General features: G+C 37.7%; 1 protein-coding gene across 1 annotated transcript; it reads right to left on the bottom strand.

Moving 5' to 3' along the window:
- Window positions 1–15,926: 15,926 nt before the first annotated feature.
- On the bottom strand, window positions 15,927–52,476 carry kcnk10b (potassium channel, subfamily K, member 10b). Its single transcript, XM_056477230.1, has 7 exons — window positions 52,422–52,476; window positions 40,560–40,966; window positions 26,916–27,033; window positions 25,910–26,070; window positions 21,966–22,158; window positions 18,918–19,060; window positions 15,927–16,621 (listed from the first exon to the last, which is right to left on the bottom strand). The coding sequence occupies exons 1-7, from the start codon at window positions 52,474–52,476 to the stop codon at window positions 15,974–15,976; spliced, it is 1,725 nt and encodes a 574-aa protein (XP_056333205.1). The 3' UTR covers window positions 15,927–15,973.
- Between the last annotated feature and the right edge of the window lie 648 nt (window positions 52,477–53,124).

Consider the following 53,124-nt stretch of genomic DNA (forward strand, 5'->3'; position numbering starts at 1 on the left):
ACCAATCACAGTGGACCTTGTCTAGTTTTGCGTGAAACGTAAAGGCGGGACAAAGGCCTTTCTGTGTTGCAGTGACAGCAAAAAACAAATGTTTTATTGAAATAATGCTCCTCGGATATTTTCACTATAGAGATGTCTATGTTATTAGCAAGAGTATTTAAACTGCGGTCATATTTCCTGCCATATCGAGGATTACACGTTTCGCTCTCTTCTCTCCGACAGCGAGTTTACTCGCCTCTGACCTGTCACTCTTCTAAATACAGTGAATGTGGGCACTGGAATGCAGGTATAGCGCAATTACTCATTACTGCACATATCGCGAGTGCTTTATTTTAACATGAGAGCGCAGTCATGTATGTTAGTCGCAAAACAGATATGCGATCTCTTAAATAGGCTTCTTCAAATGAACTGCAAGTCTTCTCATCATCGAGTCTGTGCTCAGACTGTATACAATCGAGATCTCTACGCTATTAAAGTAGACATTATTTATCTTTGCACCTTGACTAAATATAGTCAAAAACTGTCAAGCATTTAGAAATAGATCTATGCATGACCAATGACAATGCTAACGGACTTCTCATTTGTCTGTATCGTGAAGTGAAACTTCCTTTTAGCAAGGTGGAACTTTTGTATTTCTTTACGACAAACGAATTATGCTGGAAATGTTTCTGTTTGAGGTATTTGTGTGATTTATACATGATAGCTGTATCCTGATCTGTCTTAAAGCATCACTACATTGTACAGGCATTACAAAGCAATCTGTTGTTACTTCTTGTTTATTTAGCAAAATAAACAGTAAGGCTCTTAAGACACTGCTTTGATAGATCTAGTGTTGTCCTATTTCAAATACCTCAAGTAAAACGAAGTCATTTGTTTAATTATTTGATTACTGACTTATTTTAGTTTAAGATTAAGTGTAAAATAAAATTTCCATGTGATATACAGCTGTTTAAGAAACAAATTTGCCTTATTGTAAAGAACAATAGTGTGAAATATGTCATTAAAAGGCTAAATTTAAATCTTTTCATCATATATTTTAATTAAACCTTTCAAAGCTTGAAATTATTGTTTAATAAATGGAAAAAAAGTGTCTCTATCACCTTATACAGCAAAGTAAGTATGTGGTAGTTTTGCCAGTGCTATTAAAAATTAATTGTCATGAAAGGAAAAACTATATAACTATATAAAAATTAAGTGTAATGAAAGGAAAAACTATATAACTATATAAAAATTAATTGTCATGAAAGGAAAAACTATATAACTATATAAAAATTAATTGTCATGAAAGGAAAAACTATATAACTATATAAAAATTAATTGTCATGAAAGGAAAAACTATATAACTATATAAAAATTAAGTGTAATGAAAGGAAAAACTATATAACTATATAAAAATTAAGTGTAATGAAAGGAAAAACTATATAACTATATAAAAATTAATTGTCATGAAAGGAAAAACTATATAACTATATAAAAATTAAGTGTAATGAAAGGAAAAACTATATAACTATATAAAAATTAAGTGTAATGAAAGGAAAAACTATATAACTATATAAAAATTAATTGTCATGAAAGGAAAAACTATATAACTATATAAAAATTAAGTGTAATGAAAGGAAAAACTATATAACTATATAAAAATTAATTGTCATGAAAGGAAAAACTATATAACTATATAAAAATTAAGTGTAATGAAAGGAAAAACTATATAACTATATAAAAATTAAGTGTAATGAAAGGAAAAACTATATAACTATATAAAAATTAAGTGTCATGAAAGGAAAAATCAACCATACTTCCTTTGTTAGTGCAAATTCCTATACATGTAGCTTTGAGATTTAAGCAATGAAACCATTCACAGGTTTACACTTAAAGTGATTTCATAAGGTAAATCAGATTTTTTTTTTCAAAAGTAAACCAGTTCTTTTTAAAATAGTACTATGTACTTTTACCTAATATTAGTAATATTTACTAAAATTTGTATTATTTTAGCACTGTAATAGTATTTTTAATTGAGTACAAAAAACATTTCACAAGCACATTTAGTGCAGGTTTATTATATTATTATATGATTAATAAATATTATTATTATTATTATTAATGGTTTTTATTTGTATGAATTCCTATGCAATGTTTTTATGGGTTGCTGAGAATACATTTCAGGTGTTCAATACATAGCGTGTCAGTCTTGAAAATAAAAATAGGTGCTGGAAAAAGTGCTTAAAAGTCCTTGATTTTCATTAGGCTGTGCCTGTATGAACCCTCTCATATGTACATGCAATATATATTTCAAAATGTGTCAGAAAGTGTATATATATATATATATATATATATATATATATATATATATATATATATATATATATATATATATATATATATATATATATATATATATATATATATATGACATATAGCCTATTGTCACGATCACCAGCGATCATACTCCCAGGTCGCTGGTTCTCTCACACATGGACTACAAATCCGCCATTCATGGACTACATATTCACACATGCACTCTGTTCACACACACACACATGCTTCCCCATTTCCATTGATTAGACTCCCACAGCTGTTGCAACTTCTGGACTGATTACACACACTATTTATTCATCACACTCACTTCCTGCCTTTGCCGAGTCTTGTTTACTGTATAGTGACTTTACAACGCGTTTCCTTAGTCTTGTTTCACCGTGTATTTACCCTAGCCTTGTTCACTGAGTTATCCTTGTCTGCCGCCTGCCTTCCGACCTCTCGCCTGTGACTGTTTACGATTCTGGACTGCCTGTATACATCTGTTTGCACCTGTGTTGACCATTGCTTCTCTGACAACGAATAAACCTGCACGTGGATCCTAACCTCAGTTGTCTCTGTCACTCCCCGTGTTACAGAAGACTCGGCCAAACATGGATCCAGCGGGTATTGCAATGCGTCTTCGTCAGGAAGCACGGTCTATTAAGGAGTACGTGTAGGAATTCATCGAACTGGCACACCTAACATCTATGAGTGAGTTGTGTTTGATGATTTTCTTCCGTGGAGGACTTTCTGAGCCCCTGTATTCCACTATGCCTTTGCATGAACCCCATGGGACTTTAGAAAATTACATTGATACTGCACTACAACTAAGTGGGTCCCCCTTCACCGTGGGCGAGGTGGAGGAGACCCCTAAATATTTTTTTGGGGGGGGCAAAGGACCGCAAGACCCACCAACAATGGGGCTTGCTGCCAAACACATTAACACCATTATGCTGGCAACACCCATACTCCTGTCTCCTGCTCACAAGATGGTCGCCTCCAGTTCCCCAGCTCACAAGATGGCCGCTTCTAGTCCTCCAGCTCACAAGATGGCCGCTTCTAGTCCTCCAGCTCACAAGATGGCCGCTTCTAGTCCTCCAGCTCACAAGATGGCTTCTTCCAGTTCTCCGGCTCACAAGATGGTTTCCTGTTCCGAGACTGTTCCTGCCTTTGTTCCTGCCATAGTTCCTGAAAGACCATCGCCAGAGCCACTACTGCCAGAGCCACTGCCTGAGCCACTACCGCCAGAGCTGCCAGAACCGCTGCCAGAGCCACTGCCACCAGTACTACCAGAGCTGCCAGATCCTCCAGAGCTGCCAGATCCTCCAGAGCTGCCAGATCCTCCAGAGCTGCCAGATCCTCCAGAGCTGCCAGATCCTCCAGAGCTGCCAGATCCTCCAGAGCTGCCAGATCCTCAGTCACCACCACAGCTGCCAGAGCTGCTGCCAGAGCCACTGCCGCCACCAGAGCTGCCAGAGCCACTGCCAGAGCCACTGCCAGAGCCACTGCCAGAGCCACTGCCGCCACCAGAGCTGCCAGATCCTCCAGAGCTGCCAGATCCTCCAGAGCTGCCAGATCCTCCAGAGCTGCCAGATCCTCCAGAGCTGCCAGATCCTCCAGAGCTGCCAGATCCTCCAGAGCTGCCAGATCCTCCAGAGCTGCCAGATCCTCCAGAGCTGCCAGATCCTCCAGAGCTGCCAGATCCTCCAGAGCTGCCAGATCCTCCAGAGCTGCCAGATCCTCCAGAGCTGCCAGATCCTCAAGAGCTGCCAGATCCTCAGTCACCACCACAGCTGCCAGAGCCGCTGCCAGAGCCACTGCCGCCACCAGAGCTGCCAGAGCCACTACCGCCAGTGCCACTGCCAGAGCCACTGCCGCCACCAGAGCTGCCAGAGCCGCTACCGCCAGTGCCACTGCCTGAGCCACAGCCGCCACTGCTGCCAGAGCTGCTGCCGCCGCCTGAGTTCTCTGAATGGCCGCCACCGCCTGAGCTTCCTGAATGGCCGCCACCGCCGCCTGAGCTTCTTGAATGGCTGCCACCGCCGCCTGAGTTTCCTGAATGGCTGCCACCGCCGCCTGAACTTCTTGAATGGCCGCTGCCGCCTGAGCTTCCTGAATGGTCGTCGCCTGAGCTTCCTGAATGGCCGCCGACGCCTGAGCTCTCTGAATGGCCGCCTGAGCTTCCTGAATGGCCGCCGCCGCCTGAGCTTCCTGAATGGCCGCCGCCGCCGCCTGAGCTCCCTGAATGGCCGCCGCCGCCTGCGCTCCCTGAATGGTCGCCGCCGCCTGAGCTCCCTGAATGGTCGCCACCGCCACCTGTGCTTCCTGAATGGTCGCCGCCTGAGTTTCCTGAATGGCTGCCAACTCCGCCTGAGCTTTCTGAATGGCCGCCGCCTGCGCTCCCTGAATGGTCGCCGCCTAAGCTTCCTGAATGGCCACCAGGTTCATATGACCCGCCGATGTCTGCTGAAAGTAAGGCTCCAGGCTCTCTACAGCTCCATGCCCCAGACCCTCCGCAGCTCTGTGCCCCAGGCCCTCCGCAGCTTCACTCTCCAGGCTTTCCTCAGCTCCACACTCCAGGCCTTCCTCAGCTCCACTCTCCAGGCCTTCCTCAGCTCCACTCTCCAGGCCTTCCTCAGCTCCACTCTCCAGGCCTTCCTCAGCTCCACTCTCCAGGCCTTCCTCAGCTCCACTCTCCAGGCCTTCCTCAGCTCCACTCTCCAGGCCTTCCTCAGCTCCACTCTCCAGGCCTTCCTCAGCTCCACTCTCCAGGCCTTCCTCAGCTCCACTCTCCAGGCCTTCCTCAGCTCCACTCTCCAGGCCTTCCTCAGCTCCACTCTCCAGGCCTTCCTCAGCTCCACTCTCCAGGCCTTCCTCAGCTCCACTCTCCAGGCCTTCCTCAGCTCCACTCTCCAGGCCTTCCGCAGCTCCACTCTCCAGGCCCTCCGCAGCTCCACTCTCCAGGCCCTCCGCAGCTCCACTCTCCAGGCCCTCCGCAGCTCCACTCTCCAGGCCCTCCGCAGCTCCACTCTCCAGGCCCTCCGCAGCTCCACTCTCCAGGCCCTCCGCAGCTCCACTCTCCAGGCCCTCCGCAGCTCCACTCTCCAGGCCCTCCGCAGCTCCACTCTCCAGGCCCTCCGCAGCTCCACTCTCCAGGCCCTCCGCAGCTCCATGATCCAGGGCCTCCTCCTCTACATGGTCCTGGCCCTCCATCCCTCCCCCTCTTCCGCCTCCGCTCCATCTCCCGCCTGATCAGTTTTAGGAGTGTCTGGAAGCCACTCTTAGAGGGGGGGCTCTGTCACAATCACCAGCGATCATACTCCCAGGTCGCTGGTTCTCTCACACATGGACTACAAATCCGACATTCATGGACTACATATTCACACATGCACTCTGTTCACACACACACACATGCTTCCCCATTTCCATTGATTAGACTCCCACAGCTGTTGCAACTTCTGGACTGATTACACACACTATTTATACATCACACTCACTTCCTGCCTTTGCCGAGTCTTGTTTACTGTATAGTGACTTTACAACGCGTTTCCTTAGTCTTGTTTCACCGTGTATTTACCCTAGCCTTGTTCACTGAGTTATCCTTGTCTGCCGCCTGCCTTCCGACCTCTCGCCTGTGACTGTTTACGATTCTGGACTGCCTGTATACATCTGTTTGCACCTGTGTTGACCATTGCTTCTCTGACAACGAATAAACCTGCACGTGGATCCTAACCTCAGTTGTCTCTGTCACTCCCCGTGTTACACCTATATTATGAGGTCCAAGCAACATTTCCTGGTTTTGATGAAGAGGCTTCTATGTTAATACATTAGATTTAAGTACAGCAGTTTTCTTTGTACTTTTTAATAATAGTGCCATTTTTAAAGAACTTTTGAAAGTACATTTTAATTTAAACGTGTTTTTTTTTTTGTTTGTTTGTTTTTACCAGCAAGCACAGTTAATGTTCAAACTATTTATAATGGTTAAAGTGGCTGACAATAATACATATTCTTAATATTAGGAATTAATCTGCCTCATTTTTGAACTGTGCACAGCTATAGCTGCTTAATTAAGCCTACTACACTACATTTCAATACCAGTCATTATGGTGGTACTTGGAGAGACATTTTTTTTCTGAGGTGGTACTTCAGTGTTCAACAGCTATAAAGTTAGCCTATTTCCAAAAAGTGGAGTGTTCCTTTAAGACCTGAAACTAGAAACAAGCACATAAATGCAATGCATGTAATGTAAATATATAAATGCTAACGGTCTAATTAGATTCAATGGTTTATGCTAAGCTAAAAGTGCTGCCATCCGACCTGAAGATTGACAATGTATTCAAAATGGGGAAAACTCCACTGTTTTACTCTAAGAGAGCTGTAAAATGAGCCTATTTCCAAAAAAGTGTTCCTGAAATGTAATAGAAGCACATAAATGCAATGCATGTTATGTAAATATTTAAATGCTAATGATCTAATCATATTTAATGACTGCCGTCTGACCCAAATATTGGCTAAATGGATTCAAAAAGGGTTAAACTTCACTGTTTAACTTTAGGAGAGCTATAAAATGAGCCTATTTCCAAAAACGTGGAGTGTTCCTTTAGGACCTGAAACTAGAAACAAGCAGATAAAGGCAATGCTAGTGTGGAGTGTTCCTTTAAGAACTGAAAATTAATACAAGCACATAAATGCAATGCATTTTATGTAAATATATAAATGCTAACGGTCTAATCAGATTCAATGATTTATGCTAAGCTAAGCTAAAAGTGCTGTCATCCGACCTGAAGATTGACAAAATGTATTCAAAATGGGGAAAACTCCACTGTTTTACTCTAAGAGAGCTGTAAAATGAGCCTATTTCCAAAAAAGTGTTCCTGAAATATAATAAAAGCACATAAATGCAATGCATATGTAATGTAACAACATTGATTCACTCATCTTTTATTATTAGCATTATTGTAAAGGTTTCCATGTTTTGCAGCTGGATGATGAGTAAGTGCAACAAAGCAAACCCAACATATCATCATTTATTTTCTCAAAGGCACTCATTACATTTGATGTAATGTTTGCACAACCATTGATGCGATCACCATGACAACAGAGAGCATGACTATCATTACCGTAATGTTTCCGAGAGGTAACTGGAACTGTGACGTTTACATCAGCATTACATCACCAACACCATTATTGCATGCTGTCCTAATGGAAATGTACAGTCTGTGTGTGTGTATGTATGTGTTTGCATTTAATATTGACTCAATAATATGTTATTTCTGCATTCACACTTTGTTTTATGAGTGGAAGACATTGTTTAGTCCCTCCAGGATTTTGCAGGAACATCTTTTTAATATATTTGCAGCCTAAAATTACTTATTTTGTGATAGCCATCCTCAAAACCCATAGGCATTATTTGCTTCAATGCAGTTTTGCTGTGAAAATACACAATAATCTTGTCAAATGGGTCTTTTTTCGATCTCAAAACCCATCAAACTCCAAAATCCTAAAGGGACTGATTGTTTTGTGGGCGCTAACATAGTTTGGATATCCACATGAGCTGATTTTAGGTGATAATAAATCTAAATCCCACTGTTTAATAGGATAATCATGGCTTTGTGTTATGTGAAAAGTATTTGGACGCTTTAAACATTTCTGAAAGATTCTAATTGGTTTGTGTTTTTGTTTATTATCTTTTAAACCCTTTTTAACACTTAATCTTTTGTGTAGCTTTCTTTGCATTAAATCTCACTTGATCATTTATTATGTACTGCATCAATCTTTATGCAATGTCCAAATACTTTTTGAGGAGTTTGTATGAAATGCTATTTATTTCTATGTAAAATAGCATCCGCAATATGGCTTTGTTTCCAGTTTGGGTTTGATGTGTATATAGAGTTCAGTGTGAACGCAGCATTAACAGACAGCAAACTCATTGTTTAGATACTGGTATCACAATCCAAAGATTATTGAGAATGATTATGATTATTTTCTACCAAAAGTTAAGTTAGCATTTCACAATTTGTCTCCTTCAACAGCCATTTTAGATGACAGATTCATCTGAGCAGCAGTCAATATTCATGCAGGTTTAGTTTCACGATTTACAGCAAAAAGGCTTACAGAAAGTCCGAAAATGAGTCCTTTTGTACAAAAAGTAAATCTTTTAAAGGTACAGTTCATCCAAAATTCAAACTCTGACTATTTACTCACTCTTGGTTTTTTCATGAAAATGATTTTGCACAGGGGCGCCGCTGGCTAGTACGGGCCCTATGACCACATTTCGAGATGATCGAGGGTGGAGGGAGGTATCGAGGACGAAAGTGAAGAGCTGGGGGGTTGTTCGTTGGGAGTTGCAGATGAATTTGAAGAGCCGGGGAGGATTTGCATACAAAAGTGAAGAGTGTGTTGGGTTTGTCGTTGGAGAGGATGTGATTGGGCACTCTAATAGTAACTCTAGGGGCCCTAAAACAGCATAGACCCCTAGAATAGCCCTAAATTTCCCCCCTTACTGTTATTGCAGAATTGATTTGAATAATAATCACAAGAAGCAAATAAATAAATCATCTCCACTAAAGGCATCAAAACTCATTACCAAAATTACATTATTTAAAAAATGTAACATCAACACACGTTAGCACCAGGTTTACCATCATCAGTATGTATTTGTTCATTTAAAAGGTAGCGCAGGGGTTCTTAAACTTGGTCCTGGAGGTCTGGTGTCCTGCAGATATTAGCTCCAACACGCCTGCAAGGATGTTTCGGTCACGCTAGAGTTTGAGCTTGCGAAATTCTGTCGTATGTCGCTGTGAAAAGGGGCGGGGTTAAACTAAACAATTGGACATAAAAAAACAAGTGATTGGTCTATATTATAAATTCCTGTACAGAGAGGTCATGTTTTGATCTTCGATTGGTTTCACGCAGTCAAGTGATGTGATTTCGCAGGTCAGAGTTCACCAAGCTTGAACTGCAAAACTTGTCGCACGAGCTTATGTTTCCAGTCTGCTGCATTCGCGCGTGTATGAATAGAAGCCTATGGGGAGAAAACACAGACTGGAAAAGATATGGACATAGTATTCATGACGTCAGCCATAGGTTTCTGAAGAGTGCAAAAGAAGCTACAAGTGGGCATTGCCAACCGGCTCCATTTTGTTTGCATGTCATCGCTCCACCCGGGGGTAACCAAACAAGGGCAAAGAGGCGGAGCTACAGATGCCTGCTGTGTTAGTAAATGCAAGGCTGTTTATAAAATCCAGGCATAACCCTGTATGACAACGTTTCAAATGACTGTTATATAGCCTACAGCTAATCAATCTGTCAGATTCTGGAGTGCTTTACAGGTGTGAAGAAAATGATAAATGATCTTAAATAAAACAAATACATTTATAGAGATGGTATAAGTGTATAATTTCACTCACCTGGGAAATGGAGGCCACATGAATGGTTTGTGAGCACAATAAAGTGCACACAGCATGCCATATCATCTGATAATTGTAGGAAATAACTTCAAAAAGCAACTGACTGTCTGAAGCCACATAAAACAACTCAAAAATATGATGAATATGCCGAGTTCAGCGGCTAATCAGCCGGAATCAGCTGAGGTGAAATGATGGCGACCAGCGAGACCTAGGGTTGGAACTAAAATTTGCAGACCACCGGCCCTCCAGGACCGAGATTGAGAACCCCTGCTGTAATGTATTTGACATAAACATGAGTGTAGATGACATTTGAAAGGTTTTTAGTGAAAACATTCAATTTCAGTCTGTTCAAAGCATCATACTGTTTTTGATGCTTCTTGTAACTTGGATCTTGATTATCTTTGATTTCCATTCATCAAACTAAATCAAATCATGCAATTATGTAAAAAAAAAAAAGAAAGGCAAAGCTGAGTAAACAATGGCAGAACTCCACATTTTTGGTGAACTGTTCCTTTAAGATCATGTCAGACTATAGTCCTTGAGTTTTCCATGTCACTTCACATTTTTGGCACCTTCTCATTTGTCACAGTGAAAATCGACTGCAGTTTATCGTAACGAGTCGAGCTGCAGTTTACTAAATCAGAAAGGCACATTTTCTGACGTCAGTCCTTCACCTTTAGGGCCATTCATTCACACAGAAAGCATCTCTGCATCTAAAAACAAAAGACACAGTGCTCAGGAATGGTATTACAAGAACACCATCATGTTGCCATCAAATAAAACAATTACCATGTCAACTTGTTACTGTAAACAGAAGCTGGCAACACATGCCCCGCCTCCGAGTTCTTCTGATTGGTCACTGCTATAGAACTGATTAACAGCGCTGCATGTAAAGTTGTCGTAGTTTAACTTCTCTTAAAAGCTCAAAAATATGAGACCTGAGTGTAACCATTACGAATCTCCATCAAGCGCATGTTTATGTAAATAAAAATGGAAAAGTAGCAAATTAATGCACAGAAATAAAGGTATGAATAAGAGATATCTTCTCAAATGGTACATATTTGTTCCTACAGGGTCCAAATTCAGTGCTTTAAAGGTTCCAATGCTAGTATATAGAAGGTACTGAGTGTACCATCATGGGAACACACATGACACTAAAGTAATTTAATATAAAGTAATAAATATTTATCAGAATTAAAACTCTAATGTACACAAAGAAGAAAAAAACATAATCTTAACAAAAAAATGCTGTTGGAAATTCTGGGAAAGTCAATTTACAATCAATCACTGAATAAATGAAGGAAATTTACTGTTCATTTACGATTTTTACTGTAGCATTGTACAGTTTTTTACCTTTAAAATGATGGTCATTTTACTTGTATGTACCTTTTAGGTACCAACACATAAAAACAGATAATAAATAACACAAATAAGTAAATAAATAAATAAATAAATGCTAAATAACTTAGACTTTTATAGCATGGTTTCTGCTACATTTATTCTTCCATGGCGGGGCACCACACCAAAATTCATTCCGCCACGGCTACATTACAGCTTCTCATTCAAAACATTCAGACGTTGTTTTTTTTTAATAGTGGGTTATTATTGCACCAAAACGTTTTAAAAGGTAAGTGAATTATTACTGCGCAAACTTTTCTGTAACCGTAGTAGTGCTGTGTGTTATTTGTTTAATCCTTTAAGGTGACGTACTGACTGACAGGTGCACGATGCGTGAGGCCAGCAAACACGACGTAGCTTTCAGTTAAGATGAACACAGTTTCCATAATTATACTTTATAGATAAAGGTCTATGAACAGGAAATCGGCATGCTCGTACTACTGCGCTCATGACATTTGTTATTGAAATAACGCCATAGGTAGTTGGTAGATCTGTGTAAAAGGCCTGCCACTACAGCTGGGAAAAATCCTAGAGGAAACACTGCATAGCATTTATATACTGCTGCTCTCTGATGATTTGAAGTGCTTTGTTATCGTCACTTGTAGGTCACTTTGGATTAAAGCATCTGCTAAATATAAATGAACACTGTAAAAAAAAAAATATATGACAGAAAGTGTGACAACAAAGGCTTTTGTGTTACTTCAACTAGTTTTAATCAGTTATTCATTCATTAATTTTCTTTTCGGCTTAGTCCTTTTTATAATCCGGGGTCGCCACAGCGGAATGAACCGCCAACTTATCCAGCACGTTTTACGCTGCGGATGCCCTTCCAGCTGCAACCCATCACTGGGAAACACCCATACATACAGATTCACACTCTTACACTAAGGACAATTTTAGCTTACCCAATTCACCTGTACCGCATGTCTTTGGACTTGTGGGGGAAACCGGAGCACCCGGAGGAAACCCACACGAACACGGGGAGAACATGCAAACTCCACACAGAAATGCCAACCGACCCAGCCGAGGCTTGAACCAGTGAACCTCTCGCCACGAGGCGACAGCACTACCCACTGCGCCACCGCGTCGCACTCAGTTAATTAGGTTTCAACTAAATAGTTTTAGTTATACAAGTTTAACTTGATAGTTTTAATCCATTTGATTTTGAAATTGAGATGACTAGATTCAACTAAAATGATTTGGGCAGAAATAATTTTTTCACAGTGAATTTGAAACCTTTAGGAACGAATTTGTACCTTTTTAAAATGGTGTCGCCACAATGACAGCTCTTATGCTGGGTTCACAACAATCATGGAATTAAGTATTCATGCAAATAAGTTACATACAAAGTAGTGTCGTCACGATACTGAAATTCGATACCAATCGGTACTGAAATTTAAAAAACATCCATGTCCAACATCACGAACATTTAAGCACTGTGAAGCACATTTTTTAAACAGCGCTGATTTGCTATTGTGTTCACGTGCTCAACAGAAATGACTGTGATTGGCCGTGACGGTCATCAGTTCACTGAACTCACCACTGTAACTCACTGAGTGTAACCACAGATACAGGGACACTGAAGCGTTTAAAGTCACGTCGATCAGCTGGTCTGACAAGCATGCGATCTGCTGATGAATCTCGGCTTTAAAACACTCCAGTGTCCCTGTATTTGTGTTTGCACGTAGTAAACAGCGGTGAGTTCGGTGAACTGATGCCCTTCAAGTTCAATCACAGTCATTTCTGTTGAGCATGTGAACACAATGGCAAATCGGCGCTGTTTAAGAACATGCTCCACAATGCTTAAATGTTCGCAGGAAATGGACATTATTAAAACTTCAGTATCAATTGGTACTGAATTGCAGTATCGTGACAACCCTAATACATAGTCAATACTTGCATGAATAAAGGCAAATTATCACTGCACAAATGGCATAAAGCGATGCATTTGTTACAAAAGCATGGGATTCGATCGCATCTTCTAAGTTCAAAAAATTTAACTAGAGCTGAAAATTCTTGAGGTTGAAAAACATTCCCCGGGTAAACTGGAGCAAGTCATGCAGTGCTCCCTGTTTGGTGTGGACCCAAAATTATGCCTTCATTTCTGAGAGTGTAGGAATGGTAAAACAAGGGTGCCCGAAAGAGCTCAACACAACTCCGCTTAAAAAAACAAACACATGCAAATAGAAAAAACCCAATCTAAGATCACACTTTATTCTGATGGTCCGTTTGTTGTATTAAGTTGCATTGAATCTACATGCCTGTTAGGGTTGGTGTAAGTTGACATGTACTTGTAAAGTTTCTTCTAGTCAGTTAAATGTCTGTTGAAGGAGCAGTATCAGCAGATATTAAGCAGACAGTCTACTAATACTCAAATGGACCATCAAAATAAAGTGTTACCCAATCTAATTATCTGTTTGACAGCACATATGATGCAAATCCTCACCATTCAAACACAAATAGCAAATGCACTGCAAATCCTCACAACACATGTATATAGACTGGACCACGATGAAAATGTTTCAGATGGATGAACTGAAAAAAAGTGACTAACCTGGCTGGGATTTGCATATTGTGCAGTGATTGGTCAATGAATTTCTTGGTGACCCGAAAGGTGAGTTGTTTTTTGGCTATTTTAACACCCTGATTACATCATTCCTGTGTCTTTGGCATATTATTGATAGCCTGAATAAACTGATGATTAACTGAAACGTTATTAAATAAGATCACTGAATTACCTTAAAGTCCTCAACTAAATATAATTTCAAGGTTGATGAAAATAAGTTAGCAGTGCATCTTTAATTGTTAAAATGAGTTTAAAATGAATTGCATTCAATTTAGAATTACTCAGGCCCTTTCAGTCGGCTAATGTTGGAGAAGTCAACATTCATTCACTCACTCATTTTCCTTCAGTCCCTTTATTCATCAGGGGTTGCCACAGCAAAATTAACCGCCAACTATTCCAGCATATGCTTTACACAGCGGTTGCCCTTACAGCTGCAACCCAGTACTGGTAAACACCCATATACACTCATTTACACACATACACTATGGACAATTTAGCTTATTCAATTCCCCTATAGTGCATGTGTTTGGACTGTGGGGGAAACCGGAGCACCCGGAGGAAACCCACGCCAACACAGGGAGAACATGCAAACTCCACACAGAAATGCCAACTGACCCAACCGGTAGGGCTGCTCGATTATGGAAAAAATCATAATCACGATTATTTTGGGCACAGTTGTAATCACGATTATTCAAAACGATTATCAGTTGAAGTCAAAATTATTCACCCTCCTGTGATTTTATATATATATATATATATATATATATATATATATATATATATATATATATATATATATATATATATATATATATATATATATATATATATATAAATATTTCCCAAATGATGTTTAACAGGAATTTTTCACAGTATTTCCTATAATATTTTTTCTTCTGGAGAAAGGCTTATTTGTTTTATTTCAGCTAGAATAAAAGCAGGTTTAAATATTTTGAAAACTATTTTAATAGCTCAATATTATTAGCCCCTTTATGCAATATATATTTTTGATTGACTGCAGAAGAAACTACTGTTATACAATGCCTTGCCTAATTACAGTAATTAAATCTTTAAATGTCACTTTAAGCTGAATACTAGTATCTTGAAAAACCTCTAGTGAAATAAAACTGTCATCTAATACTGTCATCATAGCAAAGATAAAAGAAATCAGTTATTAGAAATTAGTTATTAAATCTGTTATGTTTAAACTGTGCTTTAAGCATCTTCACTGTAAGAAAAAAAACTTCAGCTACAAAAGTCCTTCAGTCAAGAGCAGTGAGGGATTTTCTTCTGTCGTTGTTTGATTAATATTAAAAACAGGCGCGCTGTCACTTTAAGAATAGTGTGGCTCTGATATGGTTTCTCTTTTGCGTGTCTTTTGATTCTCAACTTGTTTGTTTACTACACAAATGAGAGCAGGGGCGGACTGGCCATAGGGAGCACCGGGACATATCCTGACTGACAGTAACTTTGGCCTGGTTGAAAACTCTTTCCCAGTCCGCCCCTGAATGAGGGTTAATATGAATAGCCACCAAACACCGCGCTCTGACACAAATGTGCATGTATTTGACCATTAAAGCGCTTGCATTAAGATGGCGTTAGATGTGTGTACTCTGCTCGTCTCCGAGCCTGTCCGAGGCTAAGCGCGGCGCACACACACACAACAGCATGCGCTCTTTAGCGCTTTTAAAAATATTTGAATGATTCGAATGTACATCAATGTATGATGCGCATCCCGTGCTGCAAAAGTTACAGTACAGTACATGCTTTTGTCATTTTCATGTGGAACTGAGCTTTGCAGAGCAATGAATGTGTACAACTGGAAAGGGGACGGTATATGATGCAATAATTGTTTATCTCGATTAATAGTCTTTCATAATCGTTAGAAGCCAAAATCGAAATCGAAACTGGATTTTCGATTAATTGCACAGCCCTACCAGCCTGTACTCGAACCGGCGACCTTCTTGCTGTGAGGCCACAGTGCTAACCACTGAGCCACCGTGTCACCCTTGAGAAGGCAGCATAATATACATAAATACAACATGCTTACTTCAGTCAACTTGCTTTTTGTTTAGTTTTATTTTTCCAATTAAAATGAGCATGTGTTGTGAGGATTTGCAGCTTATTTTCTATTTGCGTTTGCTTTGTGAGGATATGCAACACGTGCGCTGTCAAACAGATGAAGATGCTTTCTTTATGTGCTGGTGTTTTGTCTATTTGCAAGTTGCATTGCATTTTAAGCTCCCTCCGCCACTGTATAATACACATCCTGTGTGAATTTGGCCCTTCAGGTGTGATCGTGTGCCTACGGTTGGTGCTCCTTCAGCTCCAGTCTTTTATTCCGCTCTTGTTCTTTAACCTGAGCAGGTGCGAAACCATTCTGCTGTTTGGGTTCCTCAGGATAGTGCGGCAGACAGGTAAATCCAGTGTTGGCCTGTTTTTCCACCTTCTCCTCCTCCTCCTCCATCTGGTCCTCGTCCTCCTCCTCTTGTCTCTCTTCTCCCAGCGTCACGTTGTTGAGTTCGTCCATCTGAGCCGCATCCTCCTGAATATTCCTGCGCAGATCTTTACTCCTGTTGCGCTTGGCTAGTTTAGTGAGCGAGCCGAAGCGGTTGAAGATGTTTTCTTCTGACGACGTCTGCTGCTCTCCGCATTTAGCCTTCAGTCGCAGGTTGTTGAGTTTTGTGTCGATGCTCTCCTGCGAGGATGTTTTGAAGCGTCCGGCATCCAAACTAGCAAAAACAGCTCGTTTTTCAGGCGATAACATGTCGAGTGAATGCGCACGCTGCTCCAGACCCAAACGCCGGCGCTCCATGCTGCGAATAGTTGCAGCTCGCTGGAGTTTATCGTGAATTTCTCCGCTGAGACGCCGTCTTGTTTCACGTAACTCTGCTCGGACGTTTGCTTTCCATTCCACCGCATGAGCCTTAATGCCTCCAACTTGTTGTCCAACCTGTTGGAGAGTAAAGAGCATTGAGAACGTGGCTTTTAAAAACAATCGAGTATGTTTCTCAGTGCTGTTTTACGTGCAAACCCAATGTTGGTACTGTGATGCATGTGTCCTGGGACTTAGTGATGTTTTATAAACAAATTTGGGGAGGAGCATGCGCAGAAGTTTCAGTATCAAATACGTCATTGACAATTATTCTATTATCCAATCAGTTCTTGACCAAACCCCTATATATACCAAAGCTGTCTTACCTGCAGCATCTTACGACTTTAGCATCCCTCCACCACCCCGTCACCTCACCTCTTAAGCATTACAATCCCGGGGGGAGCGTTCTGAGGCCGGGCTAGATACTTCGCTCGAATCCCAATTCCTCTCTGTTTCCTGATAAGAGGAATAACTCGAGTTTGGGTGTCTTCCCCGAGCTCAGAGCCCTCTCCCCGGAGAGCACGCCAAATACGCTTTATTCTGAAACTATTGCAAGTGTGAACTCGTGAAAGACATGATAGAAAGAAATCCACAAATGAGTTCTCAGAAGATTATTGGTAAAGCTTTTGGCCTATCTCCAGCTATTTATCTTCTGAATTCTAAAAATCCTTAGTCATGGACTAGATTTTATTGCACCTTTGTACTTATACAAGAACTGCATTATTTTGCTGTGGTCCTCTCCTAACCTTCCTTCCTCCACCATGTGGTTGAATCAGACTGCCATTTTCTTACCCTTAGAAAAACTGACTTATGACCTGCCATTTCTGGCATATGTGGAATCCTCTATGGGAGTTTTTGGAGAATATATAATGAAACATTTTACCCTTCACAAAACACTTGAAGTACTAGCCGATGGACTATTGTATAACAGATAACTGTTTTGTAAATGTAAATCTTTAAATAAAAAAACTGAGTAGCCAACAAAAGCAAAACAGCATTTGACATTCACTGCAAATTCAGTATTTAATTTTGTCCTGTTCTCTGAAGTCCACTTATAATGTTATTATTCACTCATTAATTTTCTTTTAGCTGAGTCTCTGATTTTACCAGAGGTCCAACAGTGGAATGAACCGTCAACTATTCCAACATATGTTTTACACAGCAGATGCCCTTCCAGCCGCGACCCAGTACTGGGAAACACCCATACACTCTCACATTCACACACGCTCATACACTACAGCCAATTTAGTTAATCAATTCCCCTGTATGTGTTTGGACTGTGGAGGAAACCTGAGCACCCGGAGGAAACCCACGCCAACAACTCCACACAGAAATGCCAACTGGCTCAGCCTGGACTTGAACCAGCGACCTTCTTGCTGTGAGGTAAAAAAGGGGCTTTAAGAGAGCAGAACAGGCAGTGCCGTAGAACTTGGTCTTGACCTTCTGTGGAGGCGGAACTTATTCAGTCTGTTACATCATAGCGTCGAACATTCCATTTGTCAGACTGTCTTCAATTTAAGCTGGTTTTAGAGGAACCACAAAGTGTTGAGTTCTGGAACTTAAGGGATATTTTTAAATGAACTATGCACGCTGACATGTCGAGAATTTTGGTTTCTTGGTTTATGACCCCTTTCGAGGCATTTAAAGTCTATGTAAAACACTTAAAACTAATTATGTGATCCAAATATCAGTTGCAACTAATTTTGTCATTCCAACAAATGAAGTATTAATTAAAAGTATTAACATTTAAAGCAAACATTAAACCTAATTAACTAAGAATTTTACCATTAAACGAATAGCAGTATTTACCATTTAAAATTAATTAATTGATATTCTTTTGGCATAGTCCCTTTATTAATCTGGGGTCGCCACAGCGGAATGAACCGCCAACTTATCCAGCACATGTTTTATGCAGCGGGTGCCCTTCCAGCTGCAACCCATCACTGGGAAACAGAATTTAAAAACTGTATAATTTTACCGTTATTTGCAACAGCTTAATATTTAAAACTAACAAAGATTTGCCACAAATTTAACAATTTGCACTCAATATATAATTGTATTTACCATCTAAAAAGTATGTACAACAGCATTTACCAATTAAACTCAACACAAAACCGAATTTACCATTTAATGCCAAAGTGTAAAGTCAGCATCTTCAAGTCTCCTAAGATTGATCAATATTTCATAATAACCTTTACTAATACAATCAAGGAATATATAACTGTGTTAACTATTGACAAATGAAGATGCATTAACAACAGGAGCCAATCGACTATTGGTTAGCAGATGCCATAAAATGCAATAATGCTGTATTGGATATTGCAGATCAATGTATTGCATTGCGCTTTCATCATTTGTGTTCGGCAGGTCTTACCTCCTCTTTTGTTTTCTTGGACAAAACCCTGAGCCAGTCTCCAATCATGCTGAGAACTGCTGCAAAATACGCCAGACCCACCAAAATCCAGAACCACACCAGAGGCTTGTACCATTTCATGTATTCAATTTTCCGATCTCCTCCTAGAAATAATGAGGGATTTGAATTATATATAAAATTTAAACATCGACAAAAGACACAAAATTGCCAAGTGAAATAATCATCCCAATTAAAATGCATCCCAAATGACACACTAAAGCACTTCTGCATGTATAAACTCAACTGTGTATTGTTTGAGTTTAGTTTCATCATCAGTGGCATGCTAAGATTAACCAGACGTACAAATCATTTCCAAGACGATGTTTAAAAATTGCTAAACGATTCGAAATCATTCATTCATTTTCTTTTTGGCTTAGTTCCTTTATTAATCTGGGATCACCACAGCAGAATGAACCGCCAACTTATCCAGCATGTGTTTTACACAGCGGATGCCCTTCCAGCTGCAACCCATCACTGGGAAACATCCATACACACTCATTTACACTCATACACTTCGGACAATTTTAGCCTACCCAATTCGCCTGTACCACATGTCTTTGGACATGTGTGGGAAACCGGAGCACCTGGAGGAAACCCACACGAACACAGGGAGAACAAGTCCACACAGAAATGCCAACTGACCCATCCGAAGCTCGAACCAGCGACTTTCTTGCTGTGAGGCGACAGCGGTACCCACAGTGCCACCGCGTCGCCCACACTCACAATCATATCTGTTAAATAATTTTTGCTTGCGCAAAATAAATACAGTAATCCAAGCGTAACGCCCAAATAGCTCCTCCCCTTTATGAATAGCTCCTCCCCATTCATTAGCAGCCTCTCCTCTTTATATGCAGGTCTTTCCCTTTACCAGCAGCTTCACGCCTTTATTTGCAGCCCCTCCCCTTTATCAGCAGCCTCTCCCCTTTACTAGCAACTCTTTATCAGCAGCTCCTCCCCTTTATCAGCCACTCCTCCCCTTTATTAGTAGCTCCTCTTCATCACTAGCAGCTCCTCCTAACCACTAGCAGCTCCTCCACTTTATCAGCAGCCCTTTTAATCATCAGCAGCTCCTCCCCTTTATTAGCATCACCTCCCCTTCACTAGCAGCCCCTTGTTACATCCCTGATGTTAAACGCCTAGGAGTGGGAGTAACAGTGAAAAGTTTTAAATGTTGGTTGGGGTGAGTGTGAATCAGTCCCCTGCCTTCACGACAACACACCAAATTAAAGTTAAATAATTTATTAACAAATGTACAATAGTAAATCAAAACTGGGAAGCAAAATTAGACTTCAGGAGGGGGAAAGGCCAAAACAACAAACAAAAGTACCCTCTAGCTAGTTAGGGAGTAAAACTGTCTAAACTGACAAAGTAAAATTAAATCAACAACAGAAATGTACACTAACTCCCTAACTAAACATAAACAAGAGAAAAGGGGTTTTAGAAACAAAATGGCACCCACCTCCCTACAGCTTCCAAACACAAAGTTAGTTTTCAAGAACAGAGTTCTTGTGGTTTCAAAAGCTTTTACAGCAGATTTTTAACTTCAACAAGTTAAGCACAACAGCAATGATAATGTCTCAACAAAAACCACCAAGCAGGAGAGAGACCACACTCTGGAAGCAAGCTTCAATGTGGCTTGCAACTGGCAGGCTTTTAAGCTTGCTGGGCAACGAGTGGCAGGTGCAACCAATCAACTTCCTCTCCTCCACACCTAGCTGAGAAACAGGAACGGAGAGAGAGAGAGAAACCAAACACAATAATACATTCAAACACCAAAGAATGTAACACCCTCCCCTTTATCAGCAGCTCCTCTCTTTAATCAGCAGCCCCTCCCCTTCACTAGCAGCACCTCCCCTTCACAAGCAGCACCTCCCTTTATCAGTAGCTACTCTCCTTCACTAGCAGCTCCTCAACTTTATCAGCAGCTCCTCCTCTTTATCAGCAGCCCCTTTAATCATCAGCAGCTCCTCCCCTTTATCAGCAGCCCCTTCCCTTCACTAGCAGGCCCTCCCCTTTATCAGCAGCTCCTCCCTTTAATCAGCAGCACCTCCCCTTCATCAGCAGCACCTCCTCTTTATCCGCAGCCCCTTTAATCATCATCAGCTCCTCCCCTTTACCTGTAGCCCCTCCCCTTCACTAGCAGCCCCTCCCCTTTATCAGTAGCTCCTCCCCTACACAAGCAGTTCCTCACCGTTATCAGCAGTTCCTTCCCTTTATTAGCAGCCCCTTTAATCATCAGCAGCTCCTCCCCTTTATCAGCAGCCCCTCCCCTTTATCAGTAGCTCCTCCCCTTCACTAGAAGCCCCTCCCCTTTATCAGTAGCTAGCAGCTCCTCACCTTTATCAGCAGCTCCTTCCCTTTATCAGTAGCCCTTATAATCATCAGCAGCTCCTCCCCTTTATCAGCAGCACCTCCCCTTCACTAGCAGCACCCCCCATCACCAGCAGCCCCTCCCCTTTATCAGTAGCTCCCCCCCTTCAGTAGCAGCTCCTTACCTTTATCAGCGGCTCCTCCCCTTTATCAGCAGCTCCTCCCCTTCAGAGCAACACCTCCCCTTTATCAGCAACCCCTCCCCTTCACTAGCAGCTCCTTCTCATCACTAGCAGCTCTTCCCCTTCATCAGCAGCTCCTCCCCTTTATCAGGAGCCCCTTTAATCATCAGCAGCTCCCTTTTATCAGCAGCCCCTCCCCTTCACTAGCAGCTCCTCCCCTTTATCAGCAGCTCTTTCCATATATCAGCAGCCCCTTTAATCATCAGCAGCTCCTCCCCTTTATCAGCAGCCCCTCCCCTTCATCAATAGCTCCTCCCACAAGCCTAGAATATTACACCTGTGCATTATTTTCTAATTATTCAATGGCGCATCAGTAATTATTCCACTTCCTCAGCCATTCAGAATCAAGCGTTTAACAGCCTGTAGTGTGTTAATTTAATATCATGCTATATGTTAAGATTTTAAATATGATTATATGATTTTTCTCTTGATTTTACATGGTGAAAAGTGTACTTACCTGCCACATAATCTCCAATGCCGATAGTCGTGAGCGTAATGACGACAAAGTAAATAGCCTCTAATGTACTCCATCCCTCGATGTGCTTGAAAATCACCGCTGGGATGGTGACAAAAATGATGCATCCGGCAATGATGAAAAGGATAGTGGAGGTCACGCGGATCTTGGTCTGACTGATTTGCTTGTGCTTTTGCTGTAAAAAGAGTGACAGAGGAATTATAGTGCAAATTTAATTTATACATTTATTAATAACTAATTGCATTTATAAATAACAGTATAGAAATATTACATTTTATAACATTTGAAAAAAATGATTATATTATTATTGCTAAAATTTATATAAAAACTAAACATTTTATAAATATTATATACTTTTATATACAGTTGAAACCAGAAGTTTACATACACTCTAAAAAAAAGGAACATAACCATTGTCTGATGTTAAATCATACTAAACGTTTACTATTTTAGGTCTGTTAGGATTACTTAAATGATTTACATTTGCTAAATGCCAGAATAATAAGAGAATTTTTTTAGAGAATTTTTTATTAATTTCTCGACAGTCAAAAGTTGACCCACATTTCCTTGGTATTTTTTAGCTTTGCTTTTAAACTGTATAACTTTGATCTAATATTTTGGGTATCCTTCCACAAGCTTCTCACAATAGTTTGAAGGAACGTTGGCCCATTCCTCCTGACAGAATTGGTGTCAGATTTGCAGGCTGTCTTGCTCGCACAAGCTTTTTCAACTTTTAACTAATTTGGCAGCATGCTTAGGGTCATGCTCTGTTTGGAAGACTCATTTGTGTCAAGTTTTAACTTCCTGGCTGATGTCTTGAGATGTTGCTTCAGTATTTCTACATCATGTTCTTTCCTCATGATGCCATCTATGCTGTGAAGTGGACCAGTCCCTCCTGAGTAAAACAGCCCCACAACATGATGCCCATACTTCACAGTTGGGATGGTGTTCCTAGGCTTGTAAGCTTTCCCCTTTGTCCTCCAAATGTAACACTGGTCATTATGGCCAAACAGTTCAATCTTAGTTCCATCAGACCACAGGACATGTGTCCAAATATTTGTCATTTAGCTAATCGTAATCTGGCTTTTATTTGTTGATTCTGGCTTGTTGATTTTCCCATGTTGTCACCAATAATATCCAGCTGCAGGCCCGCAGAACCACACACGTTTTAGGCACACACAATCTGGCACACACAATCTAGGCATACCATATATGGTAGCGGCGGATGTTAATGTTATTAACGTCTTCTTGGACATCGTCATCGATATATTTTGAAATATGTGGTTAATAAATATTGTACAGAATAAACAATAGTGTTTACTTTATTTCACAAATATTACGATCGAGATGGGCGAATGGGGGGGGGGGGCGTTGTTTCCGATCGCCATTCAATTATAATAGACTGAAAACTGTCTGTTTTTTATCAGTAATCATAGATGATCAGTCATCATTGTCTGACAGAGTCAAAATAGCAGATACTCGTTTGCTGGCCTTGCTGAAAGATCTAAATTGGACAGGTTTAATTTACATAATGGATTCATTTATAATAATAATGAAGGAAATAATAGCAAGTTAATATAGACAATAATACATTTTATATGTAATAAAAATCTTTTTACATGTAATAAACGTATAACACTATATTAATATTTTACTCAAGCGATTTAATAGTGTGTATTTGCTTAATTTTCTAATAACTTTTTAATTAATGATTTCCACAATAAACACGGTAGTAATTTATAGTAAGCAAAATATTGTTTTTAAACCAACATTTAGCAATAGAAATAAATTAACTATTAATAATTAATCAAAAAATATATAATAATGAGTAAATATATATATATAACAACTGTGACAGTTTAGTAAAAAATAGTAGTTTATAATCAGATAATCAGTGTATAGCTATATTATATATTGTTTAAATGATTAACTATACTAATTCATTTTAATGTGACACATTATTTGCTTTATTATATTTCACAACAAACTTATTTTAACCAAGTATGATGATATTAAGATCCTAAAATTAGTTTATTACACTTAATCCTACAATTAGACGGTCTATTATGTTTTCTTTGTGTATATGGACACGTGAATAAAGTCATGTGTCTTTAGCCAATTATTTTTATTTACATAATTTGAGTACAGAAACTGCAGAGATGTTAAAATGATCGTTATGATATAATAATAATAATAATTATTATTATTATAATAATAATAATAATAATAATAATAATAATAATAATAATGACTAAAATGGGAAATCATATTTGTGAAATTCAATAGGTGGCGATAATGCTAAGGAGTTAGTTAGTTACCATATATGGTTTGCCTCAATCGTGTGTGCTAGATTGTGTGTGCCTGAAACGTGTGTGGTTCTGCAGCTGGATATATCTCGTTGTCACACAAGGAAGCCGTGTGTTTGAGGATTTCCTTAAATACTAATCTACAGCTGTGCCTCCAATTAACTCAAATGTTGTCAATTAGCCAATCAGAAACTTCCAAAACCTTCATCATCTGAGCTTTTTCAGAGGCAGAATAATCTTATTGTATGTAAACTTATGACTTTCAAGAAATGTTATAACAATTTCTCAAAAAAATCTCTCTATCATTATTCTGCTATAAAGCAGAACAGAAACAAATCTGATAATCCTAACTTACCTAAAAGAGAAAAAGTTTAGTCACATTAAGATCTGACTTTTTTTTAAATGGTTATGTGCCTTTTTATACAGTGTATGTTAACTTCTGCTTTCAACTGTTTACATTATACTTTAATATTTGGTGCATTTAATCAAAACAGTTTAATTAAACGGCTATATTAATGAAAATGAAAGTGTGGTCACACACTAAAACATCTTTAAGAATAGAAAGATAATGTATTTAAATTTAAATGAGGGATTGCAAAACAAATAATAATGTAAACTACTAAATTTCAACCAAGTGTGATATTTATAGATCTCTTGATTTTTATTTTTTTCCTGTAAAATAACCCTTATTTAATATTTTTTCCTGCATATTTATTTGGGTGTACACATTTCTGCACTATGATCATCAGTTATTTTATAAGTTCCACTTTTGGCTTTGCTACTGGCTAAGCTGATGTATACACACATCTTATTGTATAGCATCCTATTTAAAACATTAATTTAATAGAGAGATCTGTAAGGGGTCTACTCATTTATGCTGGCCACTGTGTGTATATATATAAATGTACAGTTGAGGGTAAAATTATTAGCCCTTCTGTAAAATATTTATTCTTCTTCAAATATTTCGCAAGTGGTGTTTAATGGAGGAAGAAATATTTCACAGTATTTCCTATAATATTTTTTCTTCTTGTTTTATTTTGGCTAGGATAAAAACAGTTTTAATTATTTTCCTCTAAACCAGGGGTCACCAATCTCGGTCCTGGAGGGCCGGTGTCCCTGCAGGATTTAGCTCCAACTTGCCTCAAGACACCTGCCTGGATGGTTCAAGTATACTTAGTAAGACCTTGATTAGCTTGTTCAGGTGTGTTTGATTAGGGTTGGAGCTAAAATCTGCAGGACACCGGCCCTCCAGGAACAAGTTTGGTGACCCCTGCTCTAAACCATTTTAAGGTCAATATTATTAGCCCCCTTAAGCAAATTATTTTGCTATTGTCTACAGCAGTGTTTACCAACCCTGTTCCTGAAGGCACACCAACAGCACATATTTTGGATGTCTCCCTTATCTAACCCATTATCTTGAGGTTTTGGAGTCTCTTCTAATGTCCTGATGAGCTAATTTAGGTGTGTTTGATTAGGGAGAGGTTGAAAATGTGTACTGTTGGTGTGCCTTCAGGAACAGGGTTGGGAAACACTGGTCAACAGAACAGACCACTGCTAGACAAAGATTTAAAATAGATTGGAAAAATAGATTTCATTAAAGTCAAAAGTCAGGGGACTCACCCTGAAAACTTTCTCCACCTTCAAGATGCTCTTCATAAACATCGTGCCCAGTTGATCCCCAACGCCGGCCAACAGGAAGCCGAACAGAGGGATGCCAAATATGGCGTAAAGGATGCAGAAAATCTTGCCGCCCTCAGTGCTGGGAGCGATGTTTCCATAGCCTGTCCATGTGGGCGAACAAGACAATAGCTTATTTAGCCGCTTTACTCGACCCCCTCTATTAAAACTACATGCAGACACAGACAATTGTGGCTTCCAGCGAGAGGACTTGGCAGTAATTACAGATCGCTGAACGAAACAGAAGTTTAGACACATGCAAACTCAGCAGTGCAGAAAGTTGCATGTGTTCTGTGATTAGTTGCGTGGGGATCAGTGCAGCACATTGAAGCAGTGTGTCTGCAGATCCTTAAAAAGGCTTAAGTTCATTCATTTTTCTTCAGCTTAGTCCCTTATTAATCAGGGGTCGCCACAGCAGAATGAACCGCCAACTATTACTGCATATGTTTTACACAGCGGTTGCCCTTCCGGCCGCAACCTAGTACTAGGAAACACCCATACACACTAATTAACACACACACTCATACAGTATGGCCAATTCACATGCCCCTACATGTTTTTGGACTGTGGGGGAAACCGAAGCACCCGAAGGAAACCCATGCCAACACGGAGTGAACATGCAAACTCCACACAGAAATGCCAACTGGTCCAGCAGGGACTCGAACCAGCGCCGTTCTTGCTGTGAGGCCACAGTGCTAACCACTAAGCCACTGTGCCATTAGTTAGTCTTAAATTAACTTATCCAATCGAACGGACTACACCCATAATAATATACTGATGATAATAATAATGTTTTGCCAGTTAACATTACCAGTGTTGAGGATGGTCATTAGTTGTGTTGCGTGCTTTTTTTTTTAACACATTCTTTACTAGCGTTGCTATAGGCAGTCAGGACAGGTGTGTTTTTATCCTAAGGTGCATTACTGTACTTTACTGTAGTGTATTTCACCTATTGTAGTGATGACGGTTCCAGCGAAGAAGAAAGCGCTGCCGAGATCCCACTGGCTGGAGTTATAGGACGCGTCTCCAATGGGACTCACTCCAGCGCTGACCGCTTCTACTGCATGCTGGGAAAAGAACAAAAGAAGTCAAGTGCTGCAATTATCAGTTCCTGGACGATTTTGAAGAATGTTTTTCTGATTTCTGCAGCCTAAAATGAATGATTTTTCACATTGTCCACAACCCAAAATTTTCACTGCTGGCATCATTAAAAATGATGTCTAACATTGACACACGTGACCAAAGGTTTGGCTAGCAGCCGGCCATACAGTTGAAGTCAGAACTTAGAATTTTTTTTCTTTTTTTAATATTTCCCAAATGATGTGTAACAGAGCAAGAAAATTTTCACAGTATGTCTGATAATATTTATTCTTCTGGAGAAAGTCTTATTTGTTTCATTTCGGCTGGAATAAAAGCAGATTTGAATTTTTAAAAGCTATTTTTAAGGTCAAAATTATTAGCCCCTTTAAGTTATATATTTTTTGATAGTCTACAGAACAAACCACTGTTATACAATAACTTGCCTAATTACCCTAACCTGCCTAGTTAACCTAGTTAAGCTTTTAAATGTCGCTTTAAGCTAAATACTAGTATCTTGAATAAATATGTAGTCAAATATTATTTACTGTCATCATGGCAAAGAGAAAATAAATCAGTTATTAGAAATTAGAACTATAATCTTCTCTCCGTTAAACAGAAATTGGGGAAAAAAATAAACAGGGGGGCTAATAATTCTGACTTCAACTGTATATCGACCCTGTAGAGCTCCCGATCAACAGCTTTGGTGGAAACAAAAGAGTTAAGATCCGCATTTAATTCTGCGGTGACTTAGGCAGCTGTGGTTTTATGTTTTTTGGATACAATTCGGGTTATATATATATACACAACAGTTCTGTCTGGTTCTTGAATCTGATTATAACAGCACTCATACAGCCTCTTCACCCTTGTGTATTACTCCGTCCACATAGAGTAACAGCAGATCAATAAACTCACTACAGTTTGACAAATATTGCAGCTGTTGGACAATATAATGTACTTTTTAGGCTTTTTTAGTCGAGTATGTAGTCGTTTAGATTTCATTATAAGGATAGTGCCTATTTTAAATATTTATAATTTCAGAGATTCAGTGCATTTGCAGCCATTAGCCTGTCATACTGAGCAGAGCAAAGACGGTTTACGTACTCCACAAGATGGTGACAGAGACCACATAATAACTCCTTAGGGGAGAAAAACTCAGTGTAATTTCAAACTACAGCTGATCGAATCATTAATAAACAGGTCAGTGACCTCTCAGGTCGATCTCTCTCTTTTATATGTTGTAGTGCTGTATTTATACCATCGTAATCTGGTAGTTTTTGCTTTGCTTTGGCTTTTCGGTGTTAATTATTGTCATATCTTGATTGCAACAGAGAAATACTTGGAAATCTCTGTAGACTGATGGCATTTCATGCTGTTCAACCTTATAATGGCAGCAAACTCACCTGTTTTGTCATCACTTTAGACATTACGCTAGAGAATCATTCAAACACTAGCTCTAAAGTGACGTTTGTGGATTAGCAACAGTTTCTGCTCTTTAGACGTCAGCTGTAGATAGGAATGAACGGTGGAAGAAAGTAGTTCCTTATACAAAAGGGTTTTTAGACTCTTCGTGTGTGATTTTTTTTTTTTTATATACACGATTGTGCCATCAAACTGTTGTATAAATGCAATATCACACTCGTAGCAGTGCCATATGTCTGTTTATCTTCATTAGTGGGACACTTATGCTGAGTTCAGACTGCATGATTTCAGCCCCGATTTTGACTCGCCGTCAAAATCGCAGAAAAATTCCTGAAATTACAGGTAAATCGGTGCTTGTGTACGCGAGTGACAATCACACAGTTGAAACAAACAATGACGCGATCTGAGAGAATCGCAGATGAGTCGCCGATACCTGTGAGATATTTGGCATGCTAAATATCTGGAGCTGTCAGCGATTCAAATCATGTTGTGTGAATGAGTTCTGATTGAAAATAACATCCGCGATCGCGTACAGCCAATGAGAGAGCAGCATCCACTAGTGTGGGTATCCGCAGGCCAGCGGGATGTTGAGGGAGACGTTAAAAGCGCTCATTTTCAGTTTATTTGGACCCAAGAAATGGAGGAAAAGCTAGTGGATATTTGGCAGGAGCACCTGTGTCTGTTTAGCGTGTCATCTCTGAGCAATATCACAACCAGGTCAAAAAAAGAAAGAAGTTGAGGTGAAAATTGCTAATTCCCTTCAAACGCCAGGTGAGCAAGTATGTATATTTTCTACCCTATTAAAGCTTTCTTATGTAGTTAATAACAAACGATTTACTACGTGTTTTTGGTTGTGAACAAAGTTGTCGGCGATTCTTCCTATTGTAAAGTCACACAATGTGAAACCCTCAATCGCCGATCCATCTTGCAGTGTAAATAAAGCAATGACAAAACGCTAGCCCAGATAGTCATGAAGTGTGAAAACATCTGTGACACGACTACTTTGAAAAGCATGCAGTCTGAACTGCCGGCGGCCTTGAGCTAATGCACGCCTCCCACCAGTGCCGATATACAGCCATATCGCACTACTACTCGTGTGATGTTGATCACATATATGTGGCATGTCCAAAATTGTTATAACACTTTGCAATCTTGCAAACATATGGGACAATCTAAAGTTCTCTACCATTCCAAATAGTCCAAGCTGTACTAAAACATCCTAATGACCCTGATTGATTGGGAAGAGCTGTTTTAATCAACTCAACCGGTGATAAAACAGACAAAGGAGCTCAGTGAAGTCCTGCTGCTGTGCATTGTGGTTGCTTACAAGTCAGGAAAGGGCTATTGGACCATATCTAAATGTTTTGAAGTTTCAGTGGCAACAAACTATTATTAAAAAATACAAGATGTCTTATTATCATTTGGCAGAAGCCAGAGTCAATTCCAGTCAAAAAAGACTTGCTGGTTAATTAAAAGTAACTAATTCAGAATTTGCCAGGGGTTTGAGTAATTTCGGGCTTGACTGTACATATATAAAGTGACATTAGTAGTTTGAAAAAATAAGAAATAATATATAGAGAATTCATCTGTAACATAACAGAAGAATTGGCAGTTTATTACCAGGTTTTTGTACTGTAATTTACAACACCAACCCAGATAATATATCACATCAAACTATTAAAAATGTCAATAAATCAAACTTTGCAACCCCAAAAGCTGTTGGAGGAAAGATCAGTGTTCAATAATGCAATTCAAAAGCATAAATAATATGTTGAAACCAAACAAAATAATAAAAACAACTTGAATACTGTCAATATTAAATGGAGGTTTTGGTCTTCGGCTTGGTACAGCTCTCTCATAGTAAACAAGGATTTGATATCTATAATAACTCAGATCACACTTGAGGATTAAATGTCTTTGTGGCTGATATGATGCTTTGAGTTTCTGTCTCAGAAAATCCTCCACTAAAAAAATCAATGGGCTCCGTCTGTCAGTAATCTGATCAGGTTTTGTGACTCTTCTCAAACTATTTAAGGCATGATGTAGTAAATGGATCAGGCTGCGTAAATTTAGTCAGTTTATCAGTCAGGGCAGTTTGAGCAGACTGCTCTGATGCTGTTTATAAGCCAAATCCAGAGCAGAATTAAAGATTTTTTTCCCCAGAAAATACAGAGTTATTATTCTTACCACATGAAGACACCCTATTATTATTCTTGAAGCTGATTGTAACGTCTAAAGTCTTGATAGAATCACATTTGCAACATATTTTACAGCTTAAGGTTAATGTAATACTGCATCTGCAAACAGTTTTACCACATATTGTCTGGGTAAAACAGCATTTACCATTAAAAAGTCAAAGATCTTGTAATATTGGAGTAAAACAGCATTTGCCACAACTTTGACCAATTAAAGTCTTGATAAAACAAGATTTAAAAAAGCTTAAAGTCAAGGTAATACTGAATCTGCAACTAATTTTCCAATTTGTAGTCAATGTAAAACAGCATTTACTATTGAAAAGTCAGGTAAAAGCTCTTGAAGCCAATATTAGCGCAAGTAAAACACCATTTGCAACAAACTTGACCATTTAAAGTCGTGATAACCAAGATTTAAAACTATTTTTACAGCTTAAAGTCAATGCAATACTGAATCTGCGACTAATTTTACCATTTACCATTGGAAAGTCAAGTAAATGCTCTTGAAGCTAATGTTAGCATTTAAAAGCACAAGTAAAACAGCATTCGCAAAAACTTGACCATTTAAAGTCTTGATAAACAAGATTTAAAACCAATTGCACTGGCTAAAGTCAAACTGAATCTGCAACCAGTTTTACCATTTGTAGGCAAGGTAAAACAGCATTTACCATTGGAAAGGCAAGTAAAAGCTCTTGAAGCTAATATAAGCATTTAAAGCATTAGTAAAACGGCATTTGCAACAAATTTGACCATTAAACGTTGTGATAAACAAGATTTAAAACCATTTTTACAGCCTGAAGTCAATGAAAAACTGAATCTACAACTAGTTTTACCATTTGAAGTCAATGTAAAACAGCATTTACCAATGAAACGTCGGGTAAAAGCTCTTGAAGTTAATATGAGCACTTAAAGCATATGTAAAACAACATTTGCTACAACTTTGACTATTTAAAGTCTTGATAAAACTAAATTTATAACCATTTTTACAGCTTAAAGTCAATGAAAAACTGAATCTACAACTAATTTTACCAATTGTAGTCAAGGTAAAACAGCATTTACCATTAAAGCTCTTGAAGCCAATACTAGCACTTAAAACTCCAGTAAAACAGCATTTGCAACAAATTTAACCATTTAAAGTCTTGATAAACAAGATTTCAAAGGAAATTTATAGCTTAAAGTCAGTGAAAAACTGAATCTGCAACTACTTTTACCAATTTTAGTCAGGGTAAAACCAGATTTACCATTGAAAAGTCAGGTAAAAGCTCTTGAAGCCAATATTAGCACTTATTTGCTCATATTACCAGTTAAATTGAATTGCCATTATGAGCAAAATAGCAGCATTTCATAATAATGTTACAGTTTCTAGTCAATTTCCAATAAAATAGTCATAAAACAAATATTTCAGCATTTGTCTACACATTTTACTATCTATATTCAAGCAAAAAGTCAAATAAAAGTTAGTAAAACAGTTTTTACTACAAGTCTTACTAATTAAATGAAATTATGATTAAAATAAAACTGAATTATATATAAATTAGATATACATTTTACAGTTCCTAGCCAAAGTAAGACGTTTATTTTGAAATAGCACTTGTAAAACATTTTTCTATCTGAACTCAAGTAAAATGAGACTTAAAACAAGCTATTTCATTTAAAATCTAAGATAATCTGACCATTTATAATCAATGTCAGACCACATTTACAATTTAAAAGCCAAGTAAAAGCAAATTAACACTTGCTAGTTATTATTAAATAAATGTAACTGCCATTATATGCCAGAATATACAGTATATGCAAAAAATGAAACCTTTTTACCTTTTAAAGTAAATATAAGACAGCGTTTACCATCTGATGTCAAGTAAAACAGCACTAAAACCAGTAATATGGTTTAAAATCTAAATAAAACAGCAGCTGAATCTAACCTGACCATTTATAATCAATGTCAGGCCACGTTTACTATTTAAAAGCCAAGTAAAAGCAAATTAGCACTTGATAGTTTGTATTTATTAAATTTAATTGCCATTATATATGCCAAAAAATGAAATCTTTACCTTTTAAAGTAAATATAAGACAGCGTTTACCATCTGAGGTCAAGTAAAACAGCACTAAAACCAGTAATATGGTTTAAAATCTAAATAAAACAGCAGCTGAATCTAACCTGACCGTTTATAATCAATATCAGGCCACGTTTACTATTTAAAAGCCAAGTAAAAGCAAATTAGCACTTGATAGTTTGTATTTATTAAATTTAATTGCCATTATATATGCCAAAAAAGAAATCTTTACCTTTTAAAGTGAATATAAGACAGCGTTTACCATCTGAGGTCAATTAAAACAGTACTAAAATTAGTCAAATCATTTAAAATCTAAATAAAGCAGCAGCTGACACTAACCTGACCGTTTATAATCAATGTCAGGCCACGTTTACTATTTAAAAGCCAAGTAAAAGCAAATTAGAACTTGATAGTTTTTATTTATTAAATTTAATTGCCATTATATATGCCAAAAATGAAATCTTTAGCTTTTAAAGTAAATATAAGACAGCGTTTACCATCTGAGGTCAAGTAAAACAGCACTAAAATTAGTCAAATCATTTAAAATCTAAATAAAGCAGCAGCTGAAACTAACCTGACCATAGTCAATGGAGAAGATAATTCGCTACCAGAAAAGAGGAGTAGAAGTTAATGATTTGCAATAAAAACGTCTGCAATAAGTGGGTCAGATGAAATCAGAGAGAAAAAACACAATAAAACAACATGTTGTCAGCAAGAAATGTTTTCTCTGAGTAATAAATCTGTTCCCACAGGACTTGCCAAGTGTCCTGCATGGTGGGAAGATTTCTGAGTCAGTCGTGTTGACAGCCAAGAAAAACACCACCGAAAACAGGTGGACACTTAATGCAAAAAAATAAATGATAAATATAAAGATATATTTAATAAACAGTTGCTTTGCAGAGTTAATGATTTGCAGATTAAAAGACTTTATCAAATGAATGTTAATAAAAATAATAATAATATTTAACAAATATACACATGCAAACTATTTGAAAGGTTAAATTAAAAAGTTAGTTTAAATGTATAAATGAAAAAGATAGTATAAGAGTATAAATGCAGATAAAGTGGCCTCATTTGCAGTGTTTTTTTCTTCTGCTGGACATGTGAAGGCTCCAGCAGGGCTTTTCTCTCCAGAGACTCGGCCTTTAGTGAGACGAACAATAAATAATTGATTATCTCTGAGTCTGGTCTCTGAAAACACACACCGAGGGTTTGTTTCAACTGTCCTGGCTGGAAATGAAGCATTGATTTTTGTGTAGCATGCGCTTAATTACTAGAAGAAGAGCCCAGTTTGAGTCACAAAGGAGGCTTGATGACGTGAATAAGAAAGAAATGAAGACGGATGAACTGTGTGTGTGTGTACCTTGTATTCTTTACATTGTGGGGATCGAATGTCCCCACAAATATAGCAATACTAGTAATTTTTTAACTTATGGGGACATTTTTTATCTAGTCGGAGGAAAACGGCTCATAAATCACACAGAATGAAGTGTTTTGAAAATGTACAATGCAGATTGTTTCCTATATGAGTGTTGGGGTTAGGAAGTACAGACCTTTTTCTTGGCTGCTGCATGGAGGGTGCTATAGCGAGCAGCGTCTTCTGGTAGAATGTTTAGAACTTCCATTTACAGCGTTTACAACTGGTACTTTGCGATCCAAAAATGGGTTTAATTAGAGTTTTGAGTGGATAACGGAGTGTTTTTGTGACACACAACTTTGAAAGGTGTGTGTTAAAGCCGTTATAATCTGTCAGATGTGGTTCAAGCGCGAGAGAAAAACGTTCTCCTAGTAAATGTGTCTGCCGTCAGAAATACAGTGTGTGTGTGTTCCCGACCTGTCAGCTGTTAGCTCAGCGGCTCTTCAATGCGTGCACACACACACACACACACACAATACTTCACTGTAATACAGAGCAAACCAGACTACTGGCATGAAACTTAACAGGTATGTAAGTCATAACCAAAAAATGACCAATAAAAGTCTGTGACTGATGTGCATGTTGATTCTAATCGGGAGCAGTTATGTTTCATTTAGTTAGTCTGTGTTGTGTAGTATTTACTAGGGTTTGTGTTTCTGTCATTTCAAAACGCCACTTTATTTTCACTTTGTGACCCTTATTAATCAGTGTGTTAGTGGGACAGTACAGGCTACGTGTGTGTGTCAAACATTTTGGTGAATTACATTTGTTTGGTTTGGTTATATATTTGAAAGAAAGAGAAACTGTTGACTTTAGCGATGACGAGGCTTTATTTAAACAGCAGAAGATGCCGTCTGACAACGAGGGGAAAATGCCTCACAGTAGTTGTTTTCTATCATATTAGATTACGTTTATTAAATAATCAGAGGTGGGTAGAGTATCCAAAAATCTACACTGAAATAAAAGTACAAGTACTTGCGGAAATGTTTACTCAAGTAAAAGTAAAAGTAACAATCTTAAAAGTTACTCGAGTAAGAGTAAAAAAGTATCTGATGAAAAAATTACACAAGTAAATATTTACTAGTTACTTTATATATATATATATATGTGTGTATATATATATATATATATATATATATATATATATATATATATATATATATATATATATATATATATATATATATATACACACACTGTTAAAGTCAGAATTATTAGCCCCCCTGTTTATTTTTTTACCCCAATTTCACGGAGAAAAGATTTTTTCAACACATTTCTAAGCATAATAGTTTTAATAACTCATTTCTAATAACTGATTTATTTTATCTTTGTCATGATTTGGCAGGTTAGAGTAATTAGGCAAGTTATTGTATAATGATGGTTTGTTCTGTAGACTATCGAAAAAAATATGTAGCTATAAGGGGCTAATATTTTGTCCTTAAAATGGCTTTAAAAAATTAAAAACTGCTTTTATTCTAGCTGAAATAAAACAAATAAGAGTTTCTCTAGAAGAATAAATATTATCAGACATACTGTGAACATATCCTTGCTCTGTTAAACATCATTTGGGAAATATTTAAAAATGAAAAAAACAATTCGAAGGGGGGCTAATAATTCTGACTTCAACCGTATATATGTATATATAGTTGAAAGCAAAATTATTTGTGATTTTTTTTTTTTATATATTTCCCAAATGATGTTTAACAGAGCAAGGAAATTTTCACAGTGTGTCTGATAATATTTTTTCTTCTGGAGAAAGTCTTATTTGTTTTATTTCAGCTAGAATAAAAGCAGTTTTTAATAGTTTTAAACCCATTTTGAGCTCAATATTATTAGCCCCCTTAAGCAATATTAGTTTTGATTGTCTACAGAACCATTATTAATGACTTGCCTAATTACCCTAACGTGTCGAATTAACCTGGTTAAACTTTTAAACTTGAAAAATATCTAGTATCTTAAAAAATATATAGTAAAATATTATTTACTGTCATCATGGCAAAGATAAAATAAATCAGTAATTAGAAATGAGTTATTAAAACTATTATGTTTAGAAATGTGTTGAAAATTTTTTTGTTAATAATAATAATAATAATAATTATATACCATTTTATGTTTAAAAAATAATGGTTAACAGTGTGAATGACTATATGTTCAGGGCTATCAGTTATTCCATTAAACAGCAGTTTCTTTGGTTATCCCATAGTTACTGTTAATAAGGTTTAAATTGGGATCATTTTGACACCACTAGGTGTTTTTTCAGGTTGGAGCTGTAGTTCATGTATATGTTGTGATGTCAGAATTTGTCAGGTTTACTCGCTTTGATTCGTCACAGTTAACTAGGTCAGAAAGAGCCCATGAGCATGTGTCCAGAGATGATTTATTAAAGATTTATAGGTGCTTTATGTCAGTTTTTGACTCTTCTAACCCATTAAAAATACCATCATATGTTTGCAGATATTTCAGAAACATGCTAAGTGAACACTCTTGTTTATCTGAAAAACAATGCTGAAGATATTCTGCTTTAGAATGTGTGTTTCTGCTTTGATCTCTGTAACTCCGCACACTAATAAACAATTATATTTCAACTACCCCAGTGTATTTCATTTCAGTCATTAAGGCTGACTCAATACACTCACCGGCCACTTTATTAGGCACTTTATTAGTTAACGCACATTTCTAATCAGCCAATCACATGCCAGCAACTCAATGCATTTAGGCATGTGGACATGGTCAAGACGATCTGCTGCAGTTCAAAGCGAGCATCAGAATGGGGAAGAAAGGGGATTTAAGTGACTTTGAACATGGCATGGTTGTTGGTGCCAGACGGGCTGGTCTGAGTATTTCAGAAACTGCTGATCTACTGGGATTTTCACGCACAACCATCTCTAGGATTTACAGAGAATGGTCTGAAAAAAAGGAAATATCCAGTGAGCGGCAATTCTGTGGGTGCAAATGCCTTGTTGATACCAGAGGTCAGAGGAGAATGACCAGACTATATATATATATATATATATATATATATATATATATACTGTATATATATATATATACTGTATATATATACTGTGTATATATATATATATATATATATATATATATATATATATATATATATATATATATATATATATTCATAGTCCCTTTAATCATCCACAGCGGAATGAACCGCCAACTATTTCAGCATGTGTTTTTCACAGCGGATGCCCTTCCAGCTGCAACCCAGCACTGGGAAACATCCATACACACTCATTAAACACTCATTCACACACATACTCTATGGCCAGTTTAGTTCATCAATTCCCCTATAACACATGTGTTTGAACTTGTGGGGGAAACTGGAGCACCCGGAGGAAACCCACGCCACCACAGGGAGAACATGCAAACTCCACACATAAATGCCAACTGACCCAGCCGGGACTCGAACCAGTGACTTTCTTGCTGTAAGGCAACAGTGCTAACCACTGAGCCACCATGCCACCCCAATACTATATTATTTATCCAGTATTTAAATATTATGAATGATAATAATAAAAAAAGATCATTAAAATACTTGATAACAATACAGTTTCATTACTTAATATATATTTATTAACATTAGCTATAGGTGTTAACAAACGCTTTAATAAACAACCAAATGCAATAGACTAATTTAATATTTTAAATACTAATTTAAATGAATTTTTTCAATCATTTTGATTTAAATGTAATAGCAAATCATGCATTTAAAAAAAAATACTCCACACAGAAACAGCCGGGACTCGAACCAGCGACCTTCTTGCTGTGAGACCACAATGCTAACCACTGAGCCCCCGTGTCGCCAGTGCACGTTTATTTAATTTTAATTAATTATTCATTAATTCATTTTCTTTTCGGCTTAGTCCCTTTATTAATCAGGGTTCGCCACAGTGGAATGAACCGCCAACTTATCCAGCATATGTTATACACAGCAGATGCCCTTTCAGCAGCAACCCAACACTGGGAAACACCCATACACTCTTGCATTCACACACATACACTTAATTTAATTCCCCTTCTTGCTGTGAGGCGATCGTGCTACCCACTGCGCCACCGTGACGCCCTTTAATGAATTAATTACATATTAATTTAATAATGAATTAATCTTAATTAGTGACATTATACTACTGAAATGCTGCATATAAAGAATATCAAGCATGCACCAAATCTGCAGTAAACGTTTCATTGTTAGTGGCCATCTGCTTCATTTGTGTTTATCAATCCCTGGACACTCATTTACATGGAAACACTCCATCTCTGAGCCTTGCTTAATTCTGAGAGTGACCGTATTATAACTCTTGATTACACATGCTAAGACTTTACATAAGCTAGTTTATGCGGTGAACAACAACATATATATTATATTCTACACACACTGCGTTATATAAGCGACACGTCTCCATCTCCTCCAGTAATTCCCTGGCTGATTATGTAGGATGTGCTGTGAGAAATCAATGCAGAGCTTTAATTAATGGCAGCGCATCTTCTTTCTATATTTGTGAGATGTGTGTTACGTAAGAAACAGTGCTGTGTGTTTTATCGTGTTCAACACTGATCGGCCTGAGGACAGTTTCAGATCAAGCCTGAGGACTGTGTGTCTGTCTTCAATGACATTTACTGATCAATTAAAGCATCAGCAGAAGAAAGAGAGAGAGAGAGAGAGCGAGAGAGAGAGAGAGAGAGAGAGAGAGAGAGAGAGAGATGTTTCTGACGCCCACCAGAGCTGGAAAAAGATTCGTCTGTAGACACGCAGCACTGAGAGCATCGTGAAGACGCCCGCTTTACCTCGAGCTGTGCTTCAACTCATCTATGCCTTATTATTTATTCACCCAAAACTCTAAATTCTGCCATCATTTATTAACCCTTCACTTGACCCAAACCCATCTGGGTTTCTTTTGTTCTGTTGAAAACAAAAGAAGCTGTTTTGAGAAATGTTGGAAACCTGTAACCATTGACTTCCATAGTATTAGTTTATTCGACTTTTTAATTCAATTCAGGGTGGCTCAGGAAGGTAGCTGGTTCGAGTCTCAGCTGGGTCAGTTGGCATTTCTGAGTTTGCATGTTCTCTCCATGTTGGCGTGGGTTCCCCTCGGATGCTCCGTTTCCCCCCACAGTCCAAACACATTTGCGACATGTGTATAGTATATGAGTGTGTGTGTGTGTGTGAATGTGAGTGCATGGATGTTTCGCAGTATTAGGTTGCAGCTGGAAGGGTGTAAAACATATGCTGGAATAGTTGGCGGTTCATTCCACCGTGGCGACCCCTGATAAATAAGGGACTAAGATGAAGGAAAATGAAGGAATGAATTGACTCAATTCAAGTTTACTTGTATAGTGCTTTTCACAATACTTATCATTCCAAAGTCAATGGATGTCAACGGTTACTGGTTTCTAACATTCTTCAAAGTGTCTTATTTTGTGTTCAACAGAAGAAAGAAACTTATATAGGTTTAAAAAAGAGTATATGTGAAAAACTATGACTTAAAAAGATACATACAGTATTTTAAAGCCTCCACTCTTACGTTTTATATATATAATCTTGAGATACATTATATTTGATGTAGATTTAATTGAACTCTTAAAGATAACTATATAATAACTATATAATATATTGGCACTCGAGAATATTTTCTGAGCATTAAATTAATTACATATAGTATTTACATTTTCTTTAACTAATAAAAAAAATGTTCTTTACTTTTTTCACGGCATGAAAGACTCGTGTGTGTGTGTGAATGGCAGATTAAACTGCTGCTGCTTAAATCTCCAGTATGGTAGGTAATTAAATATGAAATAAATGTGGATGGGGTGGCATAGTGGCTCAGTGGTTAGCACTGTGGCCTCACAGCAAGAAGGTCGCTGGTTCGAGTCCTGGCTGGGCCAGTTGGCAATTCTGTGTGGAGTTTGCATGTTCTCCCTGTGTTGGCGTGGGTTTCCTCCGGGTGCTCCGGTTTCTTGAAGAATATCTAGTCTAATATTATTTACTGTCATCATGACAAAGATAAAATAAATCAGTTATTAGAAATGAGTTATTAAAACTATTATGTTTAGAAATGTGTTGAAGAAATCTGCTCTGGGGGCTAATAATTCTGACTTCAACTGTGTGTATATATTATTTTTAGTTGTAAATTCATTTTAAGGAAGCTCATTTAAAATGTAGAGATTGCATTTATTTAAATGTCAAAAAGAAGGTTGAGTAATATATATAGAAACAGCAATATAAATAAAAATAAATAAAAATACAAAGGGTGCATTTCAGGACTTTTTAGGCCCCAAAATCCCTAAATCCGCCCCTGGTGACAGGCCTACTGTTATACAATCAAAAGTATGTACATTTTCATAAAACAGTACATACTTTTAGGATGTAGTATAAGTATGTGAATTGTGATGCTGCACTTGTGTTTTCCACATCTCACCTTAATAAGCACCTCGAGGTCGGCAGGAGAGACGCAGGGGTTTTTCTGCAGAAACTGGGCTTTCTTCTGGGTGATGGAGTCTTTCTGGATGCTCTCGAAGGGCTGTTCGAGTGCCTGAAACGCCAGACCTCCACACACTAAATACGATAGCACCACCACAAACACAGCCAGCACCGTTTTCCACTTCATGACAGAGTGCAGAGCCGATCCGTCCGCTCCAGAATCCATGCCGGTGAGCACGCTGGCCGATCGGGACGAGATGGAGAGTCGTGGTAGAAGACAGTGACCGTTTTTCAGCTCGCAGCCCATCGGGTTCTGCATGGCCGAAACACTGGCCTGGACCAGACTGGATTGGACTGCACCTGACTGCGGCTTCTTCTGCGGGACCATGTTGGTCTGAACGGCCACTGAAAGAGACGGAGATGATCAGAACTGGGTGGATTAAAATAATTAAAGCTCTCACGAAGTGCTTTGAAATGTGCATTTTCTTTATTCGATGTTTGAAGCAATCTCAACTGAAACATGAAGAGGGGGCAGGGCTTAGCTTAGCCCCTCCCCTTTTTAAAAACAGCCAATAGGCCCTTTTCACATGACGTCACGCGGTTTCCGGGTTCACCCCACGCAGTGTATCGTTACTTCCGCCTACACACAAATCCCCAACTCACCCAGTCAGCTATATATTTACAACAGAAATGGTTAGACTGTGACTACGGCTGTTTTCTGTTGTCTGAGTTCAAGGTGAGACATCTGACATCTAAAAAAACTTACAGATCTTCCAGATTTCTGCTTGTACCAAGAAAATGGGACTTTAAACAGAGTCTATTGCTTTGTCTTTACTGCAGATGAAGTTGGGATGGACTTGTCAGTGTTTGTCAAATAAAGATTTCAGAGGTTTACACGGCTGCTGAACATTATTTTTTATGTAATAATTATTTTTATTTAATTTTTTTGTGTCCTGAAGAATAAAAAATAAATTAAACTGTGGTTGTTTTACTGTGATTGTTTACAGTGTACAGCTATTTCACAAACACATTCACATTATCCACATTCTACTGCTCAGTTTTTTCTATATAGGCATTTTATTCATTATTTAATATTCAAATTAAATGAAACAGAATAACAATGTTGTGTGTGACTCTTAATAATCAAACAAAATAATTATAAAAAATGACAATTGCAAAAATAACACCAAGAAGACTGCATTTGAATTCAGTATTATTAGATTATGAATATATTTGGAGCTTTATTAATTAAAAGGTAGTGCTAATATCAAATTAAATCCAACAATAATTATTCCATACAAAAGGTGGCGGTAGGACATAATTCATTCATTCAAACGGAGAAACTGAACAAAACGTGTAAATAATAAATTATGAAACTGGCTGCATTTATAGGCAAGGCAAGTTTATTTATATAGCACATTTCATACACTGTGGCAATTCAAAGTGCTTTACATAAACAGGAATAAAAGAAACAAGTATAAGAGAAATAAAAACAAATAATAAAAATGGTTAAAAAAAAAAATAATAATAATAAAAAATAATAATAAATAAGCATAAAAGCAGATAAAATGTGTTATAAAATAATGAGAAAGAAGAGAAAAACAAAATAGTGTGATCTGTCAGACGTAGCACAGTGCTCATTCAGTAAAAGCACAGCTAAACTGATGTGTTTTCAGTCTTGATGTGAACGTGCCTAATGTTGGAGCACATCTGATCATTTCTGGAAGCTGATTCCAGCAGCAGGGGGCGCTGTTAGTAGCTGAAAGCCGATTCACCCTGCTTTGACTGAACTCTTGGAATTTCTAATGTATTTGATCCTAAAGATCTGAGTGATCTGTTAGGTTTGTATTCAGTGAGCATATCTGTAATGTATTAAGGTCCTAGGCCATTTAGTGATTTATAGACCAGTAATAATACTTTAAAATCTATTCTGAATGTAACTGGGAATGTAATTTATAGACATATTTACCAGGTAATATAAGAAGATTTAATAAAGAATTGTACTCATGCTGGAATATTTATATTTATATACAATTTATATTCAGTGCAGCATTAAAGTAAAAATAAATCAATTATTGAGGAAATAAACTGAATTAATAAGTGAAAAGGTTGCAAACATATGCTTTCCCTGATAAACAATAGCTTATTTTCACAAAACCCTTAAAAAAGTAGTTTACTCTGATTACAAGCACTTGATATTTGGAATCGGATAACATAATGCAGATTGCAGATCATTTGTAACCAGAGCTGGGTAGATTACTTCTGAATTGTAGTCAGTTACTGATTACAAATGACATGAGAAAATATGTAGTACTCTCTTAGATGACACAATTATGGTAACTACTTTTGGATTACATTAGATTACTTTTGTGCAAACCCTTATTGAAGTGACAAAAGATGACAAAAAATCATTTATGTATATAAGCGACAGGTTAATGCACAGCCATATCACCCTGCAGCCCAAGACTGTTTACTCACTGAAGCTAAACAGGGCTGAGCCTGGTCAGTACCTGGATGGGAGACCGCATGGGAAAACAAGGTTGCTGTTGGAAGTGGTGTTAGAGAGGCCAGCAGGGGGCACTCAACCTGTAGTCTGTGCGAGTCCTAATGCCCCAGTAATAGTGAAGGGGACGCTTTACTGTCAGTGGGTGCCGTCTTTCGGATGAGATGTTAAACTGAGGTCCTGACTCTCTGTGGTCATTAATAATCCCATGGCACTTCTCGTAAAGAGTAGGGGTGTAACCCTGGTGTCCTGGCCAAACTCCCTCAATCGGCCTTTACGATCATGGCCTCCTAATCATCCCCATCCACTAAATTGGCTCTATCACTGTCTCTCCACTCCACCTATAGCTGGTGTGTGGTGAGCGCAATGGCGCCATTGTCCTGTGGCTGCCCTCACATCATCCAAGTAAATGCTGCACACTGGTGGTGGTGTGGAGAGACCCCCCTCATGATTGTGAAGTGCTTTGGGTGTATGGCTATACACGCTATATAAATACACATTACAGTACATTATTCAGATTACATTAACACAAATGTATACTTAGGAGATTAAGTTATGAACCACACATATTTTTCATGTAATTTGTTGTACAGTGTGATTGATTTATTTAATGTCATATAAATTAACGCAGTAAACTGTGTAGTCAGTAAAAAAATCTCTTAGATTACACTATTATGGTATTGTAATCTGACTACTTTTGGATTACATTTAGACCCAATCCCATTTCTACCCCTTAGCCCTTCCCCTTTCTTAAAGAGAATTGGGACACCCCTACCCCTTCACGCGCAAAACAAGGGGTAGGGGTGTCCCAGTTCTCTTTAGCTTGAAGGTGGAGGGCTAAGGGGAACGCGTGAAACCAAGAAGTAAGAAAATTTCCCACAATACACTAGCCACAATGGCAGGATAGTTACACCCGGAAGTAAGGAGATCCACAAATTAGTATTTTTTGTCATTATTACGAATTTTTACAACAAACAAACACATGTTTTAATATATTCATAACTGTGTTCGTCTTTTACCGTCATGCTTTAAAAAAACGCTAAAATCAAAACTGATAAATTTCGCTATAGTCCATAATAATAACTCCTGTATAGTAGTCCCACAACATTCTGACACTCGATGACTCTCAAATCCCCTGTCAGAAAAGTCTAGTGGCTGGAAATGAGCTGTTCAGTGTCTGCTATAATGTTAGTGTTGTTTTCGTGTGTTTACATAGTTGAATATGGCCACTGTGTAAATGCGCAGGATAGTTACGGTCTTGCCACATTATATCGTTATGATAACATAATATATGCCTTCAGTGATTTCCTGAAGATATTTCCCAAAAAATAAAGGAACTGGAATAACTACAGCAGTCACGATCGTCTGATCTCATATGAAGCAAGAGATCATGATGACATGTGATGACGTGTGCAGGTGTTGTAGTGCTGTCCCAAGTCTTAGGGGTAAATTTTGAAGCCCTTCCCCTTCACACTCGGTTTTAAGGGCCAAGGGGTAGGGGGTACAAAAATCGAATTAGGATTGGGCCTTAGATTGCCTAAGAATAATTAATGCATGTAATTGACAAGTTTATTATGTCATGTATTATGACATAAATGGTAAAAAAGAGACTAATATGAATTTGTGAACAAAAATGAGCTATGAACATATTACTGTGTCAATGATATATAACTCTGTAATCCATAAAATGTAACTGTAGTTTAATTACAAGTATTTAAAGAGTGGTTTACTCTAATTACAAGTACTTGATTGATTACTGACAAAGACTATAGAATACACATGTCACTCGTATCTTTTTGAATGGGGAAAATATGGTCAATTTGATGAATAAAAGCCCCACCTACTAGTTCAGGAGCCAATCATCGATCGCTATATTGCAAATAAAGCCCGCCTTCTAGTACAGAAGCTAATCATTGATCGCTTTTGACCTTATTCTAAAATGCGGATGTGCGCTTGCTTTTGCAATTGTTTTAGAACTTCCGATTCAGTTGCATTTAAAAAAACAATTAGGCGAATCAATGAATTGCAAAAACTTACTGCCATTGTGCAAATTATGTAATCGTGTAATCAATAAAAAGCAACTGTACGGTCTTTTAATTATTTATTCATTCCTTCGTTCATTCATTTTCCACAGGTCGCCACAGTGGAATGAACCGCTAACTATTCCAGCATATGTTTTTATCATGGTCGTGCCCATCTGAGCCTAGTTCTCTCGAGGTTTTTTTCTTCACATTTGCCAACTGGTGAAGTTTTTTCTTCGCCGCTGTCGCCACTAGCTTGCATGGTTCGGGATCTGTAGAGCTGCTCATCGATGGATTGCCCTTTAGTGTTTGAACTCTCAGTAGTGATTATTAAACCACACTGAGCTGGGCTCAACTGAACTGAACTTCAACACCAAAAAGTGAAAACTTTCTATTTACTATGATCTTCTATGTGAAGCTGCTTTGACACAATCTACATTGTAAAAGCGCTATACAAATAAAGGTCAATTGAATTACATTTAATGTTTTACTCAGTGGATGCCCTTCCAGTTGCAACCCATTACTGGGAAACATCCATACACACTCATTCACGCAGACACTCATACACTACGGCCAATTTAGTTAATCAATTCCCCTATAGCACATGTGTTTGGACTGTGGGGAAAACCGGAGCACCCAGAAGAAACCCTCACCAACACGGGGAGAACATGCAAACTCCACAAAGAAATGCCGACTGACCCAACCAGGACTCGAACCAGTGACCTTCTTTCTGTGAGGCAACAGTCTGAACCACTGAGCCACCATGCCACTAATTTCATTATTCATATTTTCTAATTATTTTTTAATTACAAGTACTTGATATTTGGAGTCTGATGACGTAACCCAGATTTCATATAATCCATTATTACCCAGTTTTTGAGATGAACCAGAATGAGCATGTTATTGCTTAGATCTTATTAAGCTTTATTGCTTATTTCCGAGCTCAGGAGACTTTTTTTGTCTTGAATGTTTTTTTTTTGTCCTGCAGTTTATTGGGAGAATTTGATGTGGATGGCAGCTCTAGTTATTGCTTTTAAAACTCTCATGAGTTCATTTCCAGATCTCTTTTTATATTTTGTTCCTTTTTTAATGACATATGATCCCAACAAATGTATGTACATATTATTTATTTAAAAACTAAAACTAATATTGAACTAAATGTATTCAATTTGAAGTATTACACTCAAAAGTGTGTGTATATATATATATATTTATACAACAGTTCTGTCTGGTTCTTAAATCTGATTGGCTGATAACTGTGCAATATTCTGCCATATCAGCACTCGTCCAGCCCAGGGGCATCGCTAGACCCAATTTACTGGGGCACGTGCCCCAGTAAAAATCTCCAGTGCCCCAGTAAATGCATTGAGACATGATTTACTTCATATGCAAGCGTATTTATTAAGAGTGGTAATTCCGAAATTAAGAAGTTATTCTCTATGTGCAACCGAACCAACGCTGGTGAAAGCAATGTGTTTAATCAAAAAGCAAACTGACGCATCTCCGCGTGTTCGCACCCGCGCGCCTCTCGCACGCGCTGCTCTTCTGCCGGTGTGAGTCCCAGTAATTAACATGCGCGACAAAAAAGCAGGCTACTTGCTTGTCACGCGCCGCTCATGCGTTTTAAAACCGGCGTAACAGCCTATTTTGTTTTGCAAGTCGACAAAACTAAAGATTAAATAATATGACAGTGATCTTACTAAGCATGCCTCCTGATAGATTTTTTGTATGAAGCAAAAAGGAGGAATGACGAGTTAGGGAGGTAAAGACCTAATAAACCTAGTTCTAAGTCTAAACCTAAGTCTAAGACAACAGATAATTCTATAAAACATCTTTTTTTTTAATTGTCTATAGAATTTCATTCAATTAAAATGTATATTTAAGCAAAAGATTTCCTAAATGATCTTAATAATTAAATGATCTTAATAATGATCATAATAATTGTATAATAACAAGAATACTTTTATTTATAATAAATATTTATTTAAAAATATATATATAGTGTACATATATATACACTATATAAGAGGGGCACCTCAGCCAATGAGGGCAAAAGGGCAGTGGCTCTGTGCACGGCCCTGATTAAACAGGTAAGTGATATTCTAAGTCGATCTCTCTCTCTTTTGATTGTTGTAGTGCTGTATTTATATAATAGTAATTGTAGTGTATTGAGTGTGAGATGGGACTCACATATCAGGAATGTGTGCAAAAAAAAGAAGAAATGCCAGCATGTGTTTAGCGTTTTTCGTTATCGCAAACACAACAGCGGTCTGGCAGTTGTTGCGCTGCTTTTTTTTCAGGGTTAATTATTGTGATATCCCAATTGCAACAGAGAAATACTGTAGACTGTAATAATGGAGGGATATATCTCTGTAGACTGATGACATTTCATGCTGGTCAGCCTTGTAATCTTAAAATGTGAGCAAAATCAGATGTCATCACTTTAGACATTACGCTAGGGAATCATTCAAACACTAGCTCTAAAGTGGCGTTGGTGAATGAGCAGTGGTTTCTGCTGTTCTGACATCAGCTGCAGATGTGAACGAATGCCGGAAGAAAGCAGTTCCTTATACAAAAGGATTTTTTAGACTCTCTGTGTTTGATTTTCTTTTTTATATGCATGATTATGCCATTGTACTGTTGTGTAAATGCAATATCACACTTGAAGCAGTGCTAAGAGGCTGTATATTGCCACTAGTAGGGACACGCATGCCTCCCACTAGTGCCAATATACAGCCACATCGCACTGCTACTTGTGTGATATTGCTCATATATATATATATATATATTGTTAAAATATTTGTTTAGTGATTCACACAGGTTTTCTGTTTATTTGCGCTTGTGAATTACATTACGGGATGTTGATATCGGCTCTGTCGAATTTTGATGTTAAAAATTCAGCTGTACAGTTTAACAAAGAAGCATATAAAGAAGTAAGTGTGTAAAATAGCAGAAATGTGCTGCAGTTCATTACAAGGTTTTGTAGCATAATTTATAACACCAAGGCAGACAATAATTTAATATATTTTTTGTTTTGGATTAATAATTTTTTTCCTGCAATTTATTAGCAGACATGAAAAAGCATAATGAGAGCTCATTTTGTGAGATGGCAGATCGAGTTACTGTTTTTAAAAGACTTGCGGTTATTTCCAGATCTCTTATTATATTTTGTTATATTTTAATCAAATAATTTGATGTATGGGCAGCACGGTGGCGCAGTGGATAGCACAATCGCCTCACAGTAAGAAGAGTTCACTGGTTTAAGCCCCGGCTGAGTCAGTTGGCATTTCTATGTGGAGTTTACATGTTCTCCCCGTGTTGGCGTGGGTTTCCTCCAGGTGCTCCGGTTTCCCCCACAGTCCAAACACATGCAGTACAGGTGTACTGAATAAGCTAAATTGGCAGTAGTGTATGTGAGTGTGTGCAAGAGCGTGTGGGTGTTTCCCAGTGTTGGGTTGCAGCCGGAAGGACATCCGCTGAGTAAAACGTGCTGGATAAGTTAGCAGGCCAATCCGCTGTGGCGACCCCTGATTAATAATAAAGGGACTAAGCCGAAAAGAAAATGAATAAATGAATGAATGAATTAGATGTATTTCTTTAAATGGCATATGATAAAATGACATAACAAAAGAATGCATGAACAATATATATTAGTCCTGATTTATCAGTTAACACACTGTAAAAAATATCCGTAAATTAGCAGTTTTTCTTGTTTTGTGATTCATGTTTTTATTTTTCCTTATTTATTTTTGCTTTTGGCTTTCTTCCAATAACTTTTAACCTTGAAAAGTTGTAAAAAGCGACTTTTATGAACATTTTTAATAGTGTAAAGCGATATATTGTATGGGTTGGTGTTGTATATTACGCTACAAAAACCTTGTAATAAACTGCCAGCACATTTTCACAGACTTTCACAGACTTATTTCTCTGAATATTATGTCTTATACATTAAATTATTTACTATAATGTCAATAAAATAAAAGTCACTTAAACTGTAGAGTTGAATTTTAACATCAAAAGTCGACAGAGCAGCGATCAACATCCCATAATGCAATTCACAACCACAAATAAAACACTAGTGAATCACAAAATGCTGTAGATGATGACGGAATGCATGCATTATAATTCAGTCCATTAGTGCGTCAGATGCTTAAGTGTTTTGACCAAGGATCTCCTGAGAAGCTTTAAACTAATCATCTTGGTTGAGCTCTTAGAAAACCACTCCAGCTTTACCAAAGAGATGGCGTTAAAACATCCAGATGAGCAGCACAAACCCAATATATGTTCATTTCTCTTTTGTACAGCAATTCTTATAGCTCAGGATCATTGCTCATGAAAGGTGTGAATGCAAAACAATACTAAAGTGATATTCAATCTTAAGAAACAAATGATAGACGAGTGCATTAGCAGGCTGATGGATCATATAATGAGATTTAATGGCATCTCTATGAGGCGCAGATGTGCACGCCTTTAAATATTCAACCCTGCCTTTGTCAGGGGAAGTGGGCAGAGCCTGTGGCTCACAATGATGTAATGCTCAAACCACCGCATAATTTATTCAGACTCCGCCCCTCAGCATGCTTCAGCAAGTCTCCATCCTTCCCTTTGTAAAATGAAACAAAAAGCTAGACAACCCATATGGATGTATTTAATACACTGGACATGTAGTTTATTGAGTATAGTTCAAGGTCTCAGCTGATAATCGATGAATGCACTTGGACAACCATAATTCTTGACTTTGAGGGAGTCAAGGACGCCTATATGTCACTACATCTGAGATATGAAATCTGTCAGACCAGCCTACTGCGATCAATATCCAATAAAGTACACAGACTGACCCTGATGAATGTGGCCAGGAAAATGTATATAACAAACCAGACATAATATTTACTTGAGGCTTCTACTAATCACAACATTTTTGGAGAATTTTATTTGTGTGTGTATTTATATATATATATATTCAGAATTATTAGCCCCCATTTAAAAACATTATATATTCAGAATTATTAGCCCCCATTTAAAAACATTTTTCCATTTTAAATATTTCCCAAATGATGTTTAACAGAGCAAGGAAATTTTCACAGTATGTCTGATAATATTTTTTCTACTGGAGAAAGTCTTATTTGTTTTATTTTGGCTAGAATAAAAGCAGTTTTTAATTTTTTTTAACATCATATTAGGGTCAAAATTATGAGCCCCTTAATAGTCTACAGCAGTGTTTCCCAACCCTGTTCCGGAAGGCACACCAACAGTACACATTTTCAACCTCTCCCTAATCAAACACACCTGAATCAACTCAGCAGAACATTAGAAAAGACCCCAAAACCTGACACGAATGGGTCAGATAAGGGAGACATACAAAATATGTACTGTTGGTGTGCCTCCAGGAACAGGGTTGGGAAACACTGGTCTACAGAACCATCCATTGTTATACAATAACTTGCCTAATTACCCTAATCTGCCTAATTACCCTAATTAACCTAGTTAAGCCTTTAAATGTCACTTTAAACTGTATAGAAGCATCTTGAAGAATATCTAGTCAAATATTATTTACTGTCATCATGGCAAAGATAAAATAAATCAGTTATTAGACGTGAGTTATTAAAGCTATTATGTTTAGAAATATAATGAAAAAATCTGCTCTCCGTTAAACAGAAATTGGGGGAAAAAATAAACAAGGGGGGCTAATAATTCTGACTTCAATATATATATATATATATATACAAAATTCTCCAAAAATGTTGTGACTAAATATTTGAGAAGAAGCCTCCAGTATTTATTATCTCTGATTTGTTAAATATTTAAAAATGAATGATATTTAAGATCCTATATAATACCATATAGGCTATATATATATATATATATATATATATATATATATATATATATATATATATATATATATATATATATATATATATATATATATATATGTATATATACACACTCATTTATACATAATAATTCTTGTGTATATATAATATATAGCCTACACTATAAACAACGTTGAATTATTTATTTAACCCAATGGTTGAGTTAAACATATTTGGTGCTTTGTTGGGTTATTTTTAACCTTTATTAGGTTATTTATTAATAACTCAACCAGTTGAGTTAAATATTTGGTGCTTTGTTGGGTTATTTTTAACCTTTATTTGGATATTTATTTAATAGCTCAGCCAGTTGGGTTAAAAATTAGAATTTCAACAGTCAACTGATTCAACTGACACAAAACAGCTGTATTAATTACTGTATTAAATAGCTGTATTCATTTTAACAACCTGTTTTAACACATTTTAATCAGTTTTAATCTGTTTTTAATCATTTTTATTATTTGTTTTTATTTTCTTATACTTGCCTTTTTTTATTCTCGTTTATGTAAAGCACTTTGAATTGCCACTGTGTAATGTGCTAAACTTGCCTTGCCTTGCCTAATGTTGTTTTTGCATTATAAAGTTTATTTAAGCTATAACGCAATACTATTGTTGTTATTTTTTTATCAAATTACCTCTCAGTGTCATGTTTTTATATACGTTTCACCATCCAAGACCATCTTTTAGAAGCGTTTGGATGTGGTTAAAATGTATTGTACACTGTGGACACTGAGTGAAGCCTGCCACAGCTACTGGACAGTCTCTACAGCACACAGAGCTCCCAATTCTGCTCCATCAACACAGGATTTTCTGCTTGCACAGTTTATAACCGTCTGCACTTGGCTCTGTTACTTCATTGTTTGTGATTCTTGATTCATTTTAACAAAAGTTTCTGGAACTAAAATGTAATGGAAATAAAGCATCGTCAATAGATTTGTATGTTATTTATTTACACAGCCATAATTATAAAATTAATAGTAGTACTGGTAATAGTAACAATACCAGAATGGAAAAAATAACATTTAATCAAAATAACTAAATTAAATTAAAATTATATAACCAAATGCATTGGGTTAAAATTAACCCATAGTTGGGAGGTGCTATAATAACCTATTGCTGTGTTATACATTGGGGTATTTTTAACCCAACAATTTTAACAGATTATGTGGTATTATATATAATCTTAAATATTACCCATTATCTAAAATTACATGGAGACACACAAATATTTATCAGAAATGGTTATCTAAGAAATATGATTATCTATTTATTGAGCTAATTATCAGATTATTTAGTTGCCTCACTCTTTTTTTCCCCCTGAAAAGCACTTAAGATGCTCCCTCCCAAATCTCAGATGTTAAATTAAGCACTATCAATCAATAAACAAACAATAAATATGATTATTGTATTGTTAAAATGCAAAAACAAACTAATAAATAAGAGGAACTTGAGCGAAATGAACTAACCTTGTTCAGGATCCCAGTTCACCTGTTTCCTCGGATTCTCTAACGGGAATTTCATGACGAATAGCGTATTTCCGTTGGCTATAAGTGAATATGAAGCTATTTGAACACTATTTACTCAAATTAAATAGACTCACGGTTTACATCCTCGCTTCTGAGAGTGTTTGCTCTTTCTGAATAACGCCGTGAGACGCGGATGATGCTCGTGCACGCCTCTCTCTCTCTCTCTCTCTCTCTCTCTCTCTCTCTCTCTCTCTCTCTCTCTCTCTCTCTTTCTCTCTTTCTCTCTGGTCAAGACACACTGACTAACATCAGTCTCATTCTCTCTCATCACTGAGGAAACCAAATAAAGCTCAAACACGCGTCCATTGTGCTTTTCATCAGGCGCGTCCCCTCAGCATCACTTTCCTTTGTTTGCGCGCTCTCGCCTTTGTGCGCTGTTCCCACTCGCAGAAAAGCTCACCCAGTCACTCGTGCTTATAATATAGATGATAAATAGAAGTGATGGAGATGTTGTGGGTGACAAACCAAAGTTTTACTCACTGATCATCGCGGTTCTGAAGCGGCTGGAGTACCGGTGCACATGGAGAGCAGGTGCACGCGCGAGCGGAGGGCAGGACTCGCGCACGATAGCAAATCAACGGCCGCTGCCTCTTATGAATTATTTATAGCAACCGTGCGCTTTATTTAGCGGGAAACACCCTCG

This window comes from Danio aesculapii, chromosome 17 (genome assembly GCF_903798145.1).
Source record: "Danio aesculapii chromosome 17, fDanAes4.1, whole genome shotgun sequence".
In the NCBI taxonomy this organism is placed as follows: domain Eukaryota; kingdom Metazoa; phylum Chordata; class Actinopteri; order Cypriniformes; family Danionidae; genus Danio; species Danio aesculapii.

Bases quoted from the DNA above. Each gene is read 5' to 3' on its own strand.
- kcnk10b (XM_056477230.1), bottom strand. From the start codon at position 52,476: ATGAAATTCCCGTTAGAGAATCCGAGGAAACAGGTGAACTGGGATCCT. The intron at 40,967-52,421 runs GTTAGTTCATTT...CGTCTCTTTCAG, and splicing joins GAACTGGGATCCTGAACAAG to TGGCCGTTCAGACCAACATG. The intron at 16,622-18,917 runs GTAAGACCTGCC...ACTCTCCAACAG, and splicing joins CCAAGAAAACAAAAGAGGAG to GTTGGACAACAAGTTGGAGG.